The sequence below is a fragment of the Papio anubis genome, chromosome 8 (genome assembly GCF_008728515.1).
Source record: "Papio anubis isolate 15944 chromosome 8, Panubis1.0, whole genome shotgun sequence".
NCBI lineage: Eukaryota > Metazoa > Chordata > Mammalia > Primates > Cercopithecidae > Papio > Papio anubis.
In genome coordinates, this window is record NC_044983.1 from 55,536,844 (window position 1) to 55,608,932 (window position 72,089).

At 34.8% G+C, this 72,089-nt stretch overlaps 1 long non-coding RNA gene and 1 pseudogene across 3 annotated transcripts; one reads left to right on the forward strand and one right to left on the reverse strand.

Moving 5' to 3' along the window:
- Positions 1-24,168: 24,168 nt before the first annotated feature.
- LOC103886829 lies at positions 24,169-37,997 on the reverse strand. 2 transcript variants are annotated; one of them, XR_004185823.1, is made up of 5 exons: positions 36,744-37,997; positions 36,571-36,653; positions 33,814-33,857; positions 27,474-32,807; positions 24,169-26,369 (listed from the first exon to the last, which is right to left on the reverse strand). It is a non-coding gene; the product is annotated as an uncharacterized LOC103886829 (long non-coding RNA). The 2 variants fall into 2 exon arrangements; XR_004185822.1 differs by having other exon boundaries at positions 24,169-32,807.
- Positions 37,998-44,551: 6,554 nt separating this feature from the next.
- Positions 44,552-45,469, forward strand: LOC101009328 (annotated as a pseudogene). The gene has a single exon (XR_650652.3). The product of XR_650652.3 is annotated as a 60S ribosomal protein L6 pseudogene (transcript).
- Positions 45,470-72,089: the final 26,620 nt, after the last annotated feature.

Consider the following 72,089-nt stretch of genomic DNA (forward strand, 5'->3'; position numbering starts at 1 on the left):
ACTCTTGGGTATGTCTTTATCAGCAGTGTGAGAACAGATTAATATGGATTGTTTTAAAATATGAAGCAATAATGAAAATAAAATAATATAAAACAAAATTGAATTCCCAGTCCATAATTAAACCTCCAAATAATGATTTTCAGTTAGTGAAAATAAAATAAAACATGAAGGGGAAATATTTCAACAAATATTTTCCAAATCAAAGAGATTAAAAATTTGCACTCTGTGTAACCATGTTACAGCCTAACAGATGAAAACAGGCTTAGACCAACACACATAATTATGAATTTCAGAACACAAGGGACAAGAGAAGTTCCTAAAATGTTACACTTAAAAAAAAAAAACACAGGCCACATTTAGAAAGATAAGGAATTGGTATGGCTTCCAATTTCTCCCTAACAACATTGGAAACTACATAAACACCTTAAAAAATTCTCAGTGAAATAAATTTTAGCCTAGAATTGGTATACCAAGCCAAACCCTTACTCCTGTAAAATCAAAGAAAGTCATTTTTGACATGTAAAATCACAAAAGGATTACCTTTCATGCACTCTTTCTCTGGAATCTATTGGAGGATGTACTCCTTAAAAAGAAAGGGTATCCAAAATGAAGAGAGATATCGACTATAGGAACCAAGGGTTTCAACACAAGAAGAAAACAAAGGAGCTATCTAAGATAATGGTGAAGGAATAATACAGCATAATAGATGTGCAACAAAGAGAGAATCCAGGCTATATGAGGTGAATTAGAAGGTCCCAGGAGAGACTGATAGAATGCCTGATGCATCTGAACATGTGGAAAAACGGTGAGATAATTGGTGGACTTTAGTATTGGATGAATGATGCACAACAATCTAATATAAAAGCAATTCTACTAATTCTCCCAGGCAAACAAATTACACAGGAAAGAGAATCATTATATATACACTGCATCATTCAGCTGAGAGTATCCTATATATAGGCCTAATAATATAAGAACTAATCTTGAATTAATCAACATATATATCATATATTATTATATGTTATGTGACTGTATTGTATGTATAAACATGCATAGATGTACATTTACATATATATGTATACACACAACATACATAGAGAGAGAGAAAATGGGGAATGGATAGAGTTTCCGTGTATAGTAGAATCAGGAAAAAAAGAAGGCAAATTTCACATTTCCACAACAGAAAGTCCCTAAATAATGTCAAATATTTAAAAATCAATAATTTTATACAAGCAATATAAACATGTTATTCAGAGACAATGGAGCTAAATTTCAAAACTATTACAGTTTAACGGCAGTTTAATATACATGTATTGAATTTCTCCTTGGTGACACATTTTGTGTAAGTACTTTGAATGTATACTGATTGAACTTATGAATTTAGGACTTTAAGCAACATAATAAGATTTATTTAACTAGAGTGCCTCACATTACTTCTGCTCTTTTGGAAAGGAGAAAAACTTGTATCTGTAACTCATAAGGATATCGCAAATCATGGAGCAAGTCTTATTTTCAGGTCTTTCCATGAAATTTGAGTTTGCATTTCTACTATTACAAATGTGTTTTTCTTTGGCTTCTTTTGAGAACAGTTGGGAGCAAGAACCCAGGTGGATGTGTAACTATGATACTTGTGAGGAAATTGATGTTTTTCTTTTTTATAGGAATGAGAATAAAATCGGTTCTTCAACATGTATTGCTCTTGAGTTTCCCAAATAAAACAATCCACTTTACTAAAAGGTTTTGGTGAACTCCAAGTCTCTAAATACATTGAATTGAGTAAAATGTCATTTACGATCAATAGCCAAAGTAATGAAAACTAAATTCACATCTGTGATATGTAGGAAATGCTGCACCTTTCCCCTTTTATCACTATAGTAATTTTGAAGAGTCATGTTTATAGCTCTCAACTCTTTCATGACTGGCAATGTAAGCTTCATCCTGACTGGCTGGACTCTTCTAAAGACACATTTTTTGTGTGTGTTTTAATCAAAAGAAATTTGATCAACTATTTATCCAAAGCTAACCACAAATATTTAGTTCTAACCCTGAGCAAGATTAGTCACAGTGAAAGTAAAGACCACAAACTCGCTAAGAAGTTATTTTTTCCCCTTGCTTCTTTCCTTTTCCGATCTGTAATTCAGTCTTATTTCCTCCCATTCCTAATCTGAAAAGCCTCAGCTTTATCTATCACCAGTAACTGTTGAATTCTGAGCATCGCTGATATTCACTACCTTTAAAATTATACTAACCTGAGGGCTCTTAGATTATGTTTACATGATTATTGAATGTACTATTTGAGTTATTTTCTATGCCACTATATTCTACAGAGACTCTTCAAAAGAGACTCCATATTGAACAGTTTCTCTTCAAAAGAAATAATTTCTTACATCATGAGAATATGAGCTAAAAGTTCATTTCTTTAAAAAATAATTTGTTTCCCAAATAATTTGTCTATTATTTGGCAATAAAGAACTATTCTAGAAAGAGCTTGTAAGAATTCTCCCTGAAACTCTAGCAACATCTATGTACAATATTTTTTTTCAAAAGAAAAGTTCTGAGCTTGAGTGATGTTTGGTTCAAGTAAAATTAACTTGCATCCGATGAACAAAGAACTCAGCAGATTTTTTTAAAAAACTTATACTTATTTTGGATTATAACTGAAATTTAATTTCAGAAAGGAAATCTCAGTACATTAAATTACTTCCCAATGACTAAAACAGTATTATAAATTCTCTTTACTGAAATTGTATGGCTTCCTATAATATAATTTTGACATACTTATGAACCATTAAAAATCTAAGCTATAACAAAAATAGGGTACTTTTTTATTATTCATTTATTTTGGAAACCCTTATCTAGACTACAGTTTTGTATAATTGGAGAAACACTCTCCAGGCATTTTTTAAAAATGGGTCTCTTAACTCATTGAAAACAAAAAGCCAAATTGATTTATTTCTTTTTCTTTTTCTTTTTTTTAATGTACGTCATTACATTAAAAAAAATGACGTACATTTTTTTTAATGTACGTCATTACAAAAAAAAATACATAGTATGCTTCTATTTACCCACCCAAATGTAACGCTTCTTGAGAAATGTTTCCACTTGTGTTTGTAAGTTAACATTTTCCCCAACCTGAAGCATTATTTATTACTGTGTAAAGTTATCTTAGTAACATTAAGCCACCTGGGTCCTCACATGTGGCTAAAATGGCGAAAGGAGTATTTTAGATGTTATGGAACAGATGGTGTCCTAGACCTCAAGGGTTTATTATCGAAGAAGATAAAATTACATCTGACTTTGTCCTCACAGAAGTGCTCGAGTTAATTTTTACTGTGTGTGTAGATGACTTATTCTCTTCTGTAAAAATCATGTAAGATTCCATGCAACATCAACTTATATCTATTGATACTGAAAAAAATTCATGACATTACAGACTAATTTGCGAATACAGAAAATAATGCTCCTTTTTCCTACTTAACTCTTAGTTTTCCTAATTCATGTTCGACTTATCACATATATGCACCATTATCCTTCTCAAGACAAGTCTTACTCGTTATCTGAGTAAAACCAAACAGAGCAGTTATGTAGCTTGTACAATATGTAGCTTCTTTTTATGTAAAATTAATTCTAATAGGTCTAACGTGTTGACTTAAAATATTTGTTTGCAGATATAACTTTTATACCAAAATTGATAAAAATTTGCTTGTGCTTATATTTCTTATATTTTAGTTTAAATATTACATATAAACAAAACTACAAAATCAATGAGCTCCAAAGTAAAAACTAAAATAGTGGATGGTGTTTTATCGCTGAATATCCACTACCTATTAGGTTTAATAACAGAGAGTTTAATTTTATGTATCTGATTTTTACTGTCATCTTGATTCTTTTGAGTTTTAGTAAAATGGATATGTCATTACAATCATTGTTAATGCTTTAACAATGAATCTATTTTTAACTGTTAATTACCTACTTTATGAAGTAATAAATTTAATACTGCATCAACATATTGTGATTGTGAAATTGTTTGCTAAGTGTTATTAACCAAACAATGCTTTAATGTATGTTTGTTACTATTCTCATTATTAAGGAATGCCAAGAAAGCATCTGTTTAAGTCCACTCAAAATGTGAACACAGTGTTTACTATGGAGCGTGTTGTTTTGGGTTTGGCTTTATGCATGTGTCGTATGATGCCTGGACCCTCCTATCACTTTCTCTGCCTAATCCTCAGTTTTATGAAGCACCAGTACCTGCTATGGCTTCTTTTGGCACAAGCAAGATGGGACATTAATGGTAACAGAGACACTGAAATCCTACATCACTATTCAGTTAGTAAGTCATCTTTCAAATAATTCGGAATATTTGTATAATTCTTTTACAATGTCTTAACAATAAAAGTAAAAATATTAAAACCCTGTAGAAATCAGGATCTTTAGAATAGATGTCTTGGGGTCACCTTAGGGGATACTTTAGGGGTCTATATTCCTGGAAACCCTGATTGTTTCCTCAAACATTCCTTTTGAAGGAAAGTGAGCAGACGGAGGAAGCAGAAAGGATGTTGATGCTAAGCATGGGCAAGAAACTGTTTCAGAAAAGACAGCAGTGTTTTAAATGGGCCAGTAAGAGTTAAAATGAATTTGAAGTCAGAACACTGGAGGCAGCTAAGCACCTTCCCAGTTGGGTTAATGCTGGATTGTCCCAAATATGTCTGCATCTAAACCCATTTATGTTTTTAATGCTTAAAGAGTATTTAATAATACTATTTAATGAAGTGTAAATATAAATAAATGTATAATTGGGGGGCTAAGTTAACGCCAGAATTTTGCCTTTTATGTATCCAGAAAAGGGTGATGGGCATAGACAAATATCCATCTTTTATTTTAAAATTTTGTTTACTTTATACAACTAAGAAATGAAAAAATGAAAACTTAAAATTAAGGCAAATGCAACTTAGTAGCTCTATATGGAAGTATAGGGCCTGGCAAATGTGTGTCATATTCACTTATTTATCAGCTTTGTATTATTCCTGTGTCTTCTTTAAATAGTCATCCAGAATCAGTTGAAGCTCAAAAAAATTTAACCTTAGCTAACCTTTTCTAAATAAGACCCCAATGTGTAACATTTGCACAGGGCCAAAAAGGAAGGGAATTAGCCTGGACTGTGATAAAGAAAACACATACACACACGTTTTTACGTATGTCTACATGTGCAGACGCACACACACACACACGAACACAAGATATATAGCTATCCACATATCAACTAGAAAGATGGAGCATTGCAGTAATATAGAGACATAAGAGTCCTAGGAAGCTTGTGAAGTAAGAACAAGATTGACAGTCTATGATGTAGCAACCTTAATAGGAAAGGAAAGAAAATATGGCTCTATTTCTAACCTCCACCAATACTGTTTTTCTTTTCTAACACAAAACACTTCCCTGGTTATATATAAGAAAATTTCTATCTTTCTTTATACAAAAACATTAAGATACAATGTGATTAAATATGTTGAATAGATTTATCTATATGTAGATATATAAAGATACAACCTGTATCTCCCATTTAAGCCCTTGATTAAGATCATTTTAATTTGTAATCTAAGAGTATTGCCGTTCTGAAGCTGTCAGATTTAGCAAAAGGAATTTTCTTCTTTCTATACCTTTTTTCTTCTCCCCAGTTTGCACCTTCATTGGCTTTTCCTCTCGTGTTAGCCTGACAGTCAATACTAATAGTGTCTCTTATAAACCTTCACTTTTAAACCATGATTCTATTTGAACATTTTTGTCTCTTTTGCAGTTAAATTTAAATAAAATACAGCTGGCTCTTCTACAACTCAAAGCATATCTATTCCTGACAAAATTTAATATAACCGTATCTACCACATACTCTTGACACTTCAATGTTAGACATGAGTGATGCATGTGTTTCTAGTCTACGTATATATATACAATCTTTCTTTGCTAGCCTTTCAAAAAACTGCAGAAACCAAGAATTGAGAAGGATAATTGCAAAAAAATCTCTGTAAGACTACTTTTAGAAAAAAAAAAGAATCGATTTATTTTTCCAGAAAGTAGACAAGTTTGGAAATTGAAAGAGTTGAATCTATTAATGAAGAATGGGCTATAGCAAAGAATCTGTTTATTAGAAATGGATTATAAGATTATTCCCAAAAGTCACTGGTGATAGAAGACAATCTCCCAAATGAATCTCAAAATGTATTTTTATCAGGAATAAACAAGTACTTTAAGATTCTACAGATTTTAAAAAATAGAGTAGCCAATCACAGGTAACATTAGATTTCAGCCACTGTAGTTTATAATTATGACATAAACTAAAAATTAAAGATGGGCTGTGATTTCTTAAAAGGAAAGACAACGATATTATCCTAGAGAACTCAAGTGATTGATAATGTTATATAATATTCATACTGTATGAGAGGATCTTAATTGAATCCTTAATAGCTTTCGAAATAGGGAGCTCAAACTGTACTGGACAATATAAAAAGCAGGATTTAGCAAAAGAGCCTAATTTTCAGTAATTAATTACTGATCCATCAAGTATCTAAATGTGGTAATGCTTTAGGATCTGGTTTTAAGAGAGAAGACTGATCATATCCAAATCAGCAGTCTCACTCCCTGTACCAAATCCTGTAAATAATATATATGTAGCATTGCTCAAAACTGAGAAAAATACTGTTAATGTTTCAGATCATGGAAGAAATCTGTGAGAAATTAAAAACAGAATGGATTGGTATGCCTCATTGTGGCCTGCACACTTGGGCACACTCTAGGCTAGTGTACCATACTGCCACAGAAGGTTATTGCCATTTCAGCATGATCAGCAATGATAGAATCCATGACCAAAAGGAAATCCTCAGAAATAAGCAGAGTGGTCAACTGGAATAACAGAGAAAGAGAAACCAATGAGGGAGTCCCCTGTTACACCATTCCCTAAGCTCAGCCCTGAACAGTAGGGAATGGGGTATTTGACACTAAGCAGGAATATTTATTGTGGGAGTTTTGGGAAGACAAAACAGACAATGATCTAGTCGTAGATCCCATCCACAACTCTCCCCCTAAAACAGTGTAAACCGCAACCTACAAGTGGTTCCCAGTACTCCCATAGCCTGACTGTGCAAGTAGAGGCAAAGATGCTCAAATGCAAACTTAAATACAAAATCATTCAACATTTGAGAAGTACCAACAATATGAAACATCGCTTACGATAAATGTGAATAATAAATGATGTGAATGGTTTGAAGTCACCTAAAATATAGACACATTTAATCTGGACTTATATCCAGTTAACTGATGAGCACAAGAGACATATATAAAACCAAATAAAATAGAAATTATCTGTACAACCAACCCCCATGACACAAGTTTACCTATGTAACAAACCTGCGCTTGTACCCCTGAACTTAAAGTTATAAAAAGAAAAAATTGAAAATAATGAGATGGAGAATTCAGATAATGTATGGCAGAATAAATACATGATTTATCCACAATCTCTCCCTAATCCTCCAAAAAACAAAATAGACAAAAACAAAGAGAACAGGACGTTGGATAAAGAGATTAACAAATTCTTACCAAATAAAGAAAGATTTTAGAAGAAGTAAGAGGAATCAACACCAAGTGTCTCAAGGGAATAATTTTAATGATAAGCAAGTCGACTGATACTGCATAACCTCCAAGAGGATCAGGAATTAAAGGCATCATACATTGTGTAAGACAGGGCTGAAAGTAAGGAGATTGATATAAGTTTGAATAAGGAGAATATAAGAAACCTGCGAATCATGAAATTTTTTAGAACTGATTAAAAACATCACATTTTCGAAAAGGGCGATGAAGTCCAAATGAGGTAAATGCAGCTATTGCTTTGGGAGAGATTTTATTGCTTCCTTCACTACCTTAAGTAATGCCACTGGCTCAATGGGGCCTTCGATTCACAGAGGTTTTCCTAAATGCGTAGGCCTGGTGTACTGGTGATTTGGCTAAAGTAAAATCCAATGGTGTCCAGTGAATTTAAATACCCTGTGAAAATTAGGGTTCAGGGGAACAAAGCAATAAAATTATAAATCTCTGGTTACTGCTAGTGTGAGCAAAAGTTCTTTATCTCTGAGTCAGAAATCTGTCTTCCACCAACATTCGTGAAACTCTGGCAAGCTAACATGTTAGCTTGCAAGAAGGGCAAATTATCAGACCCTTCACAGTTTTTGAAAATTATTTAATATAAAGTGACACTTTATGAACAAATAATACTAACAGGAAGGAATCACAATTTTAAATCAGTATGCACACAAAAATACAGCTTCAAAATGCATAAAGCAAAACATCAAAATAGAGGGGAAAAATTAATAAATGCAACAAATATGGTCAGAGACTTTAACATACCTATCTCAAAAGATGAAGAGAAGAAAAATACCAGTACAGATATATAAGACATAAGTAACACAGTTAACAAATTGGATTTAATTTACCTAGCTAGAACACCATGCCTAATAGTACTATAATTCACATTTCCCAAGCATAGAAGAAAGGTTTATCAAAAGATACCATAAGCTGGAGCAAAAATAAAGCATAAACAAAGATTTTTAATTCAAAATATTTAAATTATGTCTATCATCTTGAAAGTAAGCTAGTAGTCAGTAACAAAAGATGAGAAAAACTCCACCTCTGGAAATTAAAAATATATTTCTAAATAAACCATGGAACACAAAAGAAGTCAAAATGGAAATTTAAAAATATTTAAAACTGAATAATGATAGAGAAAACACATCAAAATACATGGAATACAGCTAAGGTAATATTTTCAAAACATTGTGTCCTTAAATACATACATATAAATATAAATATATATATACACACACACACACACTTTTTTAAAGCTGAAAAGCAATACTTCTAAATTCAATGCTAAAATGCTAGAAAAAAATGAAATATAAGAAAATTAAAAGAAAAATAACAAAGGTAATAACATAAGTTAATTATATAGACAAATACACAGTAAAGATAATAAACAAAGACAAAATATTTTTTTGTAAAAAGATTAATAAAATTAGTAAAACTTTTATCAAGACTAATCCATAAAAAAGAGAAAAAAAACACAAGTTATCAATGCTACAAATAAAAAATCACCATTACATGTAGATTCTTCAGACTATATTATGAACACAAATACAATTGATAATTTGTATAAAATAGATAAAATTATCTACCAAAATAATAATTTACCATGATGGTAGATGAAATAAAATATCTGAAATAATATAAATAAACTAAAATAAATAAAATATCTGAATAATACATCCTATACATATTAAAGAAATGGAATTTCTTACCAAAATCTTTCTCAATAATTAAAAAGAAATTCAGGCCTGACTATGCCAGTTAATTTTTATAAAATAGGTAAAATTATCACCAAAATAATGATTTACCATGATGGTAGATGAAATAAAATGTCTGAATAATATATCCTATACATACTGAAGAAAATGAATTTCTTACTAAAATCTTTGTCAATCATTAAAAAGAAAGTCAGTCCTAGCTTTGACAGTTGATTTATTTCAGGAACTTAAGGAAAAAATAGCACAAATCTTAAACTCCTCTAGTGAATAGTGAATAGTAAAATAGGAGCACTTTATGACTGTCTTTATGAGAAGAACAAAACTTGGTTCCAAGACCTAACCAGGACATTACAAAAAAGGAAAAGTACAGACATTTCTTAACTAACACAGATGTGAAAACTTTTAACGAGAAAAGAACTTATAAGAAAATATAATCTAGTGATATACAGAAAGTCCAATATATTGCAGCTAGTTAATGTTTATTCCAGGAATGCAAGTATGATTCAGTATTCAAAAATAATGTAATTTACTATATTAAAGCAAGAGCAAAATTGCATGTGATCATTTCAAGTGCATAAAAAGCACCGTATAAAATTTAACATCCACTCATGAAATGTCTTTACAAGGAAGGAATGAAAGAGAGCATTCTTAATATAATAAATACCTCTAAAAACCTACAGCAAGTGTCACACTCAATAGTGATATATTGAAATCCTTCCCTTGAACTAGGAATAAGACAAATATGCTTACTTCCACAATTTCTCTTTAACATTGTGTTGGACACCGTAGCCACTGAAATAAGAGATAAGTACAAAGCATAAAGTGTTTAAAGGAAGAAATAAAATTTCATTGTTCATGGAAGTCATGTTTTGTTTACCTAGAAAATCCAAAAGAATTTACAGTCAAACTATTAAAATTAATAAGTATAATTAGCAAGGACACCAGATACAAAATCAATTTTCAAATGTTAATGGTATTTCTCTATCAGCAAGAAACAAAAAAAATTAAAATTCACCATTTGCAATGCTGCTCAGAAACATTAAATACTTTGGAAAAACCTATCAAAAAGTGTGCAAACTTTTATATTGAAAACTATAGAACGTTTTTCATAGAAATTTAAAGGATCTAAATAAGTGAATGGATATGTCATCTTTATAGATTGCAATACTAATATTATTAAAATGTCAATTCTCCCTATCGATTCAAGGAAACCCCAGTCAATATTTTAGCAATACTTTTTATGAACGGTTGGCTTTAAAATTTATATGGAAATGCAAAAACCAATGATGGCTAAAGCATTTTTAAGAGTAGAATAAAGGTGGTGGACTGACATTACCCAATACTAAGATCTATTCTGAAGTTATACTAATTAAGACAATGTAGTATTAGCCCAAAAGTAGACAAAGGGACCCCTGACACAGAAGACAGTCTAGAAACAGACCACCATATATTCAGTCACTTTTTTTAAAATGACAAACATGATGCAACAGTATAATTGAAGAAAGTATGGTCTTTCTCATAAATGTTGCAGATGGATTGGCTGTTCATATGAGAAAAAAGTTAATTTTGATCCCTACCTCACCACACATAAAATATCATTTCCAATAATTTGTTAGATTATTCTTAACATAATAAAAAAAATCTTAAAAATCTATAGCAAGTATCACAATCAATATTGAAATATTCCAGATGGTCTGAGACATAAACGTAAAAGGTAAAACAATAATGTTTTACAAGAAAATATAGCAGAAAATATGATCTTGAAATAGGTAAAAAAAATTTAAAACAGAACTCAAAAAGCAATACTGATGAAAGAAAAAAAAGTTTAGTTGAACTATATTAAAATTAAGCAATTTTCATCAAAAGACATTATTAAGAGAGTAAAAAAAAAAGCAACCACAGAACCTAGACACAATACATATACCCAAAGAAGAACTCAGAAAAAATAAAGAAATTCTTAATCACTAAGAAAAAATTGACTATACTTATGTATTTATTTTTTTGAGACAATCTCACTCTGTCACCCAGGCCGTAGTGTAGTGGTGTAATCTTGGCCCACGGCAACTTCTGCCTACCGGGTTCAAACGATTCTCTCATGCCTCAGCCTCCCAAGTAGCTGAGATTACAGGTGGAGGCCACCATGCCAGGCTAATTTTTTCTTGTATTTTTAGTAGGGATGGGGTTTTGCCATGTTAGTCAGGCTGTTCTGAAACTCCTGACTTCAAGTGATCCACCCACCTCAGCCTCCCAAAGTGCTGGGATAACAGGGACAAATTAATTTTTTTAAAGACAAAAGATTTGAATAGGTATTTCACACAAGAAACTATGAACATGGCAATAAGATACAAAAAGAGGCTCAACTTCATTAGACATCAAGTAAATGCAAATTAAAGCTGCAATGAGATACTTGCTGCACAAACACCATATGGCACATGCCAATTGTCATCCAGGCTGTGAAGTAAATAGAATCCTCCTCCATTGCTAGAAAGAGTGTAAATTGGTACAAGCAATTTGGAAAAGTGTGGCAATGTTTACTAAAGCTGAACGTGTGCATTTTCTATGACTCAGCAATTTCAGCTTTGGCTACGTACACCAGATCAATGTACATAAATGTTCACCAAAACTGAGTAGAATATTCAACATAGCACAATTCACAATACACTAAAAATATACTACCCAAATAATCATCAGTGGTACAGTTGATAAATAAGTGGTCATATATTAATAAAATGACATATAATACGGTAAGGATATGACTGAAATCTCTACAACTATATGAAACACTATGGATGAAACTCATACATCCTGAGTAAAAGAAGCAAGGTGTATAAAAGTATATTCAGCATGCTTTCATTTATGTAAATTACAATAAGAGACAAAACTAATCTATGCTGTAAAGATCCAGGACAGTGATTTTTCATCAGGGATGGGATATTGTTTAGAAAGAAGCACAGAGTAGATTCTAAAGTGCTGATAATAGTATCTTAATCTGGGGGCTGGTTACATGGGCAATTTTTGTTTGCGAAAATTCATCAAGTCATATGCTTCTGGTGTGAGCATTTTTCTTTATGTTTATTTTACTTCAATAAATGTTTTCATTAATGGTTTTTCAGTTTACCAGTAATACAAACAAAAATAACGAGACCATTAAGTTCCTGGAAAAAAATGTTTGTGAGGAAATACATTAGCTCTTTTTGGAAAAAAACAATCTCTAAAACTTTACTTAGTAACTTCAAAGAAAACCAGAATAAATGGAGAGCTGTAACATGTTAATGTTTGAGAATAGTAAATACTGTAAAAGTGTCTATTTCCCTTGATTTGTCTGTAACTTCAATCTATTCCAACCTAATTTCCAAAAAAAAATGTTTCTCATGGCCATCAACAAGTTGGATTTTAATTTTTATGACATTAGAATAGCTGAGACAATTTTAATAAAGAAGAACAAAAAGGATTTTCTACTCTCTAAAGTAGCGGAACAAAAATTTACTAAATTTTTCAGGGCACTAAATTCTCACGCATACATAAGAACTTAGTGTTTTGAATCAGGTAAAAAATGATGCACATTCCATGAAGTGTGTTGTAAAAAAATATTTAATGAAGATAGACTATTTGTCATATCATCCACAATATAAACCCTAAGGGAATTAATGTATCAAAGATAAGAATGTAAAAAATAAAACTATACAAATATTAAAGAAAAATATGAATATATGTTTATAATTGTATGTTAAAAATTTTAAACCATAAGGGAATAAAACATAAATTAAAAACATAAATGGTAGACTGGGTAATAGTATGTATTGCTTACATAATATACAAAGAATTGTTCTTCAGAATGCATAGGAAACATCTACAAATCAGTAAGAGAAAAACATTTATTGACTGAGCAAAGCATATGCACAGGCAATTCATAGAAAATAAAAAGCAAAAGACCATGAGCAACATAAAAAGAACATAAACTTCAATGATAAACAGTGAACTTTAAATTAAAATAAAAATCTGATACAATTCTTTCATCTTTTAGATTAGCAAAAATGACAAGTTGATTATATCAAGCATTGGTGAGGTTGTCAGCAAACAGTCTCTGCTGATACAGCTATAAAAGTACATTGAAAATTGCTATGAGTGGTGGAAGGGGGATGAGGGTTGAAAAATTACCTATCAGGTACAATGTTTACTATTTGTGGAATGGGTACACTAAAAACCCAGACTTCACCAGTACTCAGTAGATGCATGTAAGAAACCTGAACTTGTACCTCCTAAATATATTAAAATGAGAAGTAATAAAATAAATTGCTGTAAGTATAAATTGGCAGATATTAAAAAATACACAGTGTTCAGTGTTTCTAATAATGCCATTTCTCAGTATAAGGTTTGCCCTAAGGAAATACGTTCATATGTACGCATATAAGAATGTTCATCATGGCATTGCTTATACTAAAAGCAGGGAGAGAGAGAAAGTGAGGGAGAGGAGAGAGAAAAACCCTTAGTGCCCACTAATTGAGTAGTAGATAAATGCATTTTTGTTAAATATAACTAAATATATCATAGACTGCATATTATATAAAATTACCAGTAGTTGTTAAGGGAGATTCATGGGTACTAACTTTCTTTGGATAGCTCTCCATGTGCTTACACTGGAGGGATAAATCTGTATGTACTGACATGATTAGGTCTCCAAGATAAAGTGTAAAAAGTATTGAAGGAAACATTCCATCATTTAAGGTAAAAATGCATATAAAATAATAATTAAAATACACAGTAAAATATTTATCTTTGTATGCAAATATTTTATGTAAATTAACAGAAAAAATGGCTGGATGAATGATCACAAAAAAATTGAGACAGTAATACTTCAGGGAGTCAGGAGGGAATCAGCATTTGGAAGGAGTTATCAACGGAGTGAATAATGGACATCTATTATTGTTACTCCCCTGCATGTATTATGCCTTTTAAAGGTACATGAATTCGCTTTTGGAGAAAATTCTCCATCTGTCAACCAATATGCTTGGGTGAAACTGAACACCCCTGATCCAAGATTGAAACATGTAAACAAGACCAAAAGCAATCAGTGTTTTCTAGTTTCATGGAAACAGTGATTGGCTCAAGACCATAAATCAAAACAAATGAAACTCAATTCTGGAAACTTTAAAAGCTATTGTAAAATATCAAAGTGAAAGGAGGAAAGCTAAAGCCATTGCAGTAACCTTACAACCTAAAAAGAGAGCCTGAGGGGAAAAACAAAACAAAAAAAATAACATTGTGGAAGTTCCAAGGTGTACACAAATAGGTATTTGGATCTGGCCACCACTGCCACCTCTGGGTACAGATCCATAAATCCCCACACTTGCTTAAGATTTTTTTCAGTTGAGGTCCCTTGGCTTACTTTTTTGTTATAATTTTCACCAGAAAAATATATTTGTGTACTTATGAAAACAAATAAAGGGAAACTCATGATTAGATTAAGGGATTTCTTTTTAAAATAATTTTTAAATTGACAAGAATAACATATATTTATGGTGTACGACATGATGATTTGAAATATATATACATTGTGGAATGGCTCAATAGAGCGAATTAACTTATGCATTATCTCACATTCTTATTTTTTGTAGTGAGAACACTAAAAATCTACACTTAGCGACTTTCAAGCATATAATCTATTGCTATAACTATACTTGCCATGCTGTATACTCGGCATGCTGTAGGACTTCTGAGGTCCACTCATTCTTCTGAGTGTAAGGTTTTTATTACAGTTGAAGTTTTATTAAAGTAATAGAGTGTGAATCATAAGAAAATACTTTTAAAGATATAACACATTATCCTTGTTAGCATTATCTGTATATAAATCATAAACACATATAATTAGAAGGTAAAAATTGTAGGTGGAGACAAACAAAATCTTTAGTCTGATTAAACAACAGAAACGTTGCCATCAATTTCCAAACTCCTTCTCCCCTAATTATTGTTAACAGAAAATGTGGGTCTTTCATTTAAAATGTAACTCTCTAAAGTGACCTGAGCAGTGTGAAATTTATAGGTAAGAGACAAACGCACTTCTTGTAACTGCTGTGCCTATCTGAAAAGAGAACTGCATCTTGAATAGAGACTTTAAAATAAACCCTCTTTTGTCTTCTTCCTTTTTCCCCTTGTACTTCACTTTCTGGTCTCTTTTCTACACCTCTTGGAGGAGTTCAAGCACAGCAATCCATTCACTTCCTCTCTGTGTGCCTCTGCTCTCCTTCCAGCCAGCTATGTTCCTTCCCTAGCACGTTTCGAGGACGGCGCCTCACCATGATAGCCCACCTTCATTGCTCCAGCTCAATTGTGGAGGGGCGGACTCCACAGTTATCTCACGTGTGCTAACGGCCAGTAGGCAATTGCTGGTGGTGATGACTTTCAGTTTCTAGATACCAATCCGACTTAATGAGTTACTTAAAAATATGTAGTCTATATCCTCTTTGTGTGTTATTTCCATGGCTACTCAGTCCCTCAATTATTTTCTAAAATGATGTTACTGCTTACAATGCCAGATTTGTATAATCTAAACAAACAGGTGGTCTGTCTGCCGCATGCTGGCAAGCCAGATTGTTAATTGTAAATTAAGCTCAAAGAAATTCCTGGTTTGGGGCATAGCATCAATTTACTTAGCAAAGGAGTAAATTTGTAATGTAAAGCCTTCTTGAAAAACAGTGTCATTAGTAACTTGAATTGTAGGTTTAAAAAGACAAAACAGGCCAGGCACCATGGCTCATGTCTACAGTCCCAACACTTTGGGAGTCCAATGCAGGAGGATTGCTTGAGGGCAAGAATTATCAGCCTGGGTAACATATCAAGATCCCATCTCTACAAAAAAAAAAAATAATAAATTTTTTTTAAAAAAGGTTTTTTAAATTAGCCAAGTGTGGTGGTGTGCACCTGTAATTCCATCTTCTCAGGTTGCTAAAGCGAGGGGACTGCTTGAGCCTAGAACTTCGAGGCTGGCAGTGAGCTATAATCATGCCACTGCACTGTAGCCTGCGCAACAGAGCAAGACTGTTTTTGTTGTTGTTGTTGTTGTTGTTTAAAGGCAAAACAAGTTAAAATGATATGTGCTAGTGCATACGTTTTTTTCTTGGACTTCAGAGACATAATGCAGACCTGACACATACAGCACCACTCCATCAGTCAATGCAAGGCTCCTCCATGGTTTCATTGCATTTCATTATTGTTCTAAATTTGTTTTCTATTATATATATTTTTATTATCCAACTCTAATTACTTTAATGTATTACTTAAAAATGCATGCCTCCTTCAAACAGTAAGCTCTATTTTATGAGTATTTTCTTATTTTAAATTGATATAGTGCTTTGATCTTGTACTGATATTTACTCTTCATTCCTAGCCATGTTGTTATATGATTCCTACCTTTTTGCAGCATAGAATTCCACTGAATACTATCGCTACATTTTACTTATCCATTCCCTCAGTAATAAATCTAATGAAGCCTTCTTTGCTATTGCAAGTCATGTGCAACAAACATTCTCATATATATCTATTTGTAATACTGTATAAGTTATTTAATTCCACAAATATGTACTAAGCACCAAATAAGCATTGTAAACTGTTCTAGGTATATAGGATGTATCAGTGAGCAAAAGAAACAAAAATCCCTGGCCTCAAATGAGTTATATTCCAGAGGATTTTCTCTAGAGAATATATCTGTGAATGGGACTTCTGGATTTCATGACAGAAACATTCCTAATTTCATTAAACATTTTCAGAATCTTAATAGCTGTACCAAGTTAAACAGCCATCAGTAATATGTGAGGATCTTTGTTCTCCTGCGCCATACTTTGTTGACTCAGGAAATTATACAACTCTCTAGTATCTGGCAACACGATATAAATAAAATGACATAATTTCTCCAATCACTAGAAAGTTTAGTGTTTCAACACATCTCTAAGTTATGTCGTTCTACACTGTGTAAACTGCCCTTTCATAATTGTTTCCAATTTTTCTGCTCTTCTTTTTATTTTAAAGCATTTAAAATTATTTTTAGCAGAAAAGAAATATTGGAAATACAAAAAACTAGAAAAGTACAAAAGAATAAACCCAAAATAAGAAGGTAGAGTATAGACAATGATAAATAATTGCCATTTATTTCTTAATGAAATAGAAAAAAAATTAGCACAGTAAAGCTATAAAGATACAATTTTTTAAAAAAAAATCGGTTTACTGGAGAAAAAAGCACATAAAATAGACAAAACTTTGGCAAGGCGTAACAAAAAGATGGAAGATGCATACACAGTACAAAAGCAGATAAACAATATAAATGATCCTATTCAGGACAAAATTAAAATGATGATTTAAAACAAAAACAAACAAATCAGTCCCACAGGTCTTCAGAGGTACATTCTAGGAAATTTTTAGTGATGAGATATACAAGTTACATAAAATATTTTAAAACAGGAAAGTTGGACATATCATGTAATGAGGCTTAAAATTATTTATTTCAAAACAAGGACATACAGGCTACAAAAAAACTAGTTAATTCTACTGTTTGCCTGTGTAAAGGATTAACCGTTACGGGAACTACATTTCCTATAAAACTACAAAACCAGCCATTGTTTTTGACAGAGCAAGACTGTGATCCTCAAGGAAAGGGAAAAGTAATGTAGCAAGCATATTTCCAGACTTACTTCCCAAACCAGTTTCCAGTCTGCAGCTTAAAGAACAGGAACCCAAATAAAGCCTACCAATCTCAATCTCTGCCTGAATAGACACTGGATTTCAGGCAGGACAAGGAGCTATGGGACGGGGTAATTGAAAGGAAGGGTATGAACAGAGAAATTGTTCTGCAGATCTGCAGCGAGTCTCTATAAGACTTTGGCTAAGTAACGTTCGGTGTATACAAAATATCTATGATAGCACCACCAGACAGCAATTTCCTAGGTCTTATACAAGAATATTAATAGTTTGTGCTGCTACCAGTCACAGTGGAGAAACCTCATACGTATGGGGAATTAGACTTCTTAGAAGGGTCTTGTCTCAATAGTAGGACTGATTAGTCTAGGAAAAAAGGCTGAAAAGCATTACCAGAACATAAAAGAAAACCTTGAATGAATCAACAGATCTCAGGTGACATAAGTGCTTGCCAGAATAAAGCCCTACATTCTTTCAAGAAATACAGAAATGTCCAACATGAACAACATAGTCTAGAACACAATAAAACATTACCATGTATGCAAGGAAGCAGGATAATATGATCCATAACTGAAATAAAAATAAATTAATAAAAAACTCAGAAATAAAAGAAATTATAAAAGTAACAGAAAAGAATATTGACACCATTATTAGAAATATGTTCCATGTGACAAGAATATAAAGGAAATTACAAACATGATGAGAAAAGATAATATTTAAAAAAGACAAAAATAGAACTCCTAAAGAAAAAAATCCAAAATTAGACACTGGAGTGTATTGGACACTACAAAAGGAAAAACAAGTGAATTAGAAGACAAATAAAATCCATAAAAATTAAGCACAAAGTGAAACGAAAATCATCAGTTACCTGTGGGAAATATTAAGCAGTCAAATATGGTGTAAGTAGAGACCTACAATGAGAAGAGTAATGGGAAAAAAATTCAAGAAATAGTGGCTGAAAATTTTCCAGATTTGATGAAAACTATAAACCCACAGATCTAAGAAGCTCAGCAAATGAAAGCAGAATAAACATAATCATACCAAAGCACCTCCAATTGTGCTAACATAAAAAAACTTTAAAAAGTAGCCAGAATAAAAGGATGCCTGATGCACAGAGAAATAAAGTTAAGAATGGTAGTTGACTTCTCATCAGAAATGAGGCAAAGTAAACAAAATGCAACTTTAGAGTAAGTACTATGAACAAAACATTGTCAACCTAGAATTCTATGTCTAAATAAATAACATTTCTAAAATGAAAGCAAACTGCCTTCCTGCTTCTAGTATGGAGGTGAGCTGGGAGTGGAGGTCTGGGTCCCAGGCTCAGTACATGACATGGGGAAAGCTGCCAGTAGCTGTTGCCATGTTCTCTTCCTGTGCTTAACGCAAGTGGACACAGTGCCCGGGTATTAGATGTTGCATGGCAAGATGAGGTCCAATTCCCAGAGACCCTATGCATCATGAGGCCCTGCAGGGTCTGCTGTGGAATGTGGGGCTCACATCTGCCATGAAGGCCAAAGTTTAGAAATGAAAACCATCTCATGTGTGAGGGGCTATGTTGAAGGAGGGAAAGAAGAGTGAACAAGGGGGTAAACTCAAGGAAGGAAAAAAAAAAAGAAAAGGGAGAGAGGCAGATGGCAGGAGTGCCACCAGCTGTAGTTTCAGGTGCTGGATAGGTCTGGTTCACAGGTCAAGCTCTGTCTACCCCTTTTAGAAGGACGAAGGAATAGCTATTCCTGAAGTAGGAGAGACACTTTCATTTCATCTCTAATCATTCAAATTTCAGCCCCAAATTGAGATTCACAGGCGAATTTAAACTTTCTCTCAGAAGTATATGATAGAACTAAAAGAGAAACAAACAACAAATGCTCATCTGAAATTTTGATTGGCTCACTAGTAATCTCAGAAAAAACATTAGAGGCTATTTCTCAAGTGTATGTTTTCTTAGGACCAATAAATACATGTCTAATATGAAGACTTGGGCTGAGTTTGTTGTGGAATAATGTGCAAAGGACGCTTCCAGCTTTTTAGAACTGATTTTGGCCCTTATTCCACTGATTCTAGGAAATGCCATACATCCCTGGACACTGGTCAAAATGACTAAAGCCAGGAAAAAGGATCAAAAGAAGAAACAAAAACATCAAGAAAATATTGCAAGAGTCAAACAATTGAAAAAGGACTGATGAAAAGAATAGGCTTTGCAACTCGAGAAAACCTTGAAAGAACGCACTATGGTTTCTTCTCTGGATGTGTGATAGCTTACTGAGTAAACAGTCTGACCTTATAGAAGAATGATATTAGACATTTTTCATCTTGAGTGTAGTTTTAGTCTCTGTTGCCAGTCATTTTAAATTCGCATTTGCTAATCTACAAATCCTTTATAGCTAGTTAGTCATCTACCATTTTAAGGCCTATGTGCTAAAATGAAAACATCCTATGGGGAAAATTACGTCAGATTTTTAACTCTTTTTTTCAAATAATGGCTTACACTGAGGTTCTGTTCTGGGCAAAGAAAAATTAATCATGTGAAAGATGGAATCTTCTTCTCTAAAGCAAAAAAATGCGCCTTGGCTTTAAAAAGATACAATTATTACGCTTTTAGTATTATAGCTTATTTCTTGGAATATAATTATTTCTGACTTTTTCAAAGCGAAGTAATATTAACCAGTGAGCACTTCTAATTTTTGCATTTCTTTTCCTTGATTTTAGTCTTTGAGATACTGGTAATATTCAACGTTCTGCATTTTGTTTACCTAATTTCATAAATGTTTCTCTTATCATCTTGACTATGTAAAATACCACCTCCTGGATATAACAATTGTTGTAAACATTTTCATTTTCTTAGCGATGAATTTCTCAGAGAAGAATAAAGTGATGATTGTAAATTGGCAGTAAAAATGTCAATTATTATAGTACCTTGGGGCCAGTTAATTCTTGCTTGTGCTAACTAGAAATGTGAAGTGTTAAAAATATCTTCTCAGATAATTTACTGATTATGTTGATACCAATTTTGTTTTTATTCCATTATTCCTTTTAATTCATGTGATGTCATTATTTTTTGGCTAAACACTTTCAGGTGAAAGTTAAATTTCAAGCTTGCCTTTTAAAGAAATCTTAAGAGTAACAGAAGTGTCATAAGTGGTAAAGAAGGCTTAAAGTGTGAAAAAACTGTGCAGGGCATAGTAACAATTAGGATAAAATAAATTTATTGTGTCAAAATAAGAATCTGTTTAATTAGCAGTACAAAGCTAAAGAATATTTCTTTCAGTAAGTAGTTTAACTGGATTTTTAAAATACTGAACATGGATTTTATAAATTTGTGATCCAATAAATTTATTTCCTGTCATTCTTTAATACCTTGTGAAGATTTTTCCATCTCTAACATAGATTTTGTTATAAAAGTTGTCCAAAAGCTGCAATCGTCTAGAGAAAAAAATAGTAGTAATGTACTGTGAAGTTTGTAGAATTTAAAACTAAAATAAATGACAACAACAATACACATAAAATGGGAATATAGAAGTATATGATTTAAAGGTTCTTACTTTTTATAATATAAAGTGGCATGTTATTACAATATTTAAAGATAAATTGATAAACTAAAGGTGTACTACATATATAAAAAACATTATATATATAGCAATCACCGAAATTAAAAACTAAAACAGGCCGGGCGTGGCGGCTCACGCCTGTAATCCCAGCACTTTGGGAGGCCGAGGTGGGCAGATCACGAGGTTAGGAGATCGAGACCATCCTGGCGAACACTGTGAAACCCCGTCTCTATTAAAAATACAAAAAAAATTAGCCTGTAGTCCCAGCTACTCGGGAGGCTGAGGCAGGAGAATGGCCTGAACCTGGGAGGCGGGTCTTGCAGTGAGCCGAGATCCTGCACTGCACTCCAGCCTGGGTGACACAGCGAGACTCTGTCTCAAAAAAAAAAAAAAAAAAAAAAAAAAACCTAAAACAAACAATGATAAGTTAATAAGCCAGTGATTTAGTGATTTAGTTAAGAGAATTCTAAAAAATATTAATCTAAAGAAGACAAAAAATTAAATAGAAATATCATAGGATCAGATGTAACAAAAGACAAAATGATATTAGATTTAAACCTATCATATTGATAATTACAACTAATATGAATGGCTAAATACTCCAAATATGCTTTCTACCAGAAAGTAGCATTAAATGTAAAGGAACACATAGGAGAAAAGTAAAAATGATAGAAAAAATTATACCGCATAAATATTAATTTTTAAAAAACTGGCATGATTATATTAGCATCAAACAAAGTAGACTTCAGAATAAGACATATGACTAAAGAGAAAAATCTAATAATTACAAAGAAGTTAATACAAAAAACATTGAATTTGTATGTGCTTGATAACAGAACTTTAAAATCTAGAAAGTAAAAATATTATCAAAATAAAAGAAGAAATAAACTCCCATTTAAATTAAGAAATTTCAAAACTTATCTCTAACTGATAGAACAATAACAAAAAAAAATCAATCATTAGAGAAAATTTGAATGACACTAACTTTATCTATTTAATATTTAGGTAATATTTCACTCAATGACACCAGAATACCCATTCTTTTCAAGTGCACATAGAATATCCACAAAGCTAAATTTCACTCTATGCCAAAAAACAGGTATTAATAAGTTTAAGGAATTGAAATATTATAAATTGTGCTATCTATCTGTTGTGATATTCACCAAGAAATCAACAACAAAAGATATTTGAAAACTTATAAATATTTGGAAATTATGCATTACATTTTCAAACAGCTCAATAACTCATGAGTCAAGGAAAAAGCACAAGGTAAAATTATAAAATATTTAGAAATAAAGAAAATGGAATAATTCAAAATTTGTGGGAAGCAGTTTAGCCAGTGCTTTGAGGAAAATTCATAGCATGTAATATTTATATTCAAAAGTAATTGTCTAAAATCAATCACTGATGGTCACACTTTACAAAGCTAAGGGTAAAAACAGAAAGCAAACGTAATCTAAAGTATGGGAGAAAAGAAAATAATAAAGACAAAAATCAAGGAAACAGGAAACCATAGAGAAGATCACTGAAACAAAAATAGATTTTTAAAGAAAGTCAATACAACTAATAAAACTAACCACACCAATGAAAAAAAAAACACACACACAGAAGACTCAAAAACATTAAGAATGAAAAAGAAGATACTATACATTCTACAGATTTAAAAATTATAATAAATAAAATTAGCTACTTCATGTCAACACAATCAGCAACTTAGGTAAAAATGAGCAAATCTCGATAGACACAAATTCATATCCTTATTCCAGAAAAATAAACAATGTAAGTAGACTCAAATATATCTGAAGTCATAGTTTTAAAAGTTTTATCAAAAATTTCAAAGTCAGATGGCTGCGGTGGTAATTTCTACCAAAAATTTAAAGTAAGAAATAGTAACAACTTTACCTAAACTCTTCCCACATATAGACAGAGAGAATGCTTCCTAATTCATTTTATGAGGCCAGCATCAACTGATAGCAAAACCAGACAATCAGAATAAAAAAGAAAAAAGAAAAAGTACAAATCATTCTCCTTTATATATTTATAAAATAGCTGAATTTATTATCAAAAGTTTAGTAAATCTAAAATAAAAAGTAAATGAATACTATAATGTTTCATGAGTATATGGTTTATCCCAAGAGTGTAAATTTGGCTCAACATTACAAAATCAGTCAACGTTAGCCACAATATTTATAGAGTGGAAGAAAAAAACAATTTATTATCTCAATAGATTTGGGGGAAAAATAGCAAATCTAGTACACAGTTATAATAAAACCTCAAAACAAACTAGAAATGGAAGGGAACTTCCTCAACCTAATAAAGATGTTGTAAAAATTGATTAACATTATATTAGTGGTAAAAGCCTGATAATTTTTTTTTTTTTTTTTTTTTTTGAGACAGTCTCATTCTGTTGCCCAGGCTGGAATGCAGTGGCGTGATCTAGGCTCACTTCAACCTCTGCCTCCCAGGTTCAAGTGATTCTCCTGCCTCAGCCTCCTGAGTAGCTGGGATTACAGGCACATGCCACCACGCCCAGCTAATTTTTGTATTTATAGCAAAGATGGGGTTTCATCATGTTGGTCAGGCTGGTCTAGAATTCCTAACCTCGTGATCTGCCCTCCTCGGCCTCCCAAAGTGCTGGGATTACAGGCATGAACCACCGCACCCAGTTAAGGCTGATAATTTTCTTCATAGAATCATAAATAAAGCAAGGATGTCTGCTTTTACCACTTCTACTTAACATTATAATTGAGGTCCTAACCATTTCACTAAGGTAGTACAAAGAAAGAAAAGGCAAAATATTTTGAAAAGGAAAACGTGAAACCATATTTATAGGCATACTCACAAAATTGGCAAGATTTTAGAAATTTATTTTAAGAAGCTGATATCTTAACTGAGTTTATGAAGTTTGCAAGATACAGGATCAATAGACAGCAATCAATTATATTTTTATATACTGCTAACAACTTGACATTGAAATAAAATACTGATAAAATTTACAATAGCTAAAAAAACCCATAAAACATGCACAGATAAATTTAAGAAAAATGTGTAATATCTGTACACTGAAACCTACAAAAGAGAGATGTTAAAAAATATTTGTGTATGTGGAAGGATATACTTTGACCCCTACCTCACATCAAATGCAAAAATTCACTCAACGTGTAAAATAGACTTTATTGGGAAAGTAACACATAAATATTACATAATTTTATATTAGGGACTTGAGCTTCCTAGAATTTTGGTATCTTTGGGAGGTCCTGGATCCATTTCCCCATGAATTCCAAGGGACAACTGTATATCCTTACCTATCAAAAAAACTTCAAATAAATAAATGGAAAACTAAAAACTATAAATCTTCCATAATTAAAAATAGGAGAGAAGTCATTAGACCATCTGTTAGGCTAATATTTATTGTATATGACACAAAAACCATAAGCCATAGATAAATATTAATAAATTTGTATCAAAATCGAAAATGTTTGCTCATTATTAAGAAAATGAAAAGGCAAGCAAGAAACAGGGAGACTGAAATATATATTGTGTATATACAAAAAAAAGTGTATTCAGAATGTAGAAGGAACTCTTTATTCCCCTTTAAAGAAGACATGCAAATGACCAATAAGCATGTTGTAAAAAATGCTCAATATCACTAGTCATCAAGGAAATGGAAATTAAAAGTACAATGAGATGCATAAAGTATATTTTAAAATAATACATCATGATATGGTTTAGATCTTTCCAGGTAATCAGAGATGATTTGTCATTAAAAACTGCTCAAAAATAACAGAAAACTTTCAGTAGATAAATTAATCATTAATTTCATTTGTTAATTACTATACATGATAAAGGCAAGATAGGAATGACAAAACTGAGAAAGTAATTTCTTGTCTTAGCAAAGCTTGGCTGCACAAAAATTTTACCAAATATTATGTTTAACTAAAACAACAACAAAACATTGAGATTTTATTTCCTTTAAGACAAGAGCCAGATGAGTTTGATGAATTATTTTAAGATAGGAAATTAAATGAGGTTTCTTACTATAGTTCTTTTAAGATAGGAAATTAGATGAGGTTTCTTACCATTGTTCTTTTAAGATAGGGAGCTAGCTAAGAATGTTCAGTACTTTTGCTTTGGTTCAGCATTGTAGTGTTTACCAACTGGTCAGTGCATTTGGGAAAGAAAATTGCTAAGAGGCATGAGACAATTCTGCAGAATATTCGAGCATCTTCATAGAACCCCAACAGAATGCAAAGAAGTGACTACAATTTGTTAAAGCTAAATAGCCTGCGGTCTAATAAAATCCATTTTTTTGCTTGCATGCAAGGAATAAATTCAGAGAAAGATGAAATGTTTGTTAAACAAGAGGGAGAAGAAATTCAACTTTTGCTAAGCTTGGGTTCCCTCTGAAGGATTCTGAGGAGGGTCAAAGGAAAGGAAGAAAAGATTGGTTGCTGTTTTTAAGGAGGGAATTGAAGACACGGGGATTAACCAGAGATTGGCTGCTGTCTTGTGACCAGAGTGACTAAACAATTGGATATCTGCTATAATTAATGAAACGAGCAAAGCAGATCTGGGACTTCATTGGAGAGAAACCAGTAATCACTCAAAGTGGTGTCTTCATGGCATTTTACAACTGCAGCATGACCTTGGGAGATACAATGTTGTTAAATTTGCAGCTGACTTTATCTGTGTCTGTCTTCCCATCCTGATTAATGGCAGGGTTGCTTTTTGCTTTTTCCATCAAAGCCAATTTTCACTCTTCAGTCCTGGATAGTTTTTGACTCTTTCACAACTAAAGGAAAAATCAGTAAGATGGCCAAATACAAGATCACTTTACAAATTCAATTGTTTGTCTCAATTACACCAAGAATAAGTGGAAATAAAATTTAGGAAGGAAGATATAAATTAAATCTCAACCAAACAGGGAAAAAACAAAAATGTTGAAATTCTGTTTAATAACATAAAAGAATGTGTAAATAAATGATGTTAAAACATTATACTCTTGATCAGGATAACTTAATATTGAAAAGATATCAATTCCCACTACTCTCACAGAATTAATTATCAAGTTCAAGTCAATTTATACCAATATTTTGGGAAGAAACTTTAAAAATATTAACTTTAAATTTAATATGAAAAATATCCACAATTATTTAGGGCAATATTTTAAAAAGTAAATGTAAACTAGAGTAAAGCACACTACTATGGTATATAGGCCTATGATCAATCATAGCAATGAAATAATTTATAGACAGATAAGTAAGCCAGTAGTCACAGAACAGGAGAAAAAGCCCAGATGCAGACTTATCTATTCATGGAAACTTAGCAAATAAGGGAGGTGGCATTGCAAATTACAGGAGATTTGCACTGGGGATTGTTAAAAGAAAAACTTCAGTCAAATTTAATTTAAAGGAGTATAATTGAGCAATGAATGATTCATGAATTGGGTAGTCCCCAGAATCACAGCAGATTCAGAGAGACTCCAGCACAGCCACATGGTAGAAGAAGATTTATAGATTTAAAAAAGGGAAATGACATACAGAAATACGAAGTGAGGTACACCAACAACTGGATTGGTTACAGCTCAGTGTTTGCCTTATTTGAACATAGTTTGAACACTCGACAGTGTATGAGTGATTAAAGTATGGCTGCTGGGATTGGCCAAGACCCAGCACTGTTACAGGGGCACACTCCTAAGTTAGGTTCTCAGTCTTGTCTATGGATTAGGTTAGGTTGCAGTTTGTCCACTAGGACTCAAATATAAAGTATGGAGTCCTTCTCAGGCCATGTTTAGTTTGCGTTAACGATTCCCCACTTTTGGTCACTTCCTTAATTTTTACAGATGAACGAAAACTTTAGTTAATGATGCCACTATTACCATCATAAATGTACTTACTTGTTCTTGAAACCCACTGTGAAACAGAACAGTGAGTTTTGCAAAGATAGGAAAAAGGACTTCAGGAGAGGATACCTCCTTATGCTGGAATACCCTGTTTACAGGAGAAAAACAAAACCTATCTGTTCTAGGCTCTATGTGTTTTCTTAAAGTCTTAGTTTAATTATGTCACACTTAGCACAAGTGATTCCATATTGGTTTGGTTTGGATTGTTAGGGCCTACTGCATGAGCTCAGTCCAAAACAATGGCCTCCCATAACTTTGTTTAAAAAAAATATCCCTTTTTGGTCAGGTTCTCACTTAGGTAAGAGTGTGACCAAAACTTAGGGCCTTGGTTCCACTCTCAGTTTCCATCATTTTGAGTTTCCAGTCTCAGCATGTCATTCATAGGTTATGGTGTCCTCATGGTCACACATTTCTTTCACCTTTTGACATTCCAGTTGAAGAAAGACCATATGACATTCTAGAGATGGCTGCATGCAAACATTTAAAATCTTTGAGAGAATACAGCACACCAGGGAGACTATTATTATGACTTTCAGGACGATAATACCAAGAGTTTGGAGTATGCTCCCTACCCAGGGTCCCCATAAGCCAAACCACCTAAAATCAAATAGATCAAAGAAGGAGCTAGATAAAGAGTCTACTCACTTAACTGAGTGGTCTTTTTGTTAATCCCCTGCAACTAAATCTCAATAATACCCAATGTATTTTTCCATAGGCCACAAGTGCCAGCAGCTGCACAGATACTTCACAGATAGTAGAACTGTTTAGCCAGTTCTACTATTTAGCATAACTTTCACAAGAGAATTTAAAGTCTGTTGTGTAACCATAGCATTTTCAGTGGAATCTGTTACAGGGCCTATCATGAGGGATACATTTCTAACATTACTTCTTTTACTTCAAGCCACGGAAAAAGGACTTGAAAAATGATGCCTTATAGAAGAGTGAAGGTCTCTTGGCAATGTTATTTTTAACTCAAGATGTGGGTTAACAGGAATGAACCAATGTTTTGTTTCTGACTGATTATGAGGCAACATATGTACCATTAAAGTTTAACATCTGCATTGGACCTTCATTTTTTATCTAAGAAAGTATAAGTTTATCCATGTATAAGACTGGCTGCAAAGTCCTTCACAAACAAAAGTATATCCCATAAGTGCACTTAACAGTCCCCTTTTCACTTCTATTGTTCATACAGGCATAAGCAAGGGGGAAAAATTCAAAGATAAGTCTCATGATAGTAGAGAAGCCTTAATTCATGATCTTGGGGAAAGCTGTTCACATCAAGGATGCCATCTTCTTCTGGGGATAAATTTCCCTGAATAGTTTTACCTTAGTGATTCCAATGGGTATACAGTTCCAAGAGTGTGGAGGGACCCTTCTCAGTTGTGAGATTATGAACCCAATGTTCAAAGTCCCTATGTTTTGCTGTAGTGTGGATTACAAGGACAATCTCTCTCTGATGTTCTCAGAAGATCCCATCTTCAGGTTTTACATTGTGAAGGGGTTGTTGTCCTCAGTGAAACATAAAATGTTCTCTTTACCTGGTGAAAATACACTGTAGCATAATAATCTACTATCATAGCATCAGCCGTTTTGCATGGGAAAGTTTTTATACAACCAGAAAACATGCATTGAAAATGAAAATTGAATGAAATTCTTTTACAAATGTTTAAATGGCCCATTAGGTAGCCAAATGTACCTGAAGGTTTGATCATCTTCCCAGGAATATGGATTTAACAAACCTAACATTGGTTATAAACTATTTTAGCAATTTATAAGTCACCACACCACACAATATATATTTAATTTGGATTATTTTATCTTTTCTATGAGAAGTCATGGAATGCAGAACCTTTAATAACAAGAGTTTTAAGGACTTAGGAAGGACCAGGTAGCTGTCCTGGTTCTTCATGAGTCCATGCTTAACATTGGACTTATGTCTTCTTCAATATCAGTTGTTTCTCCAATTTAGGTGCATAGCAGTAATAACTGATGGGTTATCATAGGTAACTTGACTTAGGCCATGGAGTTTATTCAAATTGTATATCTAAACGATTTTAGTATTGCCTGATTTAGCAAGAAAATCTGGCAAAGTATTGTGTTGGTACTTAATTTTTTGTTCTATTTGGATTAGCAGTTTTATAAACCACTCAGTCTTTTTATTGAAGTTTCAGGAATTTTTACTTAGTCCAAATAATATGAATTTAAAGTTATTAGAAACCTATACTCAAGAGTGCTTTTTTAGGGTCCTTTCTATCCTTTCATAAGCCTCCTAAAAGATACTATATTCTAGGATTTTGTGTGCTTGTGAAGTTTTCAGAAACTGCATCAACATTATGTGATTAACTGGAAATGACTTTAAACAGTCATAGTTAGAGACACAATTGACAAGGAAATCTGGTTATTTTTGTGGTCCACAATAACTTAACATAATAACTTTAATTATAACTGATAGCATATATTCAGGTAATAGAATTTTAGAAATCCCATACAATTTTGGAACATATATTAATATTATTCACTAAATCATAACCTGAAGAAAATTAAACATTATTTCTCTTTTGACAATCCTATGTAACTAAACATGTTAAATAATCCTGTTTACCTCTCTTTCGGATGCTCCAGGTGTCTTCTGTAGCATACAAAATTTAGGGGTTCAAAAAGACAATTTTGAAGCTGAAATTTGATTTTGGGAAGCCTATCAAATATGTTAAAAGTTTAAAACACGATATTATGCTTAACCAGTTTGACCATGAGGTGAGATTCTTATAAACCTTTTATAACCCTTTAAAAATGTTTGTTAAAGAGAAGATCAGTGCCTTAAGAAAGCCTTGTTGTGCTTTGATTCCATTGTTCAATTTATGGAAAAACCAAATAATACCGTTTTGAGTTTAGTCAATATGTTCATACACAGAATTTCTTTTACAAGATTAATTTTTACAAACCTTCCACAACTTGCTCAAATTTTTACTCTATCTTACTTAATTTAAAACAATTCTGTAACTGTTTATACTAGGCAAAAATTTACATTCCCATGCCTTCTTATAATCTTTTACTAATAACATATTTTACTTTCCTTACACACCTTGCACGTAAATCTATTTTCAGTGGTCTCAGTTGTATGTTATAATGGTAACTTTTAGCAACTTTTAATTTTGGTACATAAATTTCCTTTCAGGAATCCTTTCTTGACTTACACAGACCGTGTACAACATGCTTCGATTTTCTGACTTGTCCTAAACAACCCTCTTTTTAAACAACAGGTATTTTACTTTAGGACAAGAATTTAACATACAAGATCCTTTTTTATACAACATTTCTTTTTCTTATAAACTTCTTTGCACAGCGAAGGTTTATCTAGAATCTAATGTCTCCAGTACATTGGACAATTTTTTAACAGTCAAAGCACTTTATAACCTTAAAACATTTAGCAAACCTAATATCTGGACTGCATAATTTAGACCAAATGTTTACATTTTTAAAGATATTTCTATTTTACCAATAATATTTAAAACCTTGTTTATTTCCAAAAGATTATTTTAGTCACATGAACCAAAAGGCATTATAGTTTTTACTTTTCTGACAAAATATTTGATTTAAGCACTTATTTTTCTTTAAGCCAATTAAATAGAACTCTTTCATATCATACACACAACACATATACATATATAACTATGCAGACAGAAGAAGATCTGGTAGTTCTAAGTTTTTTCATTTATCAGTTTCTAAGTTTCTTAATTGGATTATGACTTTAGAGTGGAGTCCTTGGAAGAAATGGCTAGGAAAACATGCAGTTTCTAGAACCTATCAAGCAGTAACATTTGGAAGGCAAAACAGATTTTGAAAAGGATCTGTCCACTTTTAATTCTTGGAGTTCCATGAGGAAAACAGTGTGTGTGTGTGTGTGTGTGTGTGTGTGTGTGTGTGTGTGTGTGTATGTTTGTGTGGTCTTGTTTTTGTTTGTTTGTTTTTTGAAAATGGGTTAGTGGTGCCTTCTCTGTTTTTCCAAGAAATCCCAGGATATCTAAAGTTATCTTAGGGCCTCTCATGTGTGCATTGAGTGGCAAGACAAAATGGAGAAAAATAATTCAGTCAACTGAGAAGAAAAAAATCTTTTTGGCAGGAAAAACAAATTCAAGAAGTAAAAAACCATAAAGCCTTTTAAATATATCTATAGCTTGGATATCCACTCCTAATTAAGCTGACTTTTAACTATAGTGCTATTTTAAAAATCCTTTTGTTACCTGACTTTAGCCACACCAAGCAGCCAATATTTCTGGCTTTTGAACTTTACCAAAGATAACCTCCCAGGTGCTCAGACAAAGGAAAGTTCAAGACGGCTGGTGGAGGGGAAGAGAATCAACAAATGGTAAAAGTCACATAGATATCAAACCAGAAAGGACTCATTCGCTAAGCTGAGACTCAACCCTGGGCCACCACTGTGAAAGGACAAAACCTTAGCTCCTGAACTACAGCACTTGGCAGTCTCCATTGCCCTTCCCAGAAGGAGTCTAGAGTAGTCAATTCTGAACTTGCAAAGGCTTTTAACTCTCAAGATAATTTTTAGAGCTAACTATGACATGAACCCTAAAATTTCTTTTCTCTGGAAAGTGGAGTCCAAGAGAAAGTACTGCCACATGGTTACAAGGTCAAGCTCCCAAGGACATAAAACAAGATGGAGTTCTCTTACAGTTGTTGTTTAATCCACTTCAGTGTGTTGTTCATTTGGAACATTCCATTCTAAGTTATCTTCAGTGAGATTTCATCATTTCTGTAAGAACTTGCGGCCTCTGGGGCCTAATGTATAAGCCATAGAGAACTCAGTTTTTCAGAAACTAAGGATCTCATTTTTACTAAGATATTGGCTTCAATTTCAGGTTCCCCTGATGAACTTAGCCAATGATTTTTCCTACCAAAGTGCAAGAAAAATGAAACAAACGGGTAGAACACAAAAATCCCTGTGAATTTCCAGAAGTCAAATTTTACAACATTTGCAATATCACCATTTACTACCAGTTTCTTTCTGACCCAGTCAGATGTAAGAGGCCTCTCACTGGATCCAAGCTAGTTAATTACCAGATCAAATCCCATCCTGGACCCAGTCCAGTTTCTGTAGTGACTTCCAAACCCAGTTTGGAACAGAAACTTGCTCAAAGAAACTCAGAAACACAAATCTATGGAGCTCTGAAATCCAAGAGAAAACTTACCATGAGTGTCAGTTGCTCTGGGAAATAAAAGGACACAAGAGGGTGCAGCGGGTACCTTTCTTTTTCACTCAGATCTCCTGGGGGTCATTAGGTCTACTTCAGATCCCACTTCGAACATCATCTGTTAAAGGAAAAACTTCAGCCGAGTTAATTTTATTGGAGCTTAACTGAGCAATGAATGGTTTGTGAATCAGCCAGCCCCCAGAATCACAGCAGATTTAGAGAGACTCCAGCACAGCCATGTGGTAGAAGCAGATTTATAGACCAAAAAAAAAAAGAAAGAAATGACATACAGAGATCCAAAGTGAGGTACAGAAACAAGTGGACTGGTTACAGCTCAGTGTTTGCCTTATTTGAGCACAATTTGAACACTCGACAGTCTATGAGTTGTTGAAGTATGGCTGCTGGCATTGGCCAAGACCCAGTCACTGTTAGAGGGTTATGTTCCCAAATTAGGTTGTCAATCTTGTCTACCTATTAAATTTGGTTGCAATTTCTCCACAAGTACTCAAACATAAAAGTAAGGAGTCCTTTTCTGGTTATATTTAATTTGCTTTAACAGGATAATGGGTTATTTAACAACAGTTGCAGAGGAAAGTGGTTCACTATGTAAAGAAAAGTAAAATTGGATCCCTCCCTCACAGCATATGCAAATAAAACTCCCAACTCTATCAGATACTTAGAATTGACAGGGCTATAAATTTAAGAGAAGAAATGTAGAATTTTCTTGTCTCTTCAAAATAAAGAAGAATTTACTTTTTAATAGGGGAAATACAAACATAAGCCAATCAAAATTAAACATTTTCTTCATAAACCATTGACAGGGTTCAGAACATTCTACCCTAAAATATGTCATCTCAGCATATGAAATATTTTAAGCTGAACAAATTTGAGAAATAGCAGATAAATAAAGGACTCTCTGACTGTGCCCTGGACAAGGCCATAGATGCTTTATGTGAGAGGTGCCCTCCATAGACTCAGAGGAAAGGAGACTATCTTCAAAACAGAGAGACTCTGAGAGGAAGTTGAATGAACAGGTCCTACCAAGCTTCCCCCAGTTTATACCTAGCTAATACCCTTTCATCCTATCCTTTCCAGTCTTCATCAACTCTAGTCTAAAAACATACCGGGTTAACTGTTTCTTCAGGTTTTCATTTGTTTGTGAAGGCTCCTGTGACACATAAAACATATTAAATAAATGTGTATGTTTTCTCTTATTAATCTGTTTTTGTTACAGAGATATTATTCCTTTTCTACACCACAAACAGAGGAAACAGGTGAGAGAAGTTATTTACTTCATTGAAAGACTTCAAATAGTATATAGAATAAATAATGTTGATATAGATACATATTTATTTTATATAATACACACTTACAATATAAAATTTAAAACTGTAATGAAATACTATTTAAAACTGGAATTAGTTGCATTTCTCATTGTCAAATTTGTATGATATTTTTGCACATTTCAAAATATTTGAACATTTTCCTCTGGGAATAGGGAACAACCTCACATACACTCATGGGTGATACAAACTGTTTTGTATCTGACAATCTGTTGAAAAAGTGTAGGTCTTATGAAATAAAAGATAGATATTTATCAAAAATCATGAGATCAAAAATTAGGTAATAGAAAATTGAAGAGTATAACTTAAGATAACAAAACATGATAATGCTTCTGCTGCTTCTGAGATTAAAATGGTAAACAGAAAGGAGTAATAAATATTCTAGCCAGTCTTGACTAAGAATTCCTAGCATTATACTGTTATTATGACAATATCACGTCTATAAATTTGAAACTTCTATAGGTGTATTTTCTATTTTCTTACATTCTTAGAAGCTAGTGACTCCATTATTATTGAGAAATAAATACTGGGAAGCAATTATGTATAGAAATCATAAGCAGGGTCTATATAAGACTTAACCTTAGCTTTGTAACATGGAATGTGTCATTTCATTAATTTCTGTTTCACAGGAGACAATTATTACAATTATTTCAAGAAGAAAAAGCAAATCAAATGTTTAAACATTTTGCAACTTTCAGCTTCATTGGAAAGGATGCTTTTGTCTTTTGTCATGCTGTTGTTAGCTTAAAGCATCCTGTGTCTTCCAACAGAAATCTTGACAGATGATATTTTTTTCTTTTACTTCTACTTCAATTGTTAATAGCATATTTACAATCCTTCAATCAAGAGGCAAAGAGAAAAAGATTAGAAAAATTTTCTATCTGTCAACAGAACTTTGTACCATAATGAAACATCTACTCATTAAATATAGAGAACTTCATGGCATCAATAATAAGTGTTATAAGGGGCACAAAGGTATTATTAATTCTAAAGGAATTCAGGACTGGAAAAACAATAAGTCATTTTGACAGTTGCTATGAAGACCATTACCAAATGCTATGTTTACTTGACTAGGCTCAATTTATAAAACAAGACCTACAAAAAAAGAATCTGCAGTTTAATCAATTGAGATGTGCTATTATAAACAACTGCTAATGGACTGAAGCTTTGCATCCCTTTTTAATGATGGAATTGCGATTGCATTGTTAAAAATTAGGGTAATTACTAGTGTGGGCAGTTTATGTCCATTTTAAAGAGAACCTTAAATCAATGAAATAAAACTGTGGAACAGATTTAATGTGACCATAAATGTTTCTTTTTTAAGTTAAATTAAGCTAAAGATGCCAGTCTATTTAAACAAAGTATGTGATTACCTTTCCAGGGAGAATTCACAAAGGTATTTGTTTATCATGCAAATTAAGGAACAATAGTGAATTTAAATTCCCAACTATATCATTGATTAAATCTCTCTGTATATTCCATGTCAAAATTCAGTTCAAAGTCCTGGGAAGCAATATTTTATCTTTCTTTGCATTTTGTTTAGTTTAAAAGGAAAATAGTTGGAATATCTGATGATCCAAAGAATCTAAGAGGTTAGATGATGGATTTCGCTATAGTATAGGGAGTGATATATACGCTTTGAAATTCTCTATTTGAATTTGATCAACACACATGAGAAGTAGGTTTTAGTGACATCATTAGCTTTTTTAAAATGTGAACTATTTATTCTTGCATTTATTCTACTAATATATGTTTAATGTAAGTCATTCCTTTGTATGGACTTTTGTAGGCAATAAAAGACAAAGATTTCACAGAAAAACATATACTTGATTTGTGGTTTTATGAATTAACTTAGGAAGCACTTTATAACATGTATATGCATTCTCCTTTTGTATATGTGTGTGTGTATGTATAAATTTATATATGTGTGTGTTTATGTATGTAAATGTAGCTATATATGTATGTGTATATGAGCATGTGTGCCTGAATGGTTGTGTTTATGTGTTAAAATAATTCACTGGTAGGGCATTAGCCTGAAGTGGCTCCAGTGCTGTGGGTTCCTATACGAGCAAACAGAAACTCAACTCAATGTAAATGGTAAAACAAAACCTAAGCTTAGCCAATCAGAAACTGCCAACTAACATCTAACCAGGGACTTCCCACTGGAATGATCCAAGTAAGGCTACTGCTTCACTTCAACCAATCACATGTTTTCTTTACCTTACGTGTGTGCCCTATAAAACTCTTCTGTTGTACTCCACAGTGGAGGCCTCAACCACTTGCATCTCAAGCAGTTTGATTCATGAATCACTATCTGCTCAAATAAAGTCTCTAATATGTTAATGTGCTTTGATTTATCTTTTAACAATTTGCACGTGTCTGAGAGTACCTGTGTTGTACACATGTGTCTGTGCATATGGTAAGTGTGCAATGCACAGAATCACACCCAAAGTTAGAGTAAAAACAGTTTCACCAAAGTAGGGAGATCAGTATGAAAGGATAGATGCATCTTTTGGTGATTTTATAGTGTGAACTTACCAAGTATTTGGTTTTTCCTATTTTACGGTGATATCAATAACCAATCAGAAAAATGGTGGGGGAGGGGGAGATCAGACAGGATTCTGGAAAGACAGTAAATGTTGTGGGAGCATAATTATTGGGTCTTGTGAATTTAAACACACACACACAAGCACACACATACACACACACACCTGAAAGGTAATGTGTAGCAAATTAAATGTCCTTGGATGACATTTTAAACCAAACTAAAGAAATGGTCAGGAATTTCCAATAACCCAAACTATAAAGGATGGAGTCAAACTACCAACAATCACAAGAGCTGTATGGAATAGGTTCTGTGAAGAAGAAAACAGAAAATGATTAAGAAACCCAGATAATTTCACCACAAAATATGTCACCCTGATACGCTGATTATTTTAAATTAAAGGCCCGCGAAGATCAGCAGATGCTCTAAGAGGCTTTTCTTTGATATTCCCTAATCTACCTTAAAACTAGATCCACCAAAGAGAACACCATTGCCTTTCATTTCCTCCCTGAAATGTTGCTATCACGGAAAAGAAGAGGGAGGAATACCACCACATCTGGATGGACTTATTCACAAGATCATATTTGTCTCTTGGGCTTATTCAGATTCCAAAGAGCATCATTTATAAGTTAATTTCTATCTCCTGGGTGCATTCATTTTCCCTAATAATTACTTTACTACCCCTTCCATTTTCCCTCTCCTCCTTCTCCTATGAAGAAAAGTATAAGCATCTATCTGTACACCATTGAATTATTGAGTAATCACTCTCCTATGATTTCCCATCATGCATATTAAAATTAATTTGTATGCGTTTCTCTCCATTAATCTATCCATTGTCAGTACATTTTCAGTGAAATTTCACAGGGTGAAGGGATGCTCTCTCTCTGTGCCCCTACAGTTCTGGCACTGTAAGCAGGATAAACTGGAATCACCCTTGTCTTCTGGAAGCCACAGTCAAGGGAACCCAGGACCTGAAAAGCATCAAAAAGAATAAGAATTTACCAGTCAGACCCCCGGATGTCTATCTATGGAATTCAGCCTAGGGAGCAGTAAAAATTATTACTTATCTCTTTATCCTTTCTAAATTTAAGATTAATGGGAGAAAAGCATTTGTATGGCTAGTCTTGAATGTAGCAACTCTGGTGTACTTTTTGGTATGAATATTCATATTGTCTGATTCATTTTCCTCCCAGAACTAGTCTTTCTTTCTCCTTTGTCCCCTGTCTTCTTGTGTCATGTGTTATTGGTTGTACTACAAGATAGAACATGGGTCTAAAGCTCCTATAAACCCATTGTTTGAGCTGGTGCTCACAGACTGGTGAGTTTTAGGGTTCTTGTCAGAGTGGTGTTAGTTTAGACAAACTGCTGTGGGCCCCTGAAATTAAAAATGGATAAGGTTTCCCTTTTGTCTTGTTTTATGTCCTTGAGAGCTTGGCTTGTGACCAAGTGGGAGTACTCTCTCTTGGCCCCTGTGATTTAGGGGGCATTATTTTTTTTTTTTTTTTTTTTTATCACCTCTTTCGGAGACGGAGTCTCGTTCTGTCGCCCAGGCTGGAGTGCAGTGGCCAGATCTCAGCTCACTGCAAGCTCCGCCTCCTGGGTTCACGCCATTCTCCCGCCTCAGCCTCCCAAGTAGCTGGGACCACAGGCGCCCGCCACCTCGCCCAGCTAATTTTTTGTATTTTTTTTAGTAGAGACGGGGTTTCACCGTGTTAGCCAGCATGGTCTCGATCTCCTGACCTCGTGATCCGCCCATCTCGGCCTCCCAAAGTGCTGGGATTACAGGCTTGAGCCACCGCGCCCGGCCTAGGGGGCATTATTTTCCAGGAATGTCAGGTGGCCAGTCTGAAAAGATTGGACACTCAAGACACCTAAAATATTAAGCAGCATACTCTCTGCCTGAATATGACAAGCACTCAGAAAAAGTTCTCTTGTTATAGTAGGTAGGTAGTCAGGCATGAGCCAGGCAGGAGAGGGCTCCAGTCTCCACCAGGAATGTCAGGCGACCATCAGGTGATGGTTCAGAAATTATCACATTTCCTCTCTAAAAATGATCATTGGTTGCCGGTGCCAGGGAGAGGCAATTTCTCAAATAGATAATAACACTTGAAATTGGTAACCAGCTTCCAGTAAAATCTCAGGAATTGAGCGGGCAGTCTTGAGCATGTTCATTAAGAGGCAAAATGGCAGAGTATCATTTTCAGGGGGCATTCCATTGGAAAAGAGAAGAAGGCCTCAGGTGGGCATGCGTACAACTTGCTAAACACACTGCGCTTGCTCGCCTCCTAAGTGTAAGCAGCACATCACACATGCAGGCAGCTCACCCTTAGGGAAGAATGAAGGGAAAGGGGTGCAAGACTCTGGAAATGGGCCTGAAGTTCTAGGATCAAGGTTAAACAGGACACTTGTCCTTCAAGTTGCCTGCTTGGATTTCTTCCAAGTGTACTTTCCTTCTCCAAGGCTTTTTAATAAACTTCCACTCCTGCTCTGAAACTTGTCTTGGTCTCTTTTTTCTGTCTTATACCCCTCAGTCAAATTCTTTCTTCTGAGGAAGGGAATTGACATTGCTGCAGACCCGTATGACTTCATTGCCAGTAACCTGGATATTTGCCAGTCTTAACAAGAAGTCCTGTCCATAAGAAGCTTTTGTTGTCCCAATCTTTGTTATCTGGTTAGTGCAGGAAAAGTACAGTCCCAGGAAGGCCTACTCCTTGTCAGGAAGTCTGTACTGGTGGCATCTCAGAAATTTGTGGGATACTGAAGACACTGCATATACTCCACTGTGGAAACAAGAGGCATTTTGCTTTCTTAGCCTATTTCTGGGAGTAACATTTTGGATATCACAGGGGCTTCCTCCTCTATGTCCTCTCCAGGAATGCCTCTTGATTATATGGTTTAAAACTATCCTGGTCTTCCCTGAATAGGTTTAATGGATTGAGTCACTATTGGAATAAGTACACCATTAGAATTTTTTAATCATCAATGGTAAGATGATAGAATGTTTTTGACTTAGAAAGGCTTCAATCTTTCAAAAAAATATCTTAGAGAGCTCTTATTCTAAGCAGTTGACTTATTTGTACAGTAAAATCAAATTAAAAGACACATAATAGTATCATGCCTAGCCTTAGCTATTCTTTTGACAGAATTAAAGAGCAGAAATCTGACCTAGAGCAAGTTAAAATCCACCCTCACCCTGGTTTAAGTCCTCCTCTCACTGATATCTTCCTTTTCCTCAACTCTGATCCTCCAGAGATCTTTTGGATTTCTGAGCTCCTAGTCTAATCCCCTTTCCAAAATCCAGCCCCAGTTCCTCAATAAACTTCCTTAACAACCCCTAAAACTACTGCACATCCCATTTCTTCAGAAAATCATTTAGAGAACCAGCTGCCATCTTTGTGAGGTTTACGGAAAGCACTCAGTCCTGATCTAAAGGTCTATGGCACATAAGTTGGTGTGTAAAAGCTGACAGATAAGAACTCAGCCCTTCAGAGAGTCAGGGAGAGTGCGGTCGGTCTTGGTTCCCTGTGCCTTCTGATATCTCTTACTTCCTGGGGCTGTGGGAACAAATTCCATCAGCTCCAGACCTCCCTACACAGTGCCCTCAATCATGTATCCAGGATCCTCCCCACAAAAACTCACATCGCCTGCACAGTAGCAGATCTTACGAATTTATAAATCCCTTTTATTCCCACTTTCAGAAGATTCTGCTAAGTTTAGGGAACAGTTGGGGAGGTTAGCAGCCAGTCACAATCCTACTCATGGGAACGGTGACTGGCTACTAAGAGGTGTACTTTCTATCTGTGATTATAATGCTGTTATTAGACAGGCCAGGAGGCCTCCACGAGAAAACTCTACCCACAGAGGGAACAGGTGGCCAGAACCTCTTCCTGGTCCCCCTACAGATGACCCAGAAATGGCTCAGCTTAATGCTAATATTCAGGTTCTAATAGGGGCAATATCAGGGGCCAGTTCTTAAGGTAAATTGGTCTAAGGTTGAATTATACACCCAGAAGGAGGGAGAGCACCCTAAATCTTTTGTTGAGTGATTTACACAAGCTTTTCAGAAGCATACTGCATTAAATCCTGAAGCATCAGAGCATAGAACTCTTCACAACCTTGGTCAGAAATCTACTTCCTGATTTAAAAAAGGCAACTCCAGAACAGTGTAATTGGCTGGGCTGGTCAGCCTCTAAGTGTTATAATGAAAGCAACTACACAGTTCTTTGAAAATGACTTGCAGGAAAACATGAGAACAAAAAGAGTTAAAATATATGGTTTTTGCTTTGCAGGTTAAGTCTCTACAAAGACAAAAGCAGGCCTCGGTAAAAAGAACAAAGTGTTCCCATTTTTCACGTCAATTATAGAACACTCCACCTTATGTTTGCGAATGTGATAGAAAATCAGGGCACTGGAAAAATCATTGTCCTACACTTAAAGGAAAGGAAAACTAGAAAAAAAAAAAACCCTCCTTAAAACTCAGCATGCTGAGAAAGTTCATTTTTTCCCTCCTGTAGGACAATACTCCATTGATTGAGGGGGTCAGCTGATCTTCAGTCACACCCCAGAGCCCACCATTAAACTTAGAGGATTTGGAACTGGGTTTTTAAGTTGATACTGGTCAACTTTCTCTACTATTTGATCAAGAGGAAATATCTCTGCCTGTCACTTCTGATTCTATTAATGCTGTTGGAGTCTCTGGGTAACCTATTTTATTGCCTATATCTAAGGCCACCTCAATATCCTTAGGCTGTCTTAACACCACCATACCTTTCTAGTATCTTACTCTTCACCAGCAAACCTTTTAGGTAGATACTTGTTATGTAAATGTAACGGCATCCTGTAATGTAATAAGGAAGGTGTTTTTATTTATCTGTTCTCAGACCAAACTTCAAACTTTACTTTTCCTAATGGAGACACATCTTAATCTAAATTCCTCTGAGAATACAACATTACAAGATGTCCTAGCTAGTCTGTGGGTTTCACATACAAATGAAGTTGGACTGCTACTGGGTGCAAGCCTAAACACATTTACTGGAAAGGAACAAATCTTTTCCTTCAGGAGCCTAGTACCTCCTTTCGGGAGATGCAGAGTAAGGAATTGAATCTATAATAGGCTGCTTTTTACAGTAGTGAGTGCTTATGTTTACTACCTCTCCATGTAACACCCCACCCAATTTTACCAGGCAAGAAAGAAAGAAAAAAAATTGATTCATACAGCAGTCAAATCTATCAATTTGTACAAGATCTAAGAGCCACAATCTCCTTCTGTGCCTAATTCTTTTCCCACCCTCACCTCAATTCCTGCTGATGCAGCTTGGTTTACAGTAAACCAAGGAGATAATTAAAATGGACTCACATACCTTAGGGATATTGTGAGTATTTTCTCAAATCCTTAAAGTCAATTTAGACTTTATATCCTTTATCCAAAGATCTATCCTTTTTCAGTAGGTTGATCATTTTTTGCTCTCCAACGAGACTAACGGGGTATCCTTATTGACTCCATTCTCCTAAAAACGCCAGCTGAACAATGCCATAAAACATCCAGATCTAAACTTCAATGGGTGCAGACAATTGTTACCTACTTAGGATGAGGCACTAAAAAGCTGAACCCAAAATAGTTTTGTGCATCTCTCCTCCCAAAGTAATGAAACATATGCTTAGAAGTATCTGGCTATAGCAGTCAATGGGTTCTAATTTTGCTGTTCCTGTTTAATCATTATGTGCTCTTCCCCCAGGTATCATTCCAGAGCCCATTCCCTGGCCCTCAGATGCATTAAACTTCTTTAAAGCCTGAAAATTAGCATTGTTTACATACCCTGCTCTCAGTTTACCTAAGTTTGATAAAGCTTTTGCCATGAAAATAATGAGATTGCTCTTCTAGGGTAGGCTTTTGATTCTCAGATCTGTCCTGTAGCATATTTTTCACACCAATTGGACCCTGTAGCAGAAGACATGTCCCATGCCTGCATGCAGTAGCAGCAGCAGTTGCCCTGGTTGACAAAGCCAGCACTGTTACCTTAGGTTCTCCTATTCATCTCATGTTCCCTATGCTGTGTCCATTATCTTGCAAGTTTGTAAGATGTAACACCTCTTTATGTGATAGTGGAACACCTATGAGCAAGCCATGTTAATCAATCTCTCCGTAATCTTACATTATTGTGATATATTTTATTTTATTTTATTTTATTTTATTTTTATTTACTTTTTAGAGATGAGGTCTCACTCTGTCCCACAGGCAGGAGTGCATTGTTGTGATCATAGCTCGCTGCAGCTTCAAACTCTTGGCCTCAAGCAATCCTCCCTCCTTTTACTCTCCTGAGTAGCTGGCACTACACCATTGTGACGCTTAAAATCCAGCTACCCTCCTACTTCTCTCTGCTGATGAAGACCTTCACTTCATTCCATAAGATTGCCTTGAAGCTATAGAAATGGCTTTGAAGCCATGAGAGGATCTCACAGACATCTCTTTAAACAACCCAGACACTTCTTTATGACAACTCTTGCAAATGAAATTTAAAGGCAAACATAATAACTGGCCTTGATATAGTTTCTCCACATGAAACTCTTGAGGCACGTTCTCTGCCCCCGATAATGTCAGCACAAGCTGCTAAGATTGTGGTTCTCACTAGAGCTTGCACTTTGGCAAAAGGAAAACTGCCACTATTTATACTGACTCCAAATATGCCTTTGAAGTCTGCCAATTAGTTGGCACAGTTTGGAAATCCCATGGGTTGTTAACTTCTGCTGAGATCCCTATTTCCAATGGGCACATAATTAATGCACTATTGCAGGCTATTCACCTTCCTACTAAGATTGCTATTGTTCATTGCCTGGCCCACGCTAAGAAAACTGTTACTATATGCCTAGAAAGTGATAGGGCAGACAGTACTGCTAACTATGTGGCCAAAACCGACCACCTCCCATCTTTTCTCACCCAATTTATTAATCTGTCTTTATTCCTCACTGATGTTATTGGTCATCAGATTAAAGCCCCACAATCTGAAAAAAAAAAAAAATAGATACAAAGGAGTGCCAAAAATTATTAGATGGATTGTACACTGGGCAAAATTGGCTTCCTTTTAACATTTGGCTTGCACTTATTTTCCATCAAATGGGACATATAGGCAGAGAAGGGATAATCAAGGAACCAAAAGATAACTGGTACTGCTCTGGGATCTACAATATTTATGACCAAATTATTTTCCAGAACATTGTTTGTAAATTCCACCTAATTTCTGAAGGAAACTAACTTACTTGAGACAGCCCTCCAAAGTCCACACTGTCGCTTGTGGTATTCCATATAGATTTGGTAGATTTACCTCCACTTTTAGTATTTTCCCACTGTTTGGTTATTGCCTGCATGTTTAGTGGATGGACTGAGTGCTACCCAATTAGCATTCAGTAGCTGATGCTACAATAGTGGTAAAGAAATAAGTACCTGAGATTATTTTGCATTTTGACATCCCTTTATGGATTGAGTCAGACCAAAGGACTCATTTTATAGCAGAAATAAACCACTTGCTTGCAAAAAATCTAGAGTACTCATTAACATTTCAATACCCCATAACATCCCCAATCCTCAGGGCAAGTGAAATATAGAAATCTATATCTAATATAAAAAGAACTTTGGGAAAAGTCTTATCAAGGTACTAGACTTACATGGTGAGAAGCATTATCTCTGGTCCTTATAAAATCTGGAATGCTCCAAATAGGAGACATGAATTAATCCATTTTGAAATAGTGTTTGGTCACTCCATACATACTGAGACCTCCAAACCTTCCATTCCTGGGTTGAAGGAACACTATGGGTATTTCAGTGAGCAATCTGATTCACGACTAGCTGTGTACAGGGACTAACTAGTATACTTGGGGCATATCAACAGGTAGAAAAAGCATGACCTCCACAATCAGACAAGCCTCACCATCCTTTTTGACCAAAAGATTGTGTGTACATGAAAGTTTTTAGAGTTCTCTTTCCCATCTTGCAAGATGGCGGGTGAAAAAGTTAAGAAGCCAGATACTAAAGAGAAGAAACCCGAAGTCAAGAAGGCTGATGCTGGTGGCAAGGTGAAAAAGGGTAACCTCAAGGCTAAGAAGCCCAAGAAGGGGAAGCCCCATTGCAGCCGCAACCCTGTCCTTGTCAGAGGAATTGGCAGGTATTCCCGATCTGCCATGTATTCCAGAAAGGCCATGTACAAGAGGAAGTACTCAGCCGCTAAATCCAAGGTTGAAAAGAAAAAGAAGGAGAAGGTTCTTGCAACTCTTACAACAAAACCAGTTGGTGGTGACAAGAACGGCGGTACCCGGGTGGTTAAACTTCGCAAAATGCCTAGATATTATCCTACTGAAGATGTACCTCGAAAGCTGTTGAGCCACGGCAAAAAACCCTTCAGTCAGCACGTGAGAAAACTGCGAGCCAGCATTACCCCTGGGACCATTCTGATCATCCTCACTGGATGCCACAGGGGCAAGAGGGTGGTTTTCCTGAAGCAGCTGGCTAGTGGCTTGTTACTTGTGACTGGACCTCTGGTCCTCAATCGAGTTCCTCTATGAAGAACACACCAGAAATTTGTCATTGCCACCTCAACCAAAATCGATATCAGCAATGTGAAAATCCCAAAACATCTTACTGATGCTTACTTCAAGAAGAAGAAGCTGCGGAAGCCCAGACACCAGGAAGGTGAGATCTTTGACACAGAAAAAGAGAAATACGAGATTACAGAGCAGCGCAAGATTGATCAGAAAGCTGTGGACTCACAGATTCTACCAAAAATCAAAGCTGTTCCTCAGCTCCAGGGCTACCTGCGATCTGTGTTTGCCCTGACGAATGGAATTTATCCTCACAAATTGGTGTTCTAAATGTCTTAAGAACCTCATTAAATAGCTAAGTACAAAAAAAAAAAAAGTTTTTAGAAAAAAACCCATGCTGTCACCTATCCGGGAAGGCCCTTATGAACTGCTAACCAACTACACCCCCATAAAAATAAAAGACAAATGCTCCTAGACTGATGTGAGCCATGCCAAACTATACTGGGACAATTGGAAATCTGTCCTATCAACCTGTCCTATTCTCCCTCTGATCTTCCACCATGGACCTTCTTTCAGTCTCTTACTCTTATCATATCACACTATACTGGGACAATGGGAAAACAATTCCTACAGGTGACCTTAAAGTAATGATTTCCAGAGCCAATCCCCAAACTCCTAAAGCAGAAGGTAACATGAGGTAGACTGCTATTTTCCCAAAATCACAGATGGAGAAAACTTACTTTCATCTAACCCCACCACCTTTTCTTTAAAAGCCTCTCTCTTGAAGAGAAAATTTAAAAGGACTCCTTGACACTCTTTTTTTTTTAAGCCTTCTTCTTTGTGGATAACCTATTGGAAGTTTGTTGAAGATGTTATCAATCTGTCCTATTCTCCCTCTGATCTTCCACCATGGACCTTCTTTCAAACCTCTCTTACTCTTATCATTTACTGCTTTTGCAAAAGGTCAGGCACAGACCTGGCATTCTTTTGCAGCTGTGTTCCAAACCCTGACTACATTAACTCATCAATCGAATTGCTGGTATGTCATCATCTACAGGATGCAGAAGAACCTGAACATATTTTCATTCCTGTCACCAACAGTATCTGGTGGATTCGTTCTGGAAGATGAATGTATAAGATATGGCATCCACAACTAGGGAAGCAATGTCTTCAGCTTGTTTTGGAAGTCAACTGAGCACGGAAAATCTTCTGTGGGAGCTCAAGAACTGTCTTTTGATCAGGTTAAATCACTAGAAAGTAATTTTTCCTTTTGAATTTGATGTAGTCTAGATATTTGTTTTATCTAAATCTCATGTGGAAATGTAATCCCCAATGTTCTAGGTGGGACCTAGTGCAAGGTATTTGGGTCATGGGGGCAGATCCCTTATGAACAGCTTGGTGCCATCCGACTGGGTAAAAGTTCTCATTCTTATTAGTTCAAATGAGAGCTGGTTTTTAAAAAGAGCTTGGCACATCCTCCCCTGTCTCTCCTGCTCCCTCTCTCACCATGTGACATCCTGGATCCTTCTTTGCCTTCTGCCATGCTGTAAGCTTCTTCTAAGGCCCTCACCAGAAACAGATGCTGGCATCACACTTCTTGTACAAAACCCTCTTTTTTCTCAGTTACCGAACCTCAGGTATTCCTTTGCAGCAATACAAAATAGACTAATTCAGCATTAAAACAGAGATTATTCTGGACCTTTTCTAGTGATATAACAGGGCAATATTGCAATCAGATCCTGTGGTTTGATTCCATAGATAATACCATTACACCTCCTACAAAGATCATAGAAGGTCCTAACACTGACTCATATGATGTCAACACTTGCCAAATCACCAGATGTTATGAACGACTCACAAGCCAGCCCTGTGCGAGTTGGCATAGCTCACTTGCTCCTCTCATTAAGCAAGCACACACTGAAGGTTACATACAGATAGACCAAAAATCTGGACTGACTTGGCCAGGTGAAAAAACCAAGCTCTATAACTTCCAGGACTGAACTAAAAGGCATCTTATGTCAAATACTTTGCAACAATTTTACTCCCACAGACTGACAGGGGCACATGGAAGCTGGAGATGTGCAAATGCCAATATGACAGAAGACAAAGCACAACAAACTTCCATCTGCGGGTCACAAGTTCCACTCTGACTTTGTCCATAAACAACCCTGGTCTTCTTATCTTGGCTGGTGACAAGAAATATGAGCTGTTTTCACCTACATGATCAGAACACTGTGGACTTGGTTATCTGACACTTTCTGCCACCAAGTACCCCACTTTGATTGTCAGCCAAATTACAGACTTGGGCTCCTTTGTTCACAAAGTGGCGCAACACAAACATATTAGACACAATGTTATAGAAAACCCACTTGCATACCACGATTCTTTTTCCCAGCATTTGGAACTTATGAGACAGAAAAACTAGATCACTCAATCTAAATATTTCCATGGTAATAGAATGAGAGTTCAGTGTCACTATGCAAACACTGGTGGCACTCCAATCAGAAGCTAACAGTCTAACCTCTGTTGTATTTCAAAATGGCCATGTACTAGATATGCTGATAATTCAATGAGGAAGAACTACATAACCATTGGTGAGAAATGCTGCTTCTACATAAAGCACTCGCAATGAATAGACTCTGATCTGTAGCTTTTGAAAGACAAGATAAATATTCTTCATCAGACAAATGAGGCTAAACCATTCTATTTGTCTGACCTATTCCCAAGTATGGGAGACTGGTTTAATGGTGTGTGGGAAAATGTGCTTAGATTTGTTCTTTCTGCTTATTCATTCTCATTTTAATGTATGTTCTCTTCTCCCTTTGCAGATCTTTTGCCCCGTGATTACTAACCCAATTTCTGTCTTCATAGCCATCAATGAAGCTTTTAGTGAGCGAAATGTCCAGGGAAGTTAGAGACAGGGGAAAGAAAGAAGTCTAAAACATTTTACCCCCAAAAATGTTACCTTAGGATGCTGATTTATTTCATTAAATCAGCAGATATTCAAATTAAAGGTCTCGGAAGTTCAGTAGATGCTGAAAGACAATTTTATACATACTTCTTTTTTGTTTTTGAGACTGAGTATCCCTCTGTCACCCAGGCTGGAGTGCAGTGACAAGATCTCAGCTCACTACAACCTCTGCCTCCCGAGTTCAAGTGATTCTCCTGCCTCAGTCTCCCAGTTCTCCTGCCTCAAGCTCCCGAGAAGCTGGGATTACAGGCGCCCAATACTGCACCTGGGAAATTTTGGTATTTTTGTAGAGATGGGGTTTCACCATGTTGGCCAGACTGGTCTCAAACTCCTGACTTCAAGTAACTGGCCCGCTTCGGCCTCCCAAAGTGCTGGAATTACAGGCATGAGCCATGGATGATATTTATTTATTTACCTTAAAACAGGACCCTCCAAAGAGAACGCAATTGCCTTCCATCCCCTCCCTGAACTATTATCTATTACAGAAAAGAAGATGGAAGAATGCAACCACACCCAGACAGGCTTTTTCAAAAGGTGATATCGGACTCTCAGTATCATTCACATTCCAAAGAACATCATTTATAAGCTAATTTCTGTTTCCTGGGTCCATTCATTCTCCTTAATTATTGTTTACTATCCAACAACAACAAAAAAATTGTCTACATTCTCTATCTCCCACTCCCTATGAAGAAGGCTATATAAGCATCTGTACCCCATTGAGTTACTGGATAATAATGCTATGGTTTTCTTCCACATGCATGATAATAAATTTGTATGTCTTTTTCTACTATTAATCTGTCTACTGTCAGTTAATCTTCAGCAAATCTTCAGCAAATCTTCACAAGGTTTCCTCCTTTGCTCTTATAGGTAAAATGTGGCATCTGATGGATCTGAGAACAGGAGAAATCCAAAAGGACAAAAGATATTTACTGGATACTTTCTGTCTTTTGGGGTTTCTCCAAATGCCATAATGGCAAGACCATTAATGAAAAGCTAAAATTGGAAAAATATTTGCCCATTCAGTTATTATATCCAGCATAGACTCCTGAAACAGACAAGTAATGCACTCTTATATATCAAGGACACAGAGAAAAAATAGTGGAATAAAGTCAGAATTGCACAGGATAAACAAAAATACAAATAAAGGAAAAAGTCAAGATAAAAGTGAGGCAAGGAAACAGAGCTAGAAAATCTCAGAAAGAAAACAGACTTTTTTTTTTTTTTTTTTGAGACAGAGTCTCACTCTGTCACCCAGGCCAGAGTGCAGTGGCACAATCTTGGCTCACTGCAAGCTCCACCCCTGGCGTTCATGCCATTCTCCTGCTTCAGCCTCCCAAGTAGCTGGGACTTCAGGCGTCCACCACCATGCCCGGCTAATTTTTTTTATGTTTTTAGTAGAGACAGGGTTTCACCACGTTAGTCAGGATGGTCTTGATGTCCTGACCTCATGATCTGCCCACCTTGGCCTCCCAAAGTGTTGGGATTACAGGCGTGAGCCACCGCGCCCGGCCAACAGACATAATTTCTAACATCACATCAAAAGATAAGAAAAATCTGCAAAGTTAAAAAAACTGTCAGAAGAATAAATAAATCTCTCATACAGTAGAATTTCATGTATTTTGTGCACATACTCTACCCTAAAGGAGGTAGAGTATAACTTCCAAATGTAAGCTGAGCATAGTGACTTCCTTCTAAAAAATACAGTCTAAGAAGGACAGAAAAAGGTTTATTTACAAAGTGGAACTTAACACTCTCTTAGAGAAGAGATCAAGGTCAACATCATCAATGATAAGTCTTGATGATAGCATGTATCCTTGGTATGATTAGATAAGAACAGCAATTTACCTCTGTGGCCCTCCTTTCAAAAACCCATCACCCAGTCTAAACATGAGAAAAACACAAGACAAATCCCCATTGATCGACATGCTACCTAATACCAGACCAGTACACCTTAAAACTGTCATCAAAAATAAAATCTGAGAAACTGCTGTGGTTAAAAATAGCCTAAGGAAACACAAAAATTAAATGTAATGCAGTGTTCTAGATGGGATCTTGGAACAATAAAAGGACATTAGGCAAAAAAGTAGTCTGAACAAAGTATGGACTTTAATTTAAAATAATGTAACAAAATTAGTTCACTAATTAGGACAAATGTACCATACTAATGTAAAATGTTAATAATAGAAGAAACTGAGGGGAGAGTATATAGGAATTCTGTGTATTAGCTTCACAAATTTTCCACAAAACTATATTCTAAAACAAAGCACTTATTTTTTAAAAAGTTATCAAAACCAAATCTCCTTTGAAAAGTTCACAAAAATTAAATTAAAATGTCAATGAGCAACAGAAATATTTGAGGTCAAATTCCACACAAAGTTAATATAAGAGCAAAGAAAATAAGAACCAGAATACCTACCCGCATACTTTTAGACAATCAAAGCACACCAAAAACATATACTAAGAAAGATAAAATGATATCAAAAGAGCAAATATTCGGGTTATTGGAGTTAGAGAAGGAACTAAGAAAAGCAAAGGAATAGAAAGCTTAGCCACAGAAATAACAACAGAAAACTTTACAAAGCTGTGTAAATCTGGGTAAAAGGCCAAAGGTGACCAAATCAGATTCAATCCAAATGAGAATACCCCCAGATATATCATAATCAAACTCCCAAAAGTCAAAGACAGAGAGAAGATCCAGAAAATAATGACAGAAAAGAAGCAAGTAATATATAGAAGTCTGGCAGCACACTTCTCAGCAGATACCTTACAGGCCAGGAGGGAGTGAGCTGACGTATTTGGAGTGCTGAAGGAAATACTGTGCTCCACAAAGCCATCCTTGAGAAATGAAGGAGGGATAAAATTTTCCCAGAAAAACAAATGCTGAAATAATTTTTTTTTTTTTTTTTTTTTTTTTTTTTTTGAGACGGAGTCTCGCGCTGTCGCCCAGGCTGGAGTGCAGTGGCCGGATCTCAGCTCACTGCAAGCTCCGCCTCCCGGGTTCACGCCATTCTCCGGCCTCAGCCTCCCGAGTAGCTGGGGCTACAGGCGCTGCCACCTCGCCCGGCTATTTTTTGTATTTCTTAGTAGAGACGGGGTTTCACCGTGTTAGCCAGGATGGTCTCGATCTCCTGACCTCGTGATCCGCCCGTCTCGGCCTCCCAAAGTGCTGGGATTACAGGCTTGAGCCACCGCTGCCCGGCCTGAAATAATTTATCACAACCAGATCTGTCCTACATGAAAAGCTAAATGGAGTTCTAGAAAGTGAATTTTTCTGGATTAAAGTTAAATTTGTATGAATTTAAAATAATATGTTGTAACTATAGAATGTTTTCTGTAAGCCTTACAGTAACCACAGAGCAAAAGCCTACAAAAGATACACTGAAAATAAAATTTTTAAAAAATTAAAAGATAATATAGAAGACAATTGCTTAACAATAAAAGAAGCCAGGCGGAGAAGAGACACAAAATGACTAGAAAACAAGTAGCAAAATGGAAATTGTAAGATATTGCCTGTCAACAATAACGTAGAATGTAAATGGGCTAAATTCTCCAATTAAAAGACATAGAGTGACTGAATGGAATAATAAAACAAAACAAGAAAAGAAGATCCAACTCTATGCTGCCTATAAGAAGCTCATTTCACCACAAATGACATAGACTGAAAGTGTGACTACAGTTAACATTAATCAATTATACATTTCAAAATAGTTGGAAGAGAATAATTCAAATGATTTTATCATGAAGAAAAGATAAACATTTAAGCTGATAGATATGCCAATTATCCTGATTTGATTGTATGAACCTATCAAATTATTACATGTACCCTCAAAATACGTACATCTAATATGTATCAATATAAATAAATAAATAAAAGTGAAGGGATGAAAAAATATTTTATGCAAATGGATCAAAAAAGAGTAGGAATATTTATACTTATATAAGATAAAATAGAGTTTAAATCAAACACTGTTAAAAGAAAAATACAAAGAAGGCCATTATGTAATGATAAAAGGGTCAATTCAGGAGGAAGATAAAATAATTGTGGATATATATAAACCCAAACCCGAGCACCTAAATATATAAAGCACAGGAGGAGGCAGAGAAAGATGGCCTAATAGAAGGCTCTAGTGGTTGTCCCCCCACAGGAACATGAAATGGAAAAACTGTCCACTCAACAAAGCAACTCCATCATAACCAAAAATCAGGTGAGTTATCACAGTACTTGGTTTTAATATCATAGTAAGGAGAGACTGAAAGGAGAATCACTTACACCACTCCTTGCACATCCCCCTGCAGTGGTCTCCTGGCATGGAGAGAGAATCTGTCTGCTTGGGGGAAGGAGAAAAAAGTGATTATAAGACTTTCCATTGGAACTCAGTGCTGCCCTGTCACAATGGAAAGCAACACAGAACTCAGATGGTGCCCATGTAGTGGGAGCATTTAGACCAGCACTAGCTAGAGGCAAATTGTCCATCCCAGTGATTGGAACCTGATGTCTAGAAGTCCTGCTACCATAGGCTTAAGTGCTCTGAGATTCTAAATAAACTTGAAAGGCAGTCTAGGCCACAAGGACTGTAATTCCTAGGCAAGTTCTTGTGCTGTGCTGGACTCAGAGCTAATGGACTTGAGATGCATATGACCTAGTGAAATACCACCATCTGAGATGGCCAAGGGAGTGCTTGTGTTACATCTCCCCCAATTCCAGGAAACACAGCTCTGGAAGAGACTCCTTCCCTCTTCTTGAGGAAAGGAGAGGAAAGAGTAAAGAAGCTTTTGTCTTACAACTTGGATACCAAGTGAGCTACAGTAAAATAGGGCATGAGGCAAAGTTCGGAGGCCTCCAATTCAGGCCACAGCTCCAGGACTTTTCTAAACACATCCTGAGCCAAAAATGAACCCCTTATCTTGAAGAGAAGGAACCAGTCCTGGCAAAATTCATTACCTGCTGACTAAAGATCCCTTGAGACCTGAATAATCAGCAGTGGGAGCCAGGCAGTTACTTACCACAGGCCTTGATTGAATACCACAGAGCCATGCTGAATTCAGTTATGATAAAGCAGATTCCCACTTGTGGTGGCTATAGGGGGAGACCCCTTCTTTTTGAGGAAAGAAGAGACATGAATAAAGGTGGCTTTATCTTGCAGTTTGGGTACTAGCTTGTCCAAAGTGGGGTAGCACACCAACTGGGCTCCTGGGGTTTCTGATTCCAGGCCTTGGCACCTGGATGTCATTTGTGAACTTGCCCTGGGCCAAAGGACAGTCCAGTGTCCTCAAGGGAGAGACTCAGGCCTGGCAGCATTCAACACAAGCTGACTAAAGAGCCCTTGGGCCTCGAGTAAACATCAGCCAAAGCCAGGCTGAATTTGCCACAGGCCTGGGGGCAGTAGTGGCCACAAAGAGAAACTCCTATGCTTGAGGAAGGAGGAGGGAAGAGTGGGAAGGACTTTGTCTTGTGTCTTGGGTGCTAGCTCAACCGCAGTAGAATAGAGCACCAGGTAGATTCCTAAAGTTCTCAACTCAAAGCCCTAGCTCTGGCCAGCATCACTGGACCTGCCCAGGGCCAGAAGGCACTAGTCCCTCTCAAGGGAAGGATACAAGCCTTGTTGGACTTACCACCTGGTAATTATAGGGACCCTTGGCCTTAAGTGATCATAGGCAATTGCCAGGGAGTGGTCACTGTGGGCCTTCAGTATTATTATCCCACGGTTGTGCTGACTTTGAGTCTGGCCCAGCACAGTCCCAATAGTGACAGCAACAGTGGTATTTGTATCACCACTTTTTCACCTCCAGACAGCTCAGTCCAGAGAGAGGGAGACTTCAATTCTTTCCGAGAAAGTAAGAAAAGACAACAAGATTTTCTGCCTGGTAATCCAAGGAATTCTCTAATATCTTACCCAACACCACCAAGGTGATACTTCTGCAAGTCTACAAGTCTACAAGAGCTACAGTGTTATTGAGCTTGGGGTACCCCCAAATGTAAATATGGCTGCAAGTGACCAAAGATATGGATTGCTACACCCAAGTTCCTTCAAATACCTGGAAGACTTTCTGAAGAAGGATGAGTACAAACAAGCTCAGACTGTGAAGACTACAATAAATACCTAACTCTTCAATGCCTAGACACCAATGAATATCCACAAGCATCCAAGAAAAGATGATCTCACAAAACAATCTAAATAAGCTACCAGTGACCAATCCCAAAGAAACAGAGATATGTGAACATGAGACAGGAAATTCAAACTAACTCTTTTGAGAAAGCTCAACAAAATTCAAGAGAGCACAGAGAAGGAATTCAGAACACTATCAGATAAATTTAACAACAATATTAAAATAGTTATAAGAATCAAGCACAAAGTTGGTTTTTTGGAAAGATAAACAAAATTGACAAACTTTTTCTTAGCCAGAATTACTAAGAAAAGAAGAGAGAAAATCCTAATAAATAAAATAAGATATGAAAAAGGAGACATTACAACCAATACCACAAAAATTCAGAGGATCATTAAAGGCTACTGTTAGCAACTATATGCCAAAAAATTCAAAATCCTAGAAGAAATGAGTACATTCTTAGACACACACAGCCTACTAGCCTACCAGGATTGAACCATGAAGAAATCCAAAACCTGAACAAACCAATAACAAGTAAGGTGATCGAAGCCATAATAAAAAGTCTCCCAGTGGAGAAAAGCCTGGCACCTGAATGCTTCACTGCTGAATTTTACCAAACATTTAAAGCAAAATTAACACCAGTCCTACTCAAACTATTTAGAAAAATAAAGGAGAAGGGAGTACTTCCAAAGTCTTTCTGCAAGGTGAGTATTACTCTGATACCAAAACAAGACAGAGACACATCAAAAAAAGAAAACTATAGGCCAATACTCCTGATGGGCATGGATGCAAAAGCCCTTAATACTTTCAAGCCAAATTTAACAACACATCAAAAATGATTTATCATGACCAAATGTGATTTATCTCAGGGCCACAAGAATGGTTCAACATATGCAAATCAATCAGTGAGATACATTATATCAACAGCAAGAAGGACAAAAATCATATGATCATATCAATTGATATTGAAAGAGCATTTGATAAAATTTAACATCCCTTCATGAAGAAAACCCTCAAAAAACTGGTTATACAAGGAACATACTTCAGCATAATGAAACTATATATGACAGATCCACAGCTAGGGGAATAGGGAAAAACTGAAAACCTTTTCTTCAAGATCTAGAACAAGACAAGCACGTCTACTTTCACTACTCTTATTCAACATGGTATAGGAAATCCTAGCTAGAGCAATCAGAAAACAGAAATAAAGAGTATCCAAATTGGAAAGGTAGAACTCAAATTATCCTTGTTCACAGATGATACAATCTAATATTTGGAAAAACTTAAAGACTCCACCAAAAAACTATTCTAACTGGTAAATGAATTTTGTAAAGGACATAAAATAAACATACAAAAATCAGTCACTTTTCTATATGGCAACAGTAAACAGTAAACAACAGTCACTTTTCTATATGGCAACAGTTTTTTTTAGTTGAAAAAAAAAGTCAAGAATGTAATCTAATTTTGTGATAACTATAAATAAAATACCTAGGAATTAACCAAAGAAGTGAAATAACTATAATGAAAATGATAAAAATCTGATGAAAGAAATTGAAGAAGATACAACAAAAAGGAAAAAAAATTTCATGTAATTTTTGAAAAAAATAGAAAAAATAATCCTAAAATTTATATGAAACCTAAAAAGAGCCTGAATAGCTAAAACAAACCAGAGGAAAAAGAATAAAGCTGAAGTATTACCATACTTGACTTCAAAATATTTTACAAGGCTATAGTGACCAAACAGCATGGTACTGGCATAGACAAACATATAGACCAATGGGAAAGAATAGAAAACCTCCAAATAAATTCACACATCTTCAGTGAGCTCATTTTTGAAAGAGTTGCCAAGGACATATGTTGAGGAAAAGACAGTATCTTCAATAAATGGTACAGCAAAAGCTGGATATCCGTATGCAAAAGATTAACACTTGGCCCATATCTCTCACCATATACAAAAATTAAATCAAAATAGACTAAAGACTTTAATGTAAGACCTCAAACTATGAAACTACTAAAAGACAACACTGGGGAACCTTTCGAGGATATTGGACTGGACAAAGATTTCTTGAGTAATACCCCACAAACACAGTCAACTAAAGTAAAAATGGACAAATGGGATCACATCAAGTTAAAAAGCCTCTGCATGGAATTAATAATCAGAATATATAAGGAACTCAAGCAACTCAATAGCAAAAAGAAAAAAAATCACATTTTAAAATGGCAAAAATCATAGACATTCAAAAAACATACCAATGGATAAAAGTAAATAAAAATATGCTCGATTTCAGTAATCATCAAGGAAATGAAAACCAAAACCACAATGAAATTCATCTCACCTAAGTTAAAATGGATATAATAGAAAGTACAAAAAATAACTAATGCTGGTAGGGATACAAAGAAAAGAGAATATTCGTACACTGTTCATGGGAATCTAAACTAGTATAGCCCCTATGAAACACAGTCTGAGGGCTCCTTAAAATACTAACAATAGAACTATCATGTGTTCCAGGTATCCTACTGCTGGGTACACAGCCAAAAATAGAATATCAGTATATTGAAGAGATATCTGCACTCCTGTGTTTATTGCAGCATTATTCACAAGAGCCAAAATATGCAATTAAATTAAGTGTCCATCAACAAATGAATATATAAAGAAAATATGGTAATATATACACAATGGTACAGTATTCAGTCATTAAAAAATACTGTCACTTGCAGCAGCATGGGTGGAACCGGAGGTCATTACATTAAGTAAAATAAGCCAGGCACAAAAAGACAATAATGTTCTTACTCATATGTGAGAGCTAAAACGGTTGCTCTCATGAAGACAGAAAGCTGACCAAGAAAGGCTGGGAAGGTAAAGGGGAGGAAGAGATAAAGAAAAGTTAGTGGGCACAAAAGTAAAGTAAGTAGAAGAAAAATACAGTATGTTGTAGTGTTCAATAGCACAAGTGTCTGTAGTTTATAATTTATTGTACACTTCAAAATAGCTACTAGACAAATATTGGAATGTTCCCAACACAAATAAAACATAAATAATTGAGATGATGGATATCCCAATTACCCTGATTTGATCATTGTACATTTTATATGGGTATCAAAACATCATGTTTACCCCAAAATGTGTATAATTTTTATGTATCAATAAAAAAGAAAATACCTAGAAATGACTAAAAAATAAAAATAGTAGACTATTTCAAAAAGAGTTAAGAAACAATAAGAAAATTATATATGCTTTGAAAGAAGAAACAAAACATGAACCAGAATTAGAAAAACTCAGAATTTAGGTAAGAAGACTTTTAAAAGCATTGAAAATTAATTAAAAAAAATTTTTCCAAAATTAAGACTAAACTAGAAGAAACACAAAGAAAATGTTACAATATATAATGTTATAAGTGAATTAAGCAACAAGGATGAAAGTTTTAAAAATCAAGGAAAAAACGAGACACTAAAGGATTAGCAGGAAAGTGGTAAATACTGAAGACAAGCCAAAAAAGGAAATCAACCTGTGGCTAACAGGAGACAATGAAGGAAAAAATCAAGGAAACTGAATAAATAGTAAAAGTTATAATTGAAGTAAACTTTTCTGAAATTAAAAAAAAAAATAGAAGTACATGGGAAAAGAGTTTGGCACTCACCTGACAACACTGAGTCTGCATGAGGCCTACCAAGGCAGATTCCTGTAAAATTATTGGGTTTTAAAGGAAGAAAAAAAAATGGGTAATTAAGTAGAAGGAGGAATTACTGTTAGAAAATAATATTATCAGTTTGTCCAATAGCAATAATGCCAGAAGAAAATGGAGTAAAATATTTAGGATACCTAATGACAGAAAATATAAACCAAAGATTTAAAGAAAATCTTCAAATTTTCAATTTTCAGTCCAGAAAAATTGAACTGTTACCTACACACAGAAACTCAGATAAGATTGCCGCAACGTCCTCTTTCTAAAGAATCAACTAAAGTTTCAGAAATCAAAATGACTAAAGAGACATTTATGAGCATTAAATATATAGTTGTGATAGGGTTCAAGATATCACCCCCAAATATGACTCTATTATGCCAGAATATGCCACTGTAAAATGTAAAATATACTTCTTTGGTCCAAAGATTATTCTGAGCTGGCTTAGAGAAACTACAAATGCAAGAGATGCTTTGAAAAGTTACCCTTTGTAAGAAAAATTTACATCTATAAAGAAAATATTTGTAAGGGTGTCTTCCCTTCTGCACTAGAAAGAGAAGAATGACTTGAAATAATTAGAGGTTCTTAATCAATGGAGAAGGCATCAACTAAAATATGCAGTAACAACCCTGATTTTTAAAAGACGTTTTTCCTGGCCATCTCATCTTAACTGAGCCTGCCTTCATACTCTTCGTTCTTTGTTTCAGAGAAAAACAGTATTTAAACCTGAAGTCAAAGCCACTTATTTTAAATCTACTCTAAAGACGTACTCATTTCTCTGTGTTATCACCTAAGAATACAGGAGGTTTACATACTAATAAACGCCTGTTTGTTTTTCTCTTGTTAACCTGTTTTTTGTTACAGGGAATCTCAGCTAAGAACTAACAAAGAGTAAAAATTATTTTTTCTCCCTTAAAATAGCTCCTTGTAGACTTAAGGATAAATGAGGGTTTTGGAAAAGAGTGTATAGCATATAGGGCTCTATGATCTCAAAAAGAATACATAATATAAACATAAAATGGAGAAGAGCCTGGGAAATGTTTTCAAGACCACTTTCATGCAGCATATTACTATTGTTATTCTATAGGTGTTGTGGTTTAATGTGGGATGAACTATGAATAATTATTATTTTTAAGAGAAAATCCTTAGCCTAATTAAATTTAACAGGGTTTAATTGAGCAAAGAATGATTTGTGAATCAGGCAGCCTCTTAAACCAGAGTAAGCTGAGAGAGACTCCAGTGCAACCATATAGTGGAAGAAGATTTATAGACAGAGAAAGAAAGTGACTTACTGAAAACACAAGTGAGGTACAGAAATGGCCAAATTGGTTTCAGCTCAGTGTTTGCCTTATTTGAACACAGTTGGAAAAATTGACCTCCTGTGGCCAAAACTTGGAGATTGACACAAGAATAGTTTATCTCTTTACACCTCCCTTTAAGTTATAGTTTACTACGTATAGAGAAACTTTAGCCTGAACTTAAAATATGTTAAGGAGGCAGCTTTAGGATAAATTTGATTTAACAATTTCCCCCTTTTGGTTTTCTTCTCAATTTTCAGAGATTGACCAAAACTTTAGTTATTTATGTCACTGTCACCATCTTACATGTACTTGTTTGGTCTCAAAACCCACTGGGAAGTAGTAGCAGAACAGTGGGTTGTGTAAGGTGAGAACAGACTTATTTTTTGTAAGGGGTAGCTTAAGAACTAAAATTATTGGTGTAGAAGAAAAAGGGAGAAATTATGTAATAGAGAATTTTAAGTAAAAACTCTGAACTCTTGGATTAAACTTTGCAGGTCAAATGTCCTGGTGAGGCAGGAAAATAGGGTTTGGAGGCAGGGAACATAAGGCCAATTCACACTTCAGCTGTAACAGGAAATAACCTCTCCATAGGGCGTATGCCGTAAATGACTTTGTAACTTTACTTCATCCTCTCCATTTACACAGGGCATACCCAAAGTAACCAATGGAATCCTCTAGGGGGCATTTACACTCCCAAAGATTCCGGAATGGGCCTTTGAGCCCCTATGCTCAGGCCTACTCCACACTGTAGAGTGTATTTTTACTTTCAGTAAATCCCTTCATTCCTTTCTTGTTTTGTTTGTAGGTTTTGTCCAATTCTTTGTTCAAGACACTAAGAACCTGGACACCCTCCACTATTAGCATATTTTGGTGAGCCGGCCAGGAGGAAGAGGTAAGCTCAGAGTTTGGGATTCATTGTTTTCCCTTTCCTTTCTACTTCATACAGGAGAATCTCTTTTCCTTTCCAACCTGAGACCCTTGGCAGGCATTGCCTAAACATGGAAGCAACTGCAGGTTTCTGACCATGGCCAGTGAAGGAGAGAGATATGAGTGTTTCAGGGAATATAACTGTATAATTTTCAACCTTGATATGATCAAGGTTGAAAATGTGTTCTTTGATTACTTTTCCCAGGGAAAAAAAAAAATGGGAAAGGAAAGTTTCTGGAGAGAACTTTAGGAAAGTTTCTGGAGAGAACTTTCAGGAAACCATGGAAATAAGCACTGGCCTACGTCTCTTGGGTCTACAATCAATCAAGTATGGCTTAACAAGATTGGTAGTGAGAGATTCTGAAAACCTCATATTTGGAATATTTCAAGAATATGTTTATTTTAAAAAAAGAAATTGAAGGGACTCTTGGTAACTGTATTCAAAAGTTTCCACAGTTAAGTAAAAAACACACCTATCTTTTGTTTTGTTTTTACAATAGGTAGAAACACGCAGAGAGGTCAAATTTATTGGAAGGTAAATTTCAGCTCATTTCTAACAGAAGTGTAGGTTTAAAGGGAAGAAAGAAAAGAGGACTACTTGTTTTTATGAAGGAATAAGCAAGCTATTCAATCATTCTTTATTAAACATCTATTTATTCACTATATACCCTGTGTTAAGCATTACCTTAGGTGTGATCAACTCAGCTGTAGCAAAGTCACCACTAGACTACCTTCATCTATAAATACTGGAGTTACTCAGGTGTTCTAATCCAGAATTAAAGATACACAAGAAGCCTACTCAAATTTTCACCAAAATTATCTATGTGTGTCTGTATGCATATGCATGTAACCACAAATATATTTTTATGGGCAGGGAAGAAAAGTCATCCCTCTTATTAGATTCCTACAAGCAATCAATAGTTTAGGTTGTTTTCCTAGCCTTCTTCTAATTTTAACAGTATAAGTTTAATATTATGAAATATCATAGCCAATATTCTACTACCCTCCCCCTTCAACTTTCTAAAATTAGCCTAAGATACTAGTTAATACTTAAATTTTAATTTAATCCTAAAGGACAGAAGGCACTCATTTGAATTATGAAAGTATAATTGACTGACATGGTAAATTAACCAGTCATAGTTTTAAAAGGATTGAAAGAGATGTTCTCTTGTATTTTCATGTACGTGAAATTTTCAAATTAGACAAACCTTCAAGGTAATGCTGAGCAGTGGGTTATTACCCATCTTCTATATTTGAATTAATAAACATATATATTTAAATGCATAAGGGTATATATGTGTTCGTGCATAAGTATATAAAATGTATCTTGCAATATAAAAATTTTAGCCTAAAAATAAAAAAAAAGAGAAAATCTGCAATTCAAACAAGACCATACTATGTCTAGAAAATCAAAATTTGTAGGGTTATCTCCCTGGAAAGCAAGGGTAAAAAAGGAAAGATAATTGCATTGCAATTCAAGTACCAAAGCACAAAACTCTATCTAGAAAATCACAGCCATCATGTGCATGAATAAAAATTTGCTATTGCTGAGAGACTGTGATTAAAAAAAAATAAAGTAATATCAGGGAGAATATTGAAACTGACAGTCCAAATACAGAAAAAAGTTAACTGATTCTTCTAACCTCTTAGGAGATAGCATCAAGGTTGAAAATGTGTTCCTTTGGTTACATTTCCTAGAAAAAATATGGGAAAAGGAAAGATTCTGGGGTAATATAACTTTGAGGGAACCATGAAAATAAGCACTGGCCTATGTCTCTTGGGTCTAAAACCAATCAAGTCTGGCTTAATAAGAAACAGGCTTTAGAAAAATGCAATATTCTCTCACCTTTTTTTGCCATCAGAGATCTGTATTTTTGCTTTGAACAAATGTTTTTGTTATTTTAATCTAATAAGAGGAGTTGTAGAAGAATGAGGGTGCCTAGAAAGGAAAAGGCATGATCCTGATAAATATGTCCACATTAGACCATCAACACCCAATTTGCTAAAATTTAAGCTACTGGAGAGAGCAAGGGAAGAGAACCCTGAAGACAGCAATTCATGAGCTTGCAAAGTATATTTATGAGAAAACAAAGGGTTTAAAGAAGTCTCCTAATGCTCCTTCCCTAGGCATATATTGACTTCATATCAAACCAGGCTATGGGCAAGATTGAATGTAAGCATTTGTCAATGCATAGGTCAAAGACTTTACAGGTCAACAAAGATGTATGAAAAAGGAAATGTTGACATACTGGAAAGTCACTTCCATGTTTTGTACAGACTAAGATAAACAGCACAGGATATGGTAGTGGTTGAATCAATCTATATTATGCTAACTTGCTGTGTGACCCAGGACAAGGTGCTTAACTTTGAGTCTCTGTTCCTTCTTCTGCAACATAATGATATGTGGAATATATACTCGATCTGTGTTTCATGAAATGATTTCCCAGATGATCTTTACAGTTTATAAGAATCAACGAGGTGTGTGAGGACAGCAGAGCAGAATACATGTAAAAATGCAAAACGTATGTGTCCTATTCCAGATTTAACAGCAGGATCTTTGAGTGAGGATTGGAATGAAGACTGAGGATCTACATTTTAACAAATCCCTCGGATTATTCTTGTAGACATCAAAGCATGAGGACCACTAACATAGTAATAAAGCCTTCCACCTCCCTCACACACACTTTTGCAGAGATAATTCTCATTTTGAATCCTTTCAGAGTGGTCCATCCTTTTCAAAATAAAGGCAGAGGCCATTTGAAGAAACAATGATGGTTTGAACGAATTTCCCCTACCTCCTAACTTCCATTTTCACAGTTCCACAGGCTCAGTTCTTTTGATTGTATTATGTTCTCTTTAATATTATAGGTTATTATACAATGTCCATCAGAGACAGAATATATTTAATTTAGGGTTATTGAACATTTTAGCAATGAGTGAATGTCCAACAGAAATCAAGTTGATCTCGAAGATGTGAACTGCTTTATTAAAAATTTTAATGACACAGGGGAAATTTAATCTCAGTGGGGACCTTTATCAGCCTGCTAACTCTTCAGTCAGTTCAATTCTGGTAAAGTATGGAAACACATTTGTATATACTCCTTGAATATCTTCTTTTCATGGCTAGAGATTTCTTCTTTCTTTCCTGGAGATTCCTACTTTTCTATTTTCAATCACTAGTGCACCAATGATCACTTACTGCTGCATTTTATTAGCCAACCTAGGTTTTATTTTATAGTTTACAAAAGTCATTAAATTTTGGTTCATATATTCAAAATTATTTTAATGTCTATGTACTGACCAATATCTACAGTAAATGCCTAATAAATATATGTCTCTCTCTTTCTGTCCTTAAAAAATCACATGCTAATTTGACTCTTTCTAATTCTCCATTGGATTATTGCAATAATTTCATACTTAATCCTTCCAGTCTCATTTCTTTATGTTGTAGAACAGATAAATTTTGCTGAAGTGTCTTTGTTCAAATCCCTTCAATGACACTGCCAGTCAAATTATATCTAAAGTGCTTTTCTGGAGTGTAAAACCGTGAGTATGTCCAAACATACACCCCTAGTTACTTTTAAGAAGTTGACCTCTAGAAAGCACGGTGTGGACTCTGTGGCTAACCAAGGAAATGGTCTGTAGGGAAGATAGTTAAGCTTTGGTTCAATGAGTGGTTGACGCTTGGGCAAGTTAGTGTGGCCTACAGGAAGGGGCTGCAATCTAGACATTTACCTCTCTTTCCTATCATCTTGTTACACAGCTTGTGTCAATGGAAAAGTTTCTCAACCACATGGTGCCTAAATGTAGGTAAATATGCCAGATCCTAATCTTCTCAAATGAACTATTAATAAGGTTTTTAATAAACACTGGCATTTAAAATGTGCTCTGTAGCAGTAAGATGCTGAATTTAGCAGTTTTTAGAGCCTTCAAATAGATCACCTTAAAACTACTAAAGTCAAAACCGATTGCTGATATTTATCTCAATGATCTGTCAGGTTACCAGAGGCTCAAGAACTTGCTCTATTTTCCTTGTCTCTGTGTGCAATTTTGGGTATCTGTTTTTTCAACTTGTTGTTTTGTGATAATTGTAGTTTTACACACAGTTGTAAGGAATAATACAGAGACAACCTGTATACCTTCATTCAGTATCTGCCAATAGTAACAGATTGCATACCATGAAAAGAGGAAATTGACCATGGATCTTACTTAGATTTTATTCTTGCACATTATTTAGATTCCACCAGTTCTACCTGTATTCCTGTGTATGTGTCTGTATGTGAGTTTAGTTGTGTGACCACAGTCAAGATTCAAGACAATTCTATCACCTCAAGTATCTATTTCATTGCCCCTTTATAACTATATCCACTTCCTTTCCAACCTTCTGCACTTACATTCCTAATTCCTGACAACCACTGATCTGTTTTTCCATTTTAATATTTTTTTTTTCATTTCAAGAAGGTTATACAAATGGAAACATAATATGTAACATTTGAGCACTGGGTTTTTTCATTCAGCATAATTGCTGGGAGATTAACCCAAATTATTGCGTATATCAATAATTTGTGTTTTTTTTTATTGCTGAGTAGTATTTCATGGTATGTATGTTCCACAGTTTGTTTAACCATATATCCACTGTAGAACATCTGGGTTGTTTTCAGTTTGGGATTATAATGAATAAAGATCTTGATGACTGTCATGAACAGGTTTTTGTGTAAACATAATTTTTCATTTCTGTGGCCTAAATGTCCAAGAGTGAAATTGATGGGCCATATGGTATTTATATGTTTAGCATTTTGCAAAACTGCCCAACTGTTTATTAGAGTGGCTTTGCCATTTTACGTTTCCCACACCAGTGTATGAGTGACGCAGTCTCTTTGCATCCTTGTCAACATGTAGTGTTGTTACTGTTTTCTACATTATTCATTATGATAGGTGTGTAGTGATATTTGATTTCACTGTGATCTGAATTTCTTTTTTTTTTTCTTTTTTCTTTCTTTTTTTTTGAGACAAGGTCTTGCTCTTGTCACCAAGGCTGGAGTGCAATGGCACGATCTTGGCTCACTGCAACTTCTGCCTCCTGGATTCAAGCGATTCTCCTGCCTCAGCCTCCCAAGTAGCTGGGATTACAGGCGCCTGCCACCATGCCCAGCAAATTTTTGTATTTTCAGTAGAGACAGGGTTTCACCATGTTGGCCAGGCTAGTCTCGAACTCCTGACCTCAGGTGATCTGCCTGCCTCGGTCTCCCAAAGTGCTGGGATTACAGGCGTGAGCCACCACACTCAGCTGATTGTGATCTTAATTTCTAATTCCCCAGTGACTAATACAGCTGAAAACTCTTCTATGTGCTCAATTGTCATCTGTATATTCTGCTTCATATAATGTCTGTTTATGTCATTATTTATTTTGTAATTGAGTTGTTAGTGTTTTTTAACTGTTAAATGTTGAGTTTTTTTTTTTTTTTTTTTTTTTGTTTTTTACAGAGCCTACGTTTTAGTCCTTTATTGAACATGTTATTTGTGAATTTTTTTTTCAAGCTGTAGCTTACCTCTGATAAGCTGTACGGTGATTCTTAATAGGATCTTTCACAGAGCAAAATTTTCCACCTTGTGACAAGGTTCAATTTATGAATTTTTTCTTTGATAGATCATGTTTTTGATGTCATATGCAAAAACTCTTTTTTTAGCCCTATATCACAAAATACAGTTAAATAGTTACACTATTTTATACTAAAGCAAAAATAGAAAAAGAAAAGAAAAAAGAAAATGATGTATCATGTTAACTAATCAAAACAAGCAAAATATCTACAGTGATATCAAAGTAGACTTCAGGGCAAAAAACATTACCATAACCATAAAGCACCATTTGATAATCATAATTGGGTCAATCCAACAAGAAGATACAGCAATCTAAATGTGTATGAACCAAATATCAAGGCTTCAAAACACTTAAAACAAAAACTAACAGATCTGAAAGGTTCAATAGACACACTCCCATTTATAGTTATAGACTTCAACACTCAACTAGTAGCAACTGTTAAAACTATAGACAGAAAACTAGCAAAGATATAGAAGAACTGAACAAAAACATCAACCAGCAGAATCTAATTACTATCTTTGAAAACCACTACTCAACTACAAAAACATGAATATTTTTGCAAGAGCCAGTAAAACAGCCAACAAAACATCATATCCTGGGTCCTGAAACAAATCTCAACAAATTTAAAAGATGAGAAATAATGTAGAGTATGTTGTCTCATCATAATGGAATCAAACTAGATATCAATCACAGAAAGACTACAGAAAGATCTCCAAACAAATGGAAATTAAATAACTTACTTTTAAACAACCTGTGAAAATGTCAATGAACATTTTAAAATACACAGAATTAAATGAAAATGAAAATATAACGAACAAAAAATTGTTAGATGTTGCTAAATTGATATGGAAAACAATACAGGAAAAGCAATAAAGGCGAAATTTGGTTAAAAAAACCTATAAAACTTATAACCCTCTAGTAAGTCTGACCAAGATAAAAGGAGAAAAGATACCCATCAACAACATCAGGAGTGAAACAGGATATACTACAGACCCTGCAACCATTAAAAGGTTAATAATGGAATACTACGAATAATTTTACTCTAATAAATTTGATAACTCAAAAGATATTGGCAAGTTCTTTGAAACCACAACCCACCAAAATTCAATCAAAATGAATAGATGACCTTGATTGCCCTAAAACCAAGAAAGAAATTTGTAATTAAAATCTCCAAAACCTCTAGTTCCAGAAACTTCAATGAAGAATTCCACCAAATATTTTTTAAAATTGACACAAATCTTATATAATCTTTTCCAGAATAAAATAGGCAATGCTTTTCAACACCTTTTATGAGGACAGTATGACCTTGATATCAAAGTTCGTCATTCTACCAAAAGAACATTACAGACATATATCTCTCATGAGCTTAGATGCAAAAATCTCTAATAAAATATTAGCAAATCAAATTCAACCATGTATAAAAATTATGGGCAATGATTAAGTGAGATTTTTTTCTAGATATGCAGACTTCTCAAACATTTGAAAATAAATCAAGGTAATCACTATCTCAACAGTCTAAAAAGAATTTTATGATTATATCAATTGATGCAGAATAATAATTTGATAAATTCTAATACCCAATTATGATTAAAACTCTTAGTAAATGCGGAGAAACTACCCCAACTTGAGAGGGTGCATTTACAAATAACTTACAGAAACATCATTATTAATTATAAAAGATGAAATCCTTTCCCCTAAGACAGGGAACAAGGTAAATATACCCATTTTTATCACCCTTATTCAACATAATACTGAAAATCTAGCCATTGCATGCAATAAGGCAAGAAAAAGAAATAAATGGCATGTAAATTGAAAAAAAAAGAAATAAAACTGCCCCTACTTATAGACGACATATTTTCTGCATTAAAAAATCCCAAAGAACCAACAACAAAAAATTTGAATAAGCAAGTTCAGTAAGACCACAGGATACACAATCAATATATAAAAATCAATTGTATTTCTATATACTACAAATGATCACATGAACAACTAAATAAAATAAAAATTATACTATTTTTGACTTCACAAAAAATAAAATACTTGGGGTAAACATAACAAAACATGCACAGAATTTTTATGCTGAATGCTCTAAGACTAGGAAAGAACTCAAAGAAGACTGGCAATACATACCATATTCATAGATAGGAAAACTCAGCATAGTAAACATGACAACTTTTACTAAATTGATACAGAGGCTTAGCATAATTCCTATCAAAATACCAGCAAGGATTCTGTATGTATAGGCAAAATTATTTTATAATTTAAGTAGAAATTCAAAGAACTAGAATAGCTAAAACAATTTTTTAAAAACTGGAAGGAATTACTCTCATTGTTATTGAAGCTTAATATATAGCCACAGTAATAAAGAGAGTATAGTATTGATGGACTGTTTGACACACAGATCAACCAAATATATTAGATAACTCAGAAATAGACACCTACAAAACTGATTTTTTGACAAAGGTACAAGGAAATTGCATTGAGTAGCTTTTTAAACAAATGGTACTGGAGACATTAGAAATACATAGCTAAAAATATTAACCTTAACCTAAATCTCACACCTTATATGAAAATTAACTCAAAATGGACCACTTAGGTAGGAAATTGTAAATTATATTTAGATATAAAATCATAAATTTTGTAGGAAAAAGTAAGACTTTCTTATAAAATAAATGACATAGTTTTGGATGATATGTTTCAAATTCACTCTGACTTTTAATCAGTGACTTCAGACCATCTACATTTAAATTAATTATTTCTATGTTAGGACTTAAGCATATCATATTATTATTTGTTTACTATTTATCCTCCGTTTCTCATTCCGCTGTCTTTTCTTATCCTCTTGTAGGTTATTTGAATATTTTTAGGATTATATCTTATTTCATTTATGCTTCATTGGAGTATATCATTTTGTATAGTTTACTTACTAGTAGTTCTAGATATTATAATACACATGTGTAACTTATTTCATTCCACTGATGTCTATGTTTCACCATGCAAATGAAGTATTGAAATCTTACTACCATTTAGATGCCTTTATCCTCCTCACATTTTACATTTATCTCTAGTATTTCCTCTCTATACATTGAGCACCAAACAGATATAATTTATCTTGTCATTAGACATGATATGAGAAACTCTTAGGAAGAAGAATAATGCATATTTACCCCTGTTTTTATCTGTTTATGTTTTTTCCTTTTCTTTCCAAAGTTATATTCCTTCTTATGCCAGCATTTACTTTCTGTTTGGAGAACTTCCTTTATTTCCATTTAAGTAATTCTCATAATTTCTTTTCCTGAGAACGTCTTTATTTTCCCCTTCTTTCCTGAATAGTTTTGAATACAAAATTCACGCTCATACTCTTTTTTTTTAACTCTTGAAAAATTTCCATTTTTGCACCATGATTTCTGATAAGAAATCCAATATCATCAAATTTAAGTTCCACTGTAGGCCATGTGTCATTTTTTTCTGGCTGCTTGTCAGATTTTTTTTTCTTTGTCTTTAGTTTATGGAAGTTTCATCTAATGTGTCTGTAGTTTATGCCTTTTGAAAAGCTTTCAGACATTATTTCTTCACTCTTTCAGATTTAGATGTTTTCTCCTCTCCTTTCCGGACTCTGATGTTAAGAACAGTAGGTCTTTTGCTGTTCCACAGGTCCAAGTCTCTACCCATGTTTTTATTTCCCCTAGGCTGTTCAGATTAAGTGAATTCTGATGATCTGTCTGCAGGTTCCCTAATTCTATCTTCTGTCATCTTCACTCTACTACTAAGGCCTTCTAGCAAGTCATTTATTTAAGTTACTGTATTTTTTAGTTCTATAACTTCTATTTCATTTTTTAAACAATTTCTATTTCTTTACTATTTTTTTTTTTTCATTTTAGTTCCTAATTATTTCCTGAAGAAATTTTGTTATGGCTGTTCTAAATTCTTTGTCACACACATCTAATATCTGATTCATCTCAATTTTGGCTTCCGTTCATCATTTGCATTTGAGTCATGATATTAATATCCAAATATCTAAGATCCACTCAAATATCACTCGTCATATGGAGAACCAGGATCCACTAAATCCACTGAATCCTATTTAACTTTTCTGTTTCAGCAGGCAGCTGCACTGTTAAGGCTTAGTGTATAGGCGCTGGCCGGGCATGCTACAGCTCTATGATGTCACCTTACATGCAGATCAGGACTTACGCTGTCAGCAACGTGGGTGGTGTTTGGATTGGCCTCCTAGGTTCTGATGTTGCCACTGCTGTGAGCACACTGCACCCCACTGACACTGAGTATGGATCTCCCCACCAAGTCTCCACTGTGCTTCCTCTTTCCTGATCCTTTGACCAGTGAGATCAAGCCTTTTGTTTTCCTTTTAATTTTTTCTGTCTATGCCTGTTGGCTGTAGGATGCAAGCCTTTCCAAAATCCAGCATGTATGAAAGATAACAATAAAAAATTGTGGAAATCACCGTAGTTCCTGAAGTTTTAAGGACCCTAGCTAGCCTACTTTCCTCTTTCCCCATTTCAGAATTATTTTATGATTGTCTGGTGAATTATATCAAGGGTATCTAGTTGTACTGAGGAAAGGAGAAGGGAAAAGTCATTCCATCATTTATTTTCTCATATCTATTATTTTCAAGAATAGCAGTATAAATATCATGATTTCTCTTTCTCTGTTTTAATATCTGTGCTTTTGATATTGATTCTAGATATGATTGACAGGTTCATGGCTCTAAATGTGTAGGAAAACCAAGGGATTATATAGAGAGTAAATTCTCCTGTAAAAATATTTTAATTCAGATGAATACATATCCTAATATAAATTTCAACTACATAAAACATAACTAAGCCAATATTTTAAATAAGCATATATATACAAATTTTTAAATTTTTAGTTATAATCTGTGAAAAAAGATACTTTAGTGAATAATATGATGTACTAGGCTTCTACAAGCAGAATTCTTAATATTACTAATTATTGATTTTAGGGCCTTTCACATGCTGTTCTATAATGAATGACTTCCTTCTCCAATATAAGCCTGAGAATATTTACCGTCTGACTTTTCAGAAGATTTCCTTCATCAATCAGCAAAAAACCTTTGTGGACCTCTAGAATTTGAGTTTTGAGGTTTTAAATATAAAGTGAGAACTTACATTCCTTACATTGCATCATTCCTTCGTCACCCATAAGCCACCTGTCTTTCACCTTGCCTTATAATCATCCAATCATTTGTTTATTAGACAAATATTTGTTGAGTATTTATTTTTACCAGACACCATGCAGCACTGAGAAAATATAATAGTAACAGTGAAAACATGGACATGGCTCTGGCTCCTATGTTATTTCACTATCAAACATTTAGAAAGAGTGATTTGTGCTCTCTATAAATCACTCATTCACTCCTACACTTGAATATTAGTCTTTCATCTCATCATTTTACAAATATCAAAGATCACCAGACTTCCTAACCTCCAAATCGCACTCTCTGCGTCGATTATTTTCTTTCTTTATTCTCACCTTTCTGAATCAGTCCAACATGAAGCCTATCAAAATTATTTGACCACTTGTAGTTTTGTTTCAGTGGCCCATTCTCATTTTTTTCTAAACCTTAATTCAAGAATTTCCCATGTTTTGCCCTTAGATTTTTATCTCATATAACTATTCAATCTATGTCTCAAACCTAATTTTTTTTCTGACTCTAAATACATATTTCTGACCATCTAAGAGACATTGACACATGGCATTTCCCAAAACCTTTTCAAGTCTAAAATGCCCCCAAACAGATCTTTCTCCTATAAAATAAATTCTATTCCTAAAATCTTATGATTCCACGCAGTGCTCAAAATACAGGAAGGAAATGAAGCCACATGACTTTTAATATTGCCCAAGAAAAATATGTACTGTGGACTGAGGATAGGAACAAAAGCAGAACCCTAAGGATGGCTGACACTTCTGAGACAGGGAAAAGTAGGAGTTGCTGCAAAGGCAGAACTCCTCAGGGAAGGGAGAGGTAGGAATAATTCAGGGAAAATGCAATGTCATGAAAGCAAAGGAACAGAGTTTTTCTTAAAAAATTAATAAATCAGTGTCTTCTGCTTCCAGGAATATCTGAAGAGTGAGAAATGAACGATAGAGATCGAGTTTCTTAATAATTAGCCCTATAGAGTTCTCAGCAAGAGTGTATGTAGAAAACTGATTGGGTCAAAAGACAATCATCAGGAGGCTGAGAAGTCAGTCAATGAGTTGAGGTAAAGTGAAGACAACAAAGACAAACATGTTTTCAAAGAAAACTGTAAAGCGGGGAGTAATGGGGTATAGTTATAGAAAGATGAGAGATGGAGTAGGGACTCTTTTAAATCAAAAATGTGGATGCTTGATGTTGACAGGAAAGAACCTGGAAACAATT